The sequence below is a fragment of the Scyliorhinus torazame genome, chromosome 1 (genome assembly GCF_047496885.1).
Source record: "Scyliorhinus torazame isolate Kashiwa2021f chromosome 1, sScyTor2.1, whole genome shotgun sequence".
Lineage (NCBI taxonomy): Eukaryota > Metazoa > Chordata > Chondrichthyes > Carcharhiniformes > Scyliorhinidae > Scyliorhinus > Scyliorhinus torazame.
This window is the reverse complement of record NC_092707.1, coordinates 163,254,339-163,326,427: the sequence shown is the minus strand read 5'-3', so window position 1 is coordinate 163,326,427 and position 72,089 is coordinate 163,254,339.

Genomic DNA, 72,089 nt, shown 5'->3' with positions numbered 1-72,089 from the left:
GTGCACAGCATCAGTGCCATCACGGAGGCTCTATATGCCAGAACGCGAGAGAGCGCGCAAGAGAACTGTGTGCAGAGCAGTACCGTGCATTTAATTGATTGGTTTGTCAGATTGGCTGGAGGCCAGTATTTCAGTGATGTTGACCGTGAGCTCCATACCAAATAGATGTGGATCCAGATTGACAACAATATTTGACAATAATGACACAAAGGGCCATTCAGATAGAAAAGACTTCCATTTAGCATCATGTCTGCACCTGCGTTATTCCAACAGGACAAGGAGGAGCCCAATGCTTTTTAACGATTTCTCGTTCCTGGAAAGAATGAAGAAAAGCATCTTCAAAATTTAGATTTTAGACGAGTACGGGAGGATAAATACGAATTCTTCAATTCCTCTACTTGAATACCTGACACGCATTATAGATGCAAAGGGATTGCATAAATCATTTTTAAGAGTGAAAGCCCATAACTGAAGCAGCCGCAACACAAAAAACTATCATGGAAAGGTTTGTTCCTCATCTAACAACTATTCTCAAGCCTTTACACCAAAGGGTTAAAACGGGAAATGGGTGGATCAGTGCGAGAAGGCCACCATACAAGTCAAAGAGGCACTACTATTCCTGACACTTTTATCCAAAGTTATCCTTGCAACTGGCTTGCAACACATCACCTTATGGTGTGTGAGCAGTAGTTTCTCACATAATGCCCAATAATGAAGGGGAGCCAATAGAGTTTGCATTAAGATTCTTGAATAAGGCAGAAATGAACTACGCACAGATAGAGAAGGAAGTGAGAGGCATAAATTCAGAATCAACGTTTTTAATGATACCTACATGGATGGAATTTACTTTACAGATCAGCAACCACTGATAACGATGCTGAGGCCACACACTCAAGCAGCGAGCGAGATTCAGAGTTGGGTTTTGCTGTTAGCAGCACATAGATTGCCAAATCTTCATGGGAATGCTGATGGCCTCTCTAGCAAGACTGCTGGATAAAACCTGGAGTTGAAGCCATATGCTACCCGAAGACTATCCATACATGCTGGTTGTCGCCTCTGGGGAATGAAGGTCATCATTCCACCATTAAGGGAACATGTCCTAAACCAACTTCATGAAGGATTCATGTGCATTATTTGCTTTGTATGGCCCCTTCATCCGCACTGTAACCAATCACGGTTTGTCGATGTACCATTTGTCAATGTACTCGTCGATTATTCTTTTTTTGGTTACTATGTACGTACCCTTGGCCGCAGAAAAGTACTTTTCACTGTACTTCGGTATGTGACAATAAATCAAATCAAGGTCATTGTGGGATAGCAAGGATGAAGGAAATAGCCAGAAGCTACTTTCTGGTGGCCAGTGCTCGATAACAAAAACAGAGCGGGCAGACATGTGTCGGCTTGTGCAAAGGTTCATAACCTGCTACCGCCATTACATCCATGGGAATGGCCAGAAGGGCCATTGCAAAGAGTCCATATAGATCATGCTGGACAATTTGAAAGAATGTTTATCATTGTGATAGATGAGTCGCCATTATGAAGAATACATCCTCCGAAAGAACAATAGAAAGACGGCGGGATTTTTGTAAGATTCAGTTACCTTGAACAACTTGTTTGCGACAATGGGCCACAATTCATTTCACGAAATTATCTAAAAAGGAGAACTGAATCCAACATATCCCATCCACTCATCATCCTGCCCCAAATGGACTGGCCGAAAGGTAACAAAGTATTCATCGAAGGTAACTTGTGAGCAAGGATCATTTCCAAAACAACTAAGCCAATTCCTCATGACATACAGGAATACAGCATATTCGACAACCCAAAGCTCTCTGGCATTACTCATGGATAAAAAGTCAGTTACGCACAGTTTAATCTGCTGAAGTCGCCTAAGGCAGAGAAATTGTTGAGAGGAAACAGCAAAATCAGGTTTTGCGACATGAGAACAAGGCTAAATGCAGTGTTTTTAGGTCAGGGTGTATTGGCAAGGAACTACAACACCAGAGAGACGTGGATACCTGCCATCATCATAGCACAGAGATGACCGGTCTCCTACTTGGGATGATGTAGTGGAGAAGACAGGTTGATAAATTTTTAGCAAATAGAACTAGTTACCCAGAGAGAGAATCAACCACAGTCCGCAACAGACTCTACATCAACTCTGGTTTAGACAACTACGGAAGACATTCAAGTTAAACCAAAGACAACAGAGGTTGCAGTCAACATGAAAACACAAGAGCCTCAACTTATTGACTGTTGTTTATTAATTGTTGATATTGTTATGGGCCAGAGTTTAGAGAACCCCAAAGTGTATCATGGAGTTCACCCGACCCACAACTCTTAATAGATTGTGGTATGGGGAGCACACAGCCCACTCGACAGGTGTGGTACTTCAGAAAGGGAAAAGTTATTTTTTAAAGCAAAACAATGTTTATTCTATGAACTCAAGTTAACCTTTTTAAAACAAAGTGAATATCTTAGCAACCAGTAAATCAAATACACCACCCAAAGAATACAAACACTAAGTAATCTGTATGCTGTTCTTTTAACACACAGAAGACTTAAAAAACCTTTCAACATAAGCACAGAGTTTACGGTCACTACTGAAAACATTTATAATTCTTCTGAATTCACCAAATGGTCAAGAGATAGTCCTTCATGGCAGAGAGATCAACAGTACAGCTGCTTTGTCTGACTTCAGCTGCAACACACTGAAAAATGAAACCAAAAAGACAGATACACACCCACGCTTTTCTCAAAGTGAAACTAAAAAGCAGAACCAGAGCTCAGCTCCATCCACACTGACATCACTGCAGTAACATGAGCAGCTAACCATTTCTTAAAGTGACATTCTCATGACAATATTGAAAATTTTGATTTTTAGAATTTGTGTTTCATTGCAGGAATCTTTAATGTAAAAAGGGGGAGGAAAGTGTTGTGCATTCATGTAGTTTTCCTGGTTGGAAAAAGGGCCAGAATTCTCCAGTCGTTGCAATTCGCTTTTCCCGCCAGTACCATGCCCCTGCCTGTGGGTTTCCCTGACATCGTTGAGGTGGTTATAATGGAAAATCCCACTGACAAGTGGTGGGAATATCCCGCCGCCAACGAATGGCATGCAGCCAAGGGTCCGGAGAATCCCCAGGTCACTTCAAGTAATGTATTGGTGTAATCGGCCAAATGCGCAGGCAAACTGAGTCTTTCTTTGCAACTTGTTGAGTAAATACCTTGTTTGTATCTTCATGGTCTGCAAACCCAAAATATCACAATCCCCATACCTCTTTTTATGTCATTGGTATAAGAAATCTGTCACTTGCTGCTTTAAACATGCTGAATGACTGAGTTTCCTCAGCCCTCTGGGGTAGAAAATTCACAACCCTCAGAGAAAATAAAAAGATCCTGATCTCTGTCATAAGGGGTTTTCCTCTTATTTTGAAATTGCATCCGCTGGTTTTAGACTCACCAACAAGGGGAAACATCTTACTGCATCTACCCTGTTACCCTGTCTATTCCTTTAAGTATTTTGTAGGTTTCAATTAGATCACCTTTCATTCTTCAATATTCCAGAGAAGGGGAGAGAGTGGTATCGTGGAATTGTCACTGGACCTTTAATCCAGAGACCCAGGGTAATGCTCTGGGAACCAGAGTTCAAATCCTGCCAGGGTAGTTGGTGGAATTTGAATTCAATAAAAATCTGGAATAAGTCTAAGGACGACCATTAAACCATTGTTGATTGTCGTAAAAATCCATCTGGTTCACAAATGCCCTTTATGGAAGGAATCCTTACCTGGTCTATGTGACTCCAGACCCACAATGTGGTTGACTCTTCGTACTCTCAGGGATGGATGGGCAATATATGCTGGCTCAGGCAGTGACGCCCACATCCCATGAATGAATCGAAAAAGAAAAAAGAAAAAAACAGGCCCAGTTTCCCCAATCTCTCTTCATTAGGACAATCCCACCATCTCGAGAACACGTCTGGTGAACCTTTATTGCATTCCCTCGATGGCAATATCCTATCCTATCGAAAGGGAGGGGATAAAACTGCACACTGTACTGCAGTCTAACCAAGATTCTATACAATTGAAGCAAGACTTCACTTCTGGGACATCCGATGACGGCGGGCGGGAGGCGACCGCACAATGGAGTGCTCCCGTTCGGGAATGGCATTTTCGGGGCTTTAAGCCCGGTCCCAGGGTCCACGGAGGCGGCAAAAGCAGGAAGAAACAGCAAAGGCACAGTGAAGAAGAATGTCGAGGGTAAGCAAAAAATCGTCCGTAAAGAAAACAGCTGAAGGTCCGTCGGGGAGTGGAAAGGTCACCGCGGGGTCACCAAGGAAAATGGAGGCTGGAGCACCAGTGGAGGCCGCATTGCTTACGGCTGAAGAAATAACTAAGGTGATGGCTGCGGAATTCGAAAGACAGTTTACAAGATACATGGAGACAATGAGGAAGGAGATGGGAGAGGTTTTGAGTGCGCTGGTGGAGGAGGCGATTTCCCCGGTGATGACGGCAGTGGCGAGCGCAGTGGCGGAGGTGCGAGAGCAAGGGGAGGCGCTGAAGGAAGTGGAGGAGACATTATTGCAGCACGGTGATCAACTTGCCTCGATGGGGCAGGTGATGCGGAAGGTGATTGACATTAACAAGGATCTGCGAGGAAAAATGGAAGACCTGGAAAACAGATCCAGGCGAAAGAATTTGAGGATTGTGGGGCTGCCCGAAGGCGTTGAAGGACCGAGGCCGATTGAGTATTTTGCCGCGATGCTGGTGAAACTATTGGGGGAGGGGGAGGATCCCTCCCGATATGAACTGGATCGGGCTCATCAGTTTTGGAGGCCTGTACCAATGGCGAGTGAGCCGCCAAGGGTAGTGACTCTGTGCTTCCGTAGGTACAGTGTGAAGGAGAAGGTCCTGAGCTGGGCCAAGCAGAAGCGGGTGGTGCAGTGGGCTGGAGCTGGTATACGTGTATACCAGGACTTTACAGTGAAGCTGGCGAGCTGCCTTCAACCGGGTGAAGAGGGCACTGTACATTAGCAAGGTGCAGTACGGCATTGTATATCCAGCGAAGCTGAGGGTGACTTACGAGCTCAAGGACTTTTATTTTGGAACGGCCGAAGCAGCGGAGGAGTTTGCGAAGGCAGAAGGACTGTGGCAGAACTGAAAAATTGAGAAATGGCCATGTGCCGATGTGACCGACTGTATTTTCTTCTTTTTTTGTTTCACTGCATGCGGGTGCATAGGCTAAAGGAGCCAATGTTGTATATATTTGGACAAGGGAAGTGATGGGACTTTCACTTGAAATGAGGGCTCTTTGGGGTGTAGGTGGATAGGTACTGAAGGATAGGATTTCTGAGCATCTGGAAAGACACTGCTTGATTAGGGATAGTCAGCACGGATTTGTGAGGGATAGGTCTTGCCTTACAAGTCTTATTGAATTCTTTGAGGAGGTGACCAAGCATGTCGATGAAGGTAAACCAGTGGATGTAGTGTACATGGATTTTAGTAAGGCATTTGATAAGGTTCCCCATGGTAGGCTTCTGCAGAAAGTAAGGAGGCATGGGATAGTGGAAAATTTGGCCAGCTGGATAACGAACTGGCTAACCGATAGAAGTCAGAGAGTGGTGGTGGATGGCAAATATTCAGCCTGGATCCCAGTTACCAGTGGCGTACCGCAGGGATCAGTTCTGGGTCCTCTGCTGTTTGTGATTTTCATTAATGACTTGGATGAGGGAGTTGAAGGGTGGGCCAGTAAATTTGCAGACGATACGAAGATTGGTGGAGTTATGGATAGTAAGGAGGGCTGTTGTCGGCTGCAAAGAGACATAGATAGGATGCAGAGCTAGGCTGAGAAGTGGCAGATGGAGTTTAACCCTGAAAAGTGTGAGGTTGTCCATTTTGGAAGGACAAATATGAATGCGGAATACAGGGTTAACGGTAGAGTTCTTGGCAATGCGGAGGAGCGGAGAGATCTTGGGGGTCTATGATCATACATCTTTGAAAGTTGCCACTCAAGTGGATAGAGCTGTGAAGAAGGCCTATGGTGTGCTCACGTTCATTAACAGAGGGATTGAATTTAAGAGCCGTGAGGTGATGATGCAGCTGTACAAAACTTTCGTAAGGCCACATTTGGAGTACTGTGTACAGTTCTGGTCGCCTCATTTTAGGAAGGATGTGGAAGCTTTGGAAAAGTGCAAAGGAGATTTACCAGAATGTTTCCTGGAATGGAGAATAGGTCTTACGAGGAAAAGTTGAGGGTGCTAGGCCTTTTCTCATTAGAACGGAGAAGGATGAGGGGCGACTTGATAGAGGTTTATAAGATGATCAGGGGAATAGATAGACAGTCAGAGACTTTTTCCCCGGGTGGAACAAACCATTACAAGGGGACATAAATTTAAGGTGAAAGGTAGAAGATATAGGAGGGATATCAGAGGTAGGTTCTTTACCCAGAGAGTAGTGGGGGCATGGAATGCACTGCCTGTGGAAGTAGTTGAGTCGGAAACATTAGGGACCTTCAAGCAGCTATTGGATAGGTACATGGATTACAGTAAAATGATCTAGTGTAGATTTATTTGTTCTTAAGGGCAGCACGGTAGCATTGTGGATAGTACAATTGCTTCACAGCTCCAGTGTCCCAGGTTCGATTCCGGCTTGGATCACTGTCTGTGCGGAGTCTGCACATCCTCCCCATGTCTGCGTGGGTTTCCTCCAGGTGCTCTGGTTTCCTCCCACAGTCCAAAGATGTGCAGGTTAGGTGGATTGGCCATGATAAATTGCCCTTGGTGTTGGGTGGAGGTGTTGAGTTTGGGTAGGGTGCTCTTTCCAAGAGCCGGTGCAGACTCAAAGGGCCAAATGGCCTCCTTCTGCACTGTAAATTCAATGATAATCTATGATTAATCTAGGACAAATGTTCGGCACAACATCGTGGGCGGAGGGGCCTGTTCTGTGCTGTATTTTCTATGTTCTACGTTCTATATGCGGGGTTTGTGTGCTAAAAGGGGATTTCTGGGCTTTCCTAGGGCCGGGCAAGGGAGAAAGGGACCCGGGCGGGGGCCTCCACGCTGGCCGGTTTAATGGAGAATAAAAACATTTAATTTAAAAAAAGACTTCTCTTCTGTACTTGGGGCAGCACAGTGGTCGCACTGATGTCTCAGCACCAAGGACCGGGTTCAATCCTGGCCCCAGATCACTCTCCGGAAAGAATTTGCACGTTCTCCCAGTGTTTGCGTGGGTCCCACCCCCACAACCCAAAGATGTGCAGGGTAGGTGAATTGGCCATGCTAAATTGCCCCTTAATTCTCAAAAAAAAACATTGGGCACCATAACATTTTGCTTAATTCTCCTGTACTCAATCCTCTTGCAATAAGGCGAATACATCATTTGCCTTCCAAATTGAAAACTAACCTGCTAGTGCAGCAAACAATGACTTATTGAAGAGGACAGCCTCCACCTAATCTTTCCACCGTTAATATATCTGGCCTTCCTACTCCTACCAGAATAGATCTTTTTTCCACATTATATTCCACCTGCCCATCACCCCAAATCCCTTAAAGCCACTTTGCATCTCCCTGACATTCCCACGTAGCGTTGTGTCATCCACAAAGAACTTGGAAATATTACCATTAGCTCCCCACATCCAAATCATTGATACAGAACAGCTGGGACTGATCCTCATGGTACCCCAATGCAAGAATGACCCATTTATTCCTGTATTCCACCAGTTAGTTACCAATCCTTAATCCTTGCCAGTATATTACTTCCTATTCCATGTGCTTTAAAATGTGCTAAAAAACAAATTTTGGGGAAACTTTGAAAATCCATGTATATGACCTGCACCAACTCCCCTTTATCAATGATGTTAATAATATCCTCAAAATTCCCCATTCAGAAATCCAGATTATCAACCAGATGACCATTTATCACATCTTTTAGAATAGATTCCAGAATTTTCTTTATTATTGATGCAAAGCTAACAGGTCTGTACTTCCTAGATTTTTTTCTCTTCCTCCCATCGTAACTAGTGGAGTGACTCTTGCTACCTTCCAATCTGCAGGAGCCATTCCAGAATCTGTATAGAATTTTGAAAGGTGATTAGTAATGCATCCTCCAACTCCACAGCTAATGCTTTAAACACTGCCAGGAACTTATTAACCTTCAGTCCCATTAATTTCTCAAATGCAGGGGTGTGGTGGCATGATTGCAGTGGTTAGCACTGCTGCCTCACGGCACCGAGTTCTATCCTGGCCCACTGTCCGTGTGCAGTTTGCACATTCTCCCAGTGTCTGCGTGGCTCTCACCCCCACAACCCAAAGATGTACAGGGTAGATGAATTGGCCACACTAATTGCCCCTTATTTGGAAAAAAAAGGAATTGGGAACTCTAAATTTAGAAAAATAATAAATTACTAACAGCAATTTCTTTCAATTCCTCATTCTCTGATCCCCTGGATCAGCAGTTCTAGGAAATGTGTTGCATCTTCCACAGCAAAGACAGACACTGCCATTTCTCTCATCCTCTGCCAGTAATGTACCTCTTAGGTTTTTGGCTTGCATTCATACTGTATTCTCCCTTCATCAGGTCCTCCTTTGCTGTATTCAGTAATTCTCCTAAACCTCAGGTTTACTATTATTTCCGGTAATGTTATCACTTTTTCCTTTAATCTTATACAATTCTTTTTAGCTATGGTTGATCGACTTGGGGTTTGAGCGTTGAAGGGATGCTAGTTGCTGGAAACGGTCATAATTCTTTAAAGATTAACCATTGCCTGCATACCTTCATACGTTTTAATGCACTTTCCCAATTCAACTCAGAATTTTACGAAGGGACAAATTGGCTGTCATATTTTGGTCACTCATCCCTAAAGGTTCTTTGACAAGATTATTAATTAGACCTTAGGTCAGCTTTGACAAAGTCATCCAGACGACTAAATGTTAGCTCAGTTCTCTCTCCACAGATGCCATCAGACCTGCTGAGATTGTCCAGCATTTTGGGTTTCACATTCCGGCATCTGCAATAATTTGTTTTTATGTCAATTAACTCTTTCTAGTTACATAATACTTGAACTAAAATAGCCTGTTCTCTAGACGGTTCCTCAACATACTCCAGATGGTTGCTCAACATCTCCAACGTACTCCAGAGGAAAGTTTGTTTGGGTTATCCAGTCTGTATGCAGACTGAAGTCACCTATGATAACAGTAGTATCCATGCTACAGGCTTGTTGAATCTCCTGATTAATACCATGCCCCACATGCTGCTGTTTGGTGGCCTATAAACAATTCCTACAGCTCCAGCCAAACAAACAGAATCCAAATTTTGTTCTTCAGATCTAAAACCTTCCCTTACCAATGGATTGATCTCATCTCTTATCAGCACATCACCTTTTTGCCTCTCCTTCCTAGCCTAGGTCATCCAGAAGCTACATTTCCATAATGGCAATACCCATTTTGCTCCTTTAAAAAGTTATGCACAGCAAAGGGTGCATGCATTCTAGTCGAGTGCCCTTTTTGATATCATTCCACATTCCAAGCCTACCTGATGCTGTCCTTTGTTTTCTATGCCTTCTAATCGTTTGCTACCTTTCTATCCTGTTAACAGCTTCACTTCCTTCTAATTTGAGCTACCCCTCAAGTTCCCACCAGCAGCAACACCCCCCTCACCCCCATTCCAAATGTAATCTATATCCTTCCCAACAGCACTAGCAAATCCCCAGGAGGATATTAGTCCTGGTCTGTTAAGACGTGACCGGTCAATCTTGTACAGGTTCCACCTGCCCCTGAACTGGTCCCAATGTGTCAGTAATGTGATGCCCTCCCTCCTACACCAATTCTCCAGCCATGTGTTCAATCAACCAATCCTCATGCTTGTCCTCACTAGCATATGGCAATGGCCAAGATGCTACTCTGGAGGTCCGCTTTAAATTTCCTTCCCAATTCCCTAAACACTGCTTTTAGGATCTTATCCCTCTTCCTATCCAGGTTATTGGTATCAATCTAGACCATGATCTCTTTTCACCCATCCCCAGAAGGCCATCCTGCAGCTGTTCAGTGAGAGATGCGCTGGCCTTGGAGAAGGTCCAGAGGAGGTTCACAAGAATGATCCCCGGAATGAAGGACTTGTCATACGAGTTGTGGCTGAGGACTCCAGATCCGTACTCGGTGGAATTTAGAGGGATGAGGGGGAATCTCATTGAAATTTCCAGAATATTGAAAGACCTAGATAGAGAGAGAATGAGAATGTGAAGAGAATGCTTCCACTAGTAGGAGAAACTAGAACCCCAAGGGCACAGCCTTTGATTGAACAGACAGCCCTTGAGGAGGAATTTGTTCAGCCAGAGGGTGGTGAATCTGTGGAGGTCAAGTCACTGAATGTCTTTAAGACAGAGATAGATAGATTCTGGGGTATCAGGGAGAAGGCAGAAGAATGGGGATGAGAAATATATCAGTCATGATTTAATGGCAGAGTAGACTCAATGGGCTGAATAGCCTAATTCTGCTCCTATGTCTTACACTTGAATGTGGCACCAAGGAGGCAACACACCCATCCTGGAGTTGCAGCCGAGCCACCCATGGTGCCATGAACTTTGCTCTGGCTGCACTCCCCTGAGGGACTGTCCCCTTCATCAGTAACCAAAATGGAAAACCAATTAGCAAGCAAGATAGATGCAGGGGACATCCTTCAGTACCTGCCTGGGCCTCGACTGCCTGGTGGCCCTGCCGTTCCTACCCGGCCTATATGCTCCCAATCTGCAGCGTGGCTACTGCCCCAAATGTGCCATCCAGTTTTCAACCTTGTGGATGTACAGTGACTCCCATCTGCTGCTCAGGATTCTGAAACCCGAAGCTCAAGTTTCCCTACATACTGCAAGATGTACATTCCTTTGGGCAGAGCCGACATGCCATACTTACCAGTTATTCACTAATCAGTTTTTTTTCCTCCTGTACAGAAATAGGCAACTACTGGAGCCCTCACTGAACTCCGACACTCAAAATCACATCCCTTACGCTCAGTGCAGACTATTGATGACCAAATCTTTTAAATAAAAACAGATTTAAAAACTGGAGTAGAATTTCCTGGGGCACATGTCCACCAATGTGAAAAGCATCCCTTAGGTTTACTAGCCCTCCACTTTGTGTTTTTTTGTTTTTTTAAATTGTTACTCCAATCACCACAATTATAACTTATGAAATACAAAAATAACCCCACCCATCCCCTTTTAATTCTTTAATGAGATGGGCTCGTCACTGGCAGGGCCAGCATTTATTTCACATTCCAATCTGCACTTCATTAACTGCGACTTGCTACGGCAATTTCAGAGGACAGTCAAGAGTTGGCCATATAATCTGGAGTCACTGACTGAGCACGAACAGTGGTTTTCCTTCCCTAAAGGACAGTGGTGAACCAGATTTTTATTTAAAGCAAACTAATGGATGATAATGATGACTAAGAAACGAGCTTTATATTCCAGATGTATTAATACAATTTCAAACTGCTTAGTGGGATTTGAGCCCCTGTCTCCATAGCACAAGCCAGGGCCTCTGGATTACTCGTCCAGTGACAGTACTCCACCACCAATTCAACCCAGTCAAGAACAACCTGCCTTTAGTTTACTTTATTGTGGATAAAGATGAATTTGGCCTCCACTTTCCTTGATAATGTCCTATAGTAATGGGGTTAACAACATGTAACTCAAATCCCTTTTGGTACAATTCCCATTTCCAAAATCTTCGACAAAAGTCACAATCCCTCTTAGTCTAGGATTGGAATCATCTCGCCTGAAATTGATTTTATTTCTTTAAATTAGGGGCTGGTTTAGCACAGTAGGCTAAACAGCTGGCTTGTAATGCAGAACAAGACCAGCAGCACTGGTTCAATTCCCGTATCGGCCTCCCCGAGCAGTTGCCAGAATGTGGCGACTGGGGGCTTTTCACAGTAACTTCATTGAAGCCTACTTGTGACAATAAGTGATTATTATTATTAAAAGGGAATTTCGCCTTTGTGCCCAGCCATTCTGTATTAAAAAGGAGCAGCACACTGCTCAATGAGACCAGAAAGTACTTTGCTCCTCAGTACAGGAGGGGTGGCCATAAGGGGTGCAGATGGGGGAGGCAGTGTTGTAGTGGTATGGTCACTGGACTAGTAGAGACCCAGGTTCAAATCCCACCATGGCAAATTTGAATTCAATAAAAATTCTGGAATTAAAAGTGTAATGATGAGCATGAAACCATCGTTGATTGTTATAAATCCCCATCTGGTTCATTAAATGTCCTTTGGAGAAGGAAATCTCTGTTGTCCTTACCTGGTCTGACCTAGAGGTGACTCCAGATCCACAGCAATGTGGTTGACTCTAAATGCCCTCAGGGGGTGAGCAATAAATGCTGACCCAGTCTATTATAAATAAATATATTATAAAAAAATACCCACATCTTATGAACAAAAATACATGTTTTCCATTTATTCAAAGAATTTTAAACACACCACAAATAATCTGGATTGATGTTCGCCCACATCCACAAATATTCAGGTGCAAATGCACAGGATGCCATGGGAGTTGGGATTTGAACAATAGGGTGGAAGTCTGGCCAAGGGAGCATTGGAACAGTTTAGTCTGGAAGTAATGCACGGAGGAGGACTTTACTACATCAGCTGGAGGCGATATTACACAGGTGGAATTGGACTGTCCTGGTGATCAGGAGATGTATCATCATAATAAGAGCAAAATAAAGATGGAAATAAAACAGAAAAGAAAACTGGCAGCATCTATGGAGAGAGAAACAGTTGGAATGTTGAGCCCACATGTGTTCTACTTATAGATGGGTTAGAAAGTAGTGAAAAAATGCTATTTTCACTCATTGGTTGGCTTTCTACTGTGAACCCAAATCATCACTAGCTATCATGTCGATTACCAAATGTTAAATAAAATATAGGATATACAGCACAACAGACCATTAGGCCCAGTCAATTCTGGGGTTTATGCTCCACTTCAGCTTCCTATCTTCTCTCATCTAAAAAGGTTATTTGTAACCATCTATTATCCCCAAAAAGTTTGCTTGGCTTTTATTCTGCTGCGATTTTCCATCTCTTCACTTCAATGGTGGAAAGGTTGCTCGCAAGATAACAAGCACAGCCTTAACCATTACCTTTAACCAGTGAGTTTAATATACCGAAACAATATAGTCCCTAGTGTTCAGAATGTAGTGGAAGATTTTGTTCAACGTTTGATAGCCGTCGTCATTGCAATGCACTTAGTGGGTGCACAAAAGTAATCACATTCCTGCGAGGCTGTATTAAACAATCAGCACAACTGTCAAGTACAAGTGTAGACACTTGCTGACCTTTCAAGCAGTTATTTAAAGGCATTCATTATTCTATTAGAATGTCAGCATTTGGATCCAGAGCTCAATACAGGTCACACTGAATGAAAGAAAGTGGTTTTCTAAATATCATTATCTGCATGGACTTCCATCTGAAGATTACAGTAATATTAGAGCGAAACATTTTTCCTTTTTTCAAAAACATTAGTCCAAAAATACTACATCCATCCCCTCTTTCTCCCTCCACCCCACCATGTCAGTTGATACTTAATCTGTGGGAAATAAATCATAACGTTAAGGGATGTAAATATTTACCTCTGAACTATATTTAACTTCTGTTCATCACAAATATCGTTTTAAATATGCAACATTTATTAGAAGCATTTTTCACAAGTTAAGAATAAAATCAAATGTGCAATTCACTTGGATAGCCTCAAATCTTGCTCAAAAAGAGAAAACACTTACATTGTGGTTAATGTATAAATTAGTGCTAACAAATGAGACAACCAAGTTAAACTAGACAAGCACAAAAAGGATTCACATTTGTCAAGGTTTTCTAACATATAAACATTTAAATCACCCTCAAAATGGAATTAGCTTGAATTTCAAGTTTTAGATTCTTCAGCAGCATAAATTTGAGAACTCAAGCCATACATAATATACTATCATTCTGTACTACACTCCCAATTTTGCACTAGACAAAACCAGGTGACTACAGAGGTTATTTTGCACAAGACAAAAATAGATGACTACAGAGGTTATCAATAACATCTTATTGGAGTTCAGATTAATCCATTGCTCTGGGAAGGCATCAAATAGAAACAGGGCACCTACTTTAATCCATAGCAGGTTTTTAATTTTACATCTTTCTCTTTTTTCTGTAAATCAATCAGCACCCATCAAGTTACTGATAACAAAGCTCCACAATCCCACCCATGTCTAGACTTCAGTCCCCTGAGTTTACTGTATCACTACCATGTCTTCACTAATTGGATTTCCTGTTAACTACACACAATGTCAATAAATGTGCTTGCAAACCATTTCTAAAATAATTTTCAATTTTATGCAATCGTCTTCCAATAAATCAGAAAAGCTTATTACCTGATTACAAGATTAACAGTCCACTTGAACAATTTAAAGTTATTTTCTCATATGAAATAAATTCTCATTCCACATGAAAAATGAGCAATCCTAATGGTTCAAAGTGACTGCCAATGCAGATTTATTTAAATTCTTGTAAATTGCACTACAATTGATAATCATCCCTACCCAATCTAAAAATCTGGCCATCTGCCAAGTTAATAAAATGATTGCCACCTAAAAGTGTAATTCTCCTTAACACCACACGGCACTCTTTAAGACCTCTTAGTTTCCATTTATTGTCCACCAGAGTGTTTCTCAGGTCTTCTCGTTCAGGTTTCACTGTACTTTCCAACTCACTTGTAGAGTTGAAGCCTTTTGCAAAGACAGGTACATCTGCAGCTAAACATTGATTGTGGTTTTCCTCGCAGGAGTAACAGTCTGGGTTGATTTGGTGGAGTCCAGCTTTTTCAGAGTTGTTATTGTCTTCCTTGTTCTCCAAGTCTTGACAAGGTCTTGGGGAAGGCAAGTTCGAAGCTTGGTAGACTGCTAAACCATTTAGGTGACTGGAGTCCATAGGCTTGATCTTTCTCAGAATGACCCTACACTCTTTCAAGTGGATCAGTTGCCACTTGACACCTGCCAGGAGGTTATCTGGTTGGACCTCAAGAGGAAAACCTTCTTGCGCTTCACTTTTCACTGGACTTTGCAGGTGGGCGGAGTTGGCTGGTCCCAATTCTGGGGAAGCAGGTAAATGCGCGTATGGGTGACTCTCAGTTGTGGGGTTGGCTTTGCCCTGGGCTCGGTTCACCGACAGTACCTGTTGGCTCTCGGTGCGCCAGCTGTCCCTTTGATGCTCCTCGGTGTCGCCCTCTATACCGCTCGGGGGGTCAGGGGTTCGCTGCTTGTAGTGAGCCGGCGCCCAGCGCCTCTCTTTCCGATGGTGGAGCCGGACAGAGGTGGACTTGCCGCTGGCCCAGGGGGCGCCCTGGCTGGGAGCCAGCGCCCGGGGGTCCCCGATGTTCCTCAGCAGCACCCAGCACTCTCTCAGGCAGCCGAGCTGGCGCTTGGCCTCGGTCAGGAAGCTCTCCTGCTGCTGTCGCCCGGGGCAGGTGCTCTCCTCCTCCCGCTGCTGCCTCCCAGTCCCCAGTTGCTGCCCACCTGCTGCACCCAAGTGCCACATGGTAGGCAGAGAGTTCCCCACCGGCACCAGCTTGTAGTCGGTCCCGGTGACATGCAGCACGGCCGGGCTCGGGAAGTCACTCCAATCCGCCAGGTAGTCGGCTTGTCCACAGTTTTTATCTCCTTTCCTCCTCTCCTGGTGACCCTGAGGAGCGGCAGTGGGCGTCTCCCTTTGACGCTTCCTAGACTTCCCACTCCACCAATTGTTCAGGATGGGATGGTGCAGGTTCCACCCCTCGCCTCGACCCCGAGCTGCTCGGCTCCTCGTGCCCTGAGCCCTGAAGTTGTCCGGAGAGCAATCTCCCACCGGGTCAGCAACTCCCCCTCTTGCTGCGGCCCTCCTCCTCCTCCTCGTCCTCGGAGCTCCGGGCTGCCTCCTGATCAATCGAAACCCTTCAGATTCCCCTAGCTTCTTCACAGCCTCCGACCTCCCGGTGATCGCCAGGGAGCGAGTCTCTGTGGTTTGCATGAACCAGTCGCAAACCTTGTCCATGTCCATCCTGTCCTCGAACAGGAGTTTCACAGGAGAGATGTGAAACATCCAGGGAGGGGGTTTGGCTTGGAGAAGTGGCGGCTGACACTGGTTGTGGATAGTTAATCTGGCAGCAGGTTCTGCATTAACTCCATTACCGACAGCCTCAAAGTTCGTGCCGAGCGCTGCCTGCAGAGCTGCTTTAGGAGTGGCCATGCCTCACCACCTGGGAGGCTGCTTCCACACACACACACACACGGAAAGTGACTCTCTAGGCACCAACAATAATTCAGTTGAACAGCTTCAGATGAGAAGTTAGTCCCCAGCTTTTAGCACCACGTAACCACACTCTGCTGCTGTTTCCGTGTTTTGAGGAAATACTCAAGTGTGCCTTTCGAGTTGAAACGAAACCCAAAGGGGTGTAATTCTTTAATCGCCTGATAGTTCCAGTTTTTCGCCTTTCACAGTCAAAAACAGTCAATCACAGCTGTTCGGAGACGTTTACCTGGAAGAATAGACGTATCCTAGTTCGTCCAGTTATATACCTTCAGAGTTAAAATTAACACCATTAGACGTGAGATACTTTGCTGGAACACATTAAACACGTGTTCCCTTTTCAACTGTCTTGACTCCTAAACAATTTCAACTGGGCGATGTTAACATCAGGCGGGGTAAAACCATTACCGCTAACTGCTCAGAACTGCATTCACACATATTTCATTGTAGATTGAAATATACAACTCTTGCCCGTCAACTTTAAGAGAAACTCAATTGCTTCCCTTTTTTGGGGGGCTGTGTTTATTCTTATTCACGTTCCAGCTTGTTTCGCTCTGTTCACTGCTCCCCTGGCCAGCCTCCCATCGCCCGCCCTTCCTAAACAAAATGTCACCCAAAACCTTTCTGCCTGTATCCCAACGCGCAACACGTTCTACTCGCCCATCGCCCACGTGCGTTCCTGACCTGCATAGATGTCAGAGGGAATCCCAGGATTTTTACCCAAAGTCCCAGGACTCGATTCTCCTCTCCCCAACGCCGAAATTGCGTTCGGTGATGGGGCGGAGAATCCGTTTTGGCGCCAAAATTGGGAGTGGTGCCGGTTTTACAATTCTCCGCCCCCTGAAAATCGGCCTATTCATGGTGTATGCTGCGCCGAGTATCCACCGCCTCAGGCCATTGCCTGAGGCCCAACCCGCGATGCTCCGTTGCTGACCGGCCAAATTCCCGATGGCGTGGCTTATGTGTGCTCACGCTGTCCGGCACCCTCACATGGCGGCTGTCTCAGTCCGGCGCCACCACAATCGGGGAGGGCCGATCGGCGGGCAAGAGGGGGCTTCATTCAGGGCTGTGGGCAATATGGGGGGGGGGGCAGTCCAGGGCGCGCGAGCGGCTGATGTGAGGCGCTACTTTGGCAGTCAAGGTCCACGGGCTGAGTCCGCCATGGAGCATGGCGCGGCCGCTGCTGTGTGCATGCGCGGCCTCTGAACCGGAAGTGCTGGGGCCCGTATCGGCTGGTAGAGCTGCGAGTTCTACGACGGCTCCCTGCTAGCCCCCAGCAAAACAGGGAATAGGAGGCATTTTGATGCCAGTTTTCCTGGCGTTAAAGACCACAGTTATCACGACGGCGCCAGCACTTAGTCTCAACGTGCTGGAAAAGAATTTGCAGACATTATTCCCATGACAGTACTTATGGCTGCTCTTGTACTTCTCAGTGGTCACTGGAGAATGGGAGAGGCGTGCATTTTGTGGATGCGACAAACTGCAATCACAGTGCACTAGTAGGTGGAGGGACATCACCAGTTGCCGATCAAGCTTTTCTTTCTCCTAAATTGTGTTGAGCGTCTTGAGTGTTGAAGCTGCACCTATGCAAGTGAGTGCTGAGTATTCCAACACACTCAACTCATAGTTGATAGTGTAGAAACATTGAGGAATAGGAGGTAAGTTACTCATTGCAATGTACTCGACCCCCATCCTGCTCTTGTAGCCACTGGGTTGTATGACTGATCCAGTTCAGCTCCTATTCTATGGGTTCAACAATGTTGGTGCCATTTAAGGTCAGGGATGGGTGATCAGCAGCCTGTCTATGCCAATGGCTAATGCCTGCCATTTATCGGGTGGCATTGTGGCACAGTGTTAGCACTGCTGCCTCACACACCAGGGCCCCGGGTGCAATTCTGGCCTTGGGTGACAGAGTGGAGTTTGCACGTTCTCCCTGTGTCTACACTGGTTTATTCCAGGTGCTCCAGTTTCTTTCCATAGTCCAAAAATGTGCAGGTTAGGTGGGGTTATTGGATTACAGGGATAAGGTGGGGGAGTGAGCCTAGGTAGGGGGTTCTTTCGGACGGTCGGTGCAGACATAATGGGACAATTGGCTTCCTTCTGCACTGTATGGATTCTATATCGCGCAAGTTGTATTGGCCATTTGTCCGCCCAAAACTGGATGGTGTCCAGGTTCTGCTTTATCCTGGCTTGGACTGCTGCATTATCAGAATAGTTGTGAATGAAGCTAAACATTGTAATATTGTTAGCAAGCACGGTTCACTGCTGACCTTAAGACATAATTGAGGTCATTGGTGAAACAGCTTCAGATAGGTTGTGCATCTCCTCCAAAAATTGAGACTGACACTTGTGGCAAATGGAAATAGGAAATAGGTCAGTATGTTAATTACATATTGTTACAGTTATGAAGTTTATTAAATTATGTTTTGCGACTATGGCTTAAATTTAGGGTAAAATAATGGTCATCATTGTGACCTGCTCTGCAATCTGCCTGACAGCAGGCCTAGGTGATTTGATTTGTTGACGATTAAAGGGACCCAGTTTGTTTTACTGGAAAAAAGGTGCAAGGTGTTAACACACAGGCTACAGGATCTTCAAATGTAAATTGTGAGTCTCCTAAATTCCAGAAAAGTGTTCAGAATATTTGGTTGTAAATAGCGGTGCTTTAAACTCTCCAAATCCCAAATAAAGGTAGTTGGGGCCTCAAGGATGGCTAATCAGCATTCCTACCTGGATACAAGGTTCATGTGATTCATGTTGCCATAGAGATCTGCTTTGAGAGGTGAAAGATATTCTTGAAACTCAGAGACAAGGTTAGTCTGCCAGGCTCCAGGAGAGGGGGAGAAGCCAAAGGTAGCAAGATGCTATGGTTCACCACTCAGGAATGTGTGGAGGAGCTCACGCTCTGATTGGAAATATTGAATTCATGAAGCAATAATGCAAGGCTAGAAAATACACCTTGTTTGCGCTGGAGAGGAAAATCCCTCCAGGGAAAAATCTTCACTGTGAACAGTTGTGAGATTCAAGGTTCCAAAGGCTAAGAAAGGAAAAGAACAGAACTAAATACTTGGGAGCAAAGAATCACCTCAGATTGGTTCGAGCATAATATAGTGCCTACTTAAAAGGACAGTGTAACATGTATCTGTGAAGTGTGTTTTTAGCTGCACTAAAAGAAAAATTGGGAATGATTTGTTTTGTGATTTAAAGTAAAATTTGTCTACAAAGATAGAGCTTGGTCAAAAGTGTTGGTCAAAAAGGTTTTTCGTTTTTTTGTCATAGTAAAAGTTTTGAAACGTGAAATCTTGCAATGTAATTCTTTCAGCTATTAACTGGATGTTGGAATTTATTTTTGAAAACTCTCAGGCCGGGATGCTCCGGAAATGGGGCTATGTCCCCACGCCCGCCGGAAATCGGGGGCGAATAACTCCAGCCTTTTTTCAAAAAGTTCGGAGTGATTCTCCAACTTCAAGAAGGATAGCAGGGCCCCGGGGCCCTGCACTTCCAGCCATGGATCCGCACATGCGCACTCCGCCCGTTTTCGCGCCGGCCCCCGTGCAACATGGCGCAGGCCTGCGCGGAAAAGATAGGCACCCCCCAGATTGTGCACGCCAGCCAATCGCTAGCCCCCGATCGCGGGCCTGGCCATCGTGGAGGCCCCCCCCCCCGGAGTCTGATCCTCCTGCCACCCCACCAGGACGGCCACCACGGCCGTGAGTCCGAGCTCCCACCGGGTGAAACCATACGGGAACCACGCCGGCGGAACTCGGCCAGTCGACCACGGAGAATCGCCGACCGTCGGCGTGTCTCCCACACGCGACTGTCGGCGATTCTCCGGTCGCCAGAGAATCGCGTCCCGGCGTCGGAGCCGATTGCGGGTCTGAGACCCCATTCTCCGACCCCTCGCCGAGCGTGATTTCAGCACGGAGGCTCAGAGAATCCCGGCCTCAGTCTCTACTGATTATATAAGATCCTTTTTATATATAGTATGAACCCTACAGTCATCAATGCAATGGACAACAGTTTCATGATAGTTTCTGCAGATCTTTTTATGGACCCCTAACACTTTATAACCTTATACATTTGGGATGCTTCAACTTAAAGAATAACTTGCATTTATATTTCAACTTTCGTAACCTCAAGTCATTCCAGAGTACTTGATGCATTCATTTAAGGACGATCCCAACATATTTCTACTTTAATTGTAAAATTGGAACAATTGGGTGGAATATTTTACATCTGGAGTGTTTAAGCAAGGAGCAGGGCCACTTCCAGGTCCCAACCCCAATGCTTTGTGAGGTCTGCCTGCCTGCACGATGTTACTGCAGGCCACCAATTACCATGAACTGGCTATACCACTTTGAGCTGCTTCAGCTCACTTTGCCAATTACCCAGAACTATATTCTTCCTCAGCATTTGCTCCAGCCACAAGTACTATCTTAAATCGAAATTTGCCCGTTCCAATCCCTGGTTATTTTGTTCACATTTTTGGTCATGTTTCCGGTCCAGGAGAAGTCCTTTTACTCTTATTTTCAGCAGCTGGTAATCCAGAAAAGAAGAGTCTCATTGCTATTTGAGAACGTTGGGATAGGCTCGTCTGTTAATTAAGCACAGTTGCTCTCTTGACACAGGATGAATGCACTTGATACCTTGACAAAAGAGATGACACCTAAAATATTTTGTAAAATTTTACCGTAATATCCTAGTGTTGTTTCTTCATGAGTGTGGGTAATGTTGCAAATTAATAAATCATACAAATAAATAAGTGGGTGCTAAGCACATTTTCAGGCACTTAGTTTAGTTTGGGGAAGATTTCCTGATGGGGTTAAGGCATACTTAAGTATTGTGTAGTCTGTTTAAATGCTATATGGTTAATTTGAACCATTACTTTTCATCATCGGAAGGTTACCATGAATTAATTTGACAATTAGAAAAATGTATTCTAAGCATTGAAAAAGAATAAAATCTGGAGAGGAATCTGATTTTGTGTACACACAGTTTTGATTATAACAAAATCAAGATATTGCGGATGCTAAACATCTACAATGCTGAAAATATTCAGCAGTCCAGTTAAACAGAATTAATCTTTCAGGTTGGGATGGCCTTCCAAGAGCTCAGCTCGCCCTGAAAAGTTAACTCTGTTTATCTCCACATTGCTTTCTGACCTGGAGTTTACAGCAATTTGATATTTAGACTTTTATTTTAAGGAAATCAATAAATTTGTGATCTCTTAGGGTTTTCCTTCTTGCAAGATAATGATCAAATGACATACAATGTGCACAATATATGCATTGATTTCCGGTGCTGGTTCCTTATGAGTAAGGAAAGCACTATCCATATCGCACCAGCACACTTCAGGTTTTAGAACATAGAACATAGAACAGAGAAAATACAGCACAGAACAGGCCCTTCGGCCCACGATGTTGTGCCGAACCTTTGTCCTAGATTAATCATAGATTATCATTGAATTTACAGTGCAGAAGGAGGCCATTCGGCCCTTTGAGTCTGCACCATTTTAGAGATGGCACTATGAGTTTTTTCGTGTTATTTTAAAAGCATCCTGCCTTTTATATTATCTATTTTTTCCTGAATAAATTCCAGAATTAAAATGTCTTCCTATTAGGTTAAAATATCAACCTATTGATAAAATCACAAGAATATATAATTTTGCAGTGTTTGAGAACATAATTTCATTTACAAGTGTATAGTTTTGAAGGGAAACAGCCATTTTTCAGTCTCCATTACAAAAGGAATTTCATCCATATTTAATAAAATTGTACTTTGTTATGCTAATGACTGTTGCCCCAATGACCCCAAATTGCCTAAAAAGCACTATCGTCTGAACATTGACAATACTTTATTTGATTTTATTTGATTAATATTTATTTATTTGGTTTGATTGCTGTCAGCTTCTCTTGAGTCAGAATGTCGCACTTCAGGGTATGAATGTGAGGGTTGAGGTAATAGGTTCAGTTCACCCCTGCATTGGAGTAAAATCGCATGCTCGTCAAATGCTCTCGCTCATGGTCCTAACATCAGTAGAACTCAGCAGCAAGGTTGTTTACTTTTTGGAAGAACAGACAATCTGAAGCTAGAAGATTAGAAACAAGCTTTTGAGTAAAGGTTTAATAATAAACCTACATGGGCAAGATGCGGATTTTAAAACAATGTTCTGCGTACTGAATAGCTGTGTAAGTGTGACTTGGGAGAGAGTGTGGTATTAGAATGCTCTCCCTGTTCGAGCTGTAACAGCTGTATCAGAGGAGGGTGCTCCTCTAGAGGGTTCTCTGTGGTAGTTCCCTCCATGCATGAATCATGAATAAACTATTGCAACCTGTTCCTGCATCTCCTGTGGTTAGATGGAAGAACTCAACCACACCTAAAATCTGAAGCTGATACTCCATTGCAGTACTGAGGGAGTGCTGCAAGGTCAGAGGTACCATATTTCAGGTGCGATGTTAATGCAAAGCCCAGTCTACCCTGTCAAGTTAACTTAAAAGGTCCAATTGCACTACTTTGAAGAAGAGAACCAGAGTTATACCCAGTGACCATGGTCAATATTTTTCCTGAATCAACATCACAAAAACAGTTTGACTAGTTATTATCACATTTTTTGGGGAGGACCTTGCTCTGGTTGAATTGGCTGCTGTGTTTCCTACATATCACAGTGACCAAACCTCAAGGGTACTTCATTGGCTGTAATGTACTTTGAGACATGTTGAGAATGTGAAAAATATTAGATGAATGCAAGTGGAGCAATATGTTCTGGAACCAACTGGACAGCAGGTTATATTAGCCTTGGCATTGTGTAATGTCACAGGATTAAAGCCTCAGAGTACAGGCACCCGTAGGTAGCAGTGATCACTATGTGATTGAGTTTTGCACCCTGTTTGAAAGGGAGAAATGTGGGTCTAAGACTATTATTTTAAACAAAAGCTGAGCTAGCTGGGTTACTAGGCAAGAGGATAGATCAATAGAGGAGCAGGGGCAGACATTTAAGGGGATATTTCCTAATATCCAGAGGACATTTATTCTTGCTATGAAGAAAGTTTCTAAGGGGAGGACCCACCATCCGTGATTAACCAAAAAGTTAAGGAAAGCATCAAACATAAGAAAAAATACATAAACTGCATAAAGGTAAATAGCAGGTGTAGTTTTTACCTCACCACTATTCTTAGAATTCCCTCTATACCAAAAAGGGTCAATTTATTCTAAATGGTGAGCAGCGATTCTCAGTCCCCGACTCCTACGCAGACTTTGGCGGATGCTATTCAGGTGAAACTAGTGTTTCAAGTTATCCCCCGGTATAACCCGTATCTTCGTAGAAGAATTTTATTTACTGACCACTTAGTAACTTACACACGGGTCCAGCTTGCTAAGTGAAGTAAAGTAAACTTTTTAAAGAAAATAATAATAACCACTAAGGTTATCAATTTGAACTGAACTTTATTTTCAAGTTGTGATAAACCAGTGTTCCTATATTAAGGGTTGTACGGTAGAACCTGCACTACAGGTTCACCTGGGCCCCTGCATGCTAGCTCCGCACAGGAGCCGGGTTATAAATATGCGTGGCCTTCAGCTCGCAGCTATTTCGTCAGCTGCTGCAGGAGGCCACACTTCAGATACTAATAAAGCCTCAGTTTGAATTCAACTTTTGTCTCCAGCCAAATTGATCGTGCCTCAATTTATTAGCATCTGATTCAGAAGATGGACCTCCGGATTAAACCAGATCGACTGCAGCTGAATCCACACGCAAGCAACGCCAGAAAGGACTTTCAGCACTGGCTAGCTTGTTTTGAAGCGTATATCAACGCGGCGCCGACCCCTGTTCCAGAGGCTCAGAAGATTCAAATCTGGTACTCCAGACTCAACTCTAAAATCTTCCCGCTGATCCAGGATGCGCCCAATTACGCTGACGCTATGACTTGACTCAAAGAGAGTTATGAGCAGAAGACGAACACGCTCTTTGCCTGACACGCGCTCGCAACGCGTACTCAACTACCTGGTGAGCCAATCGAGGACTTCTGGAGGGCCCTGACCCCACTAGTCTGGGGCTGTGACTGCCAGAACGTTACAGCTAAGGAGCACTCAGATCTCTTTATGAGGGACGCTTTTGTAACTGGGATTGGGTCCGATGTTATCAGGCAGCGGCTCCTAGAAGGGGCCACGCGCGACCTCGCAGAGACTAAAACACTAGCGTTTTCCATGACTGTCGCCCTGCGCAATGTACAGTCCTACTCCCCCATCCGTGCGGCCCACTCCTCCTACGCTTCATGGGCCCCATAGGCAGCTGCCCCAGCGGGGACGCTACCGACCCAGTATGCCTGCGCTACGCGCCAGCCGGTGATCTCCGGGGGGGGGGGGCCCGATGCTATTTTTGCGGCCAACAAAGACACCCCCGCCAATGCTGCCCGGCCCACGCTGCCCTTTGTAAGGCCTGCAGGAAGAAGGGCCACTACGCAGCGGTGTGCCAGGCCCGCTCAGCGGCAGCGGTCACCCCGCCCCCGGTCACGGAAAATGGGCGCCGCTATCCTCCCCTCCTCCCCAGGCCATGTGCGAGCAATGGGCGCCGCCATCTTCTCCCCCGCACCAGGCCCGCTCAGCGGCAGCGGTCGCCCCCAGCCCCCCCCCCCCCGACGCGGCCATGATCAGCAGGACCGCGACGCCAACCTCGCTGAATTTCTCTGCACCGCCACTCTCCTCAACCTCACGTACAACAAGGAGAATGTGTTCCGTATAAACCGCTTAGCCATCCTCGGCTACGTGGTCCAGAACTGAGTTCTGGTGCCCAATCCCGACCGCATGCGCCGCCTCATGGAGCTTCCCCTCCTCCACTGCCAGAAGGCCCTCAAACGCTGCCTGGGGTTCTTCTCGTATTACGCTCAGTGGGTCCCAAACTATGCGGACAAGGCCCGCCCACTCATACAGTCCACTAATTTCCCCCTGACGGCAGAGGCCCAACAGGCCTTCACCCGGATCAGAGCTGACATTGCCAAAGCTGGAATGCACGCTGTAGACAAAACACTTCCTTTCCAAGTAGAAAGCAACGCATCAGACGTTGCCATTGCCGCCACACTCAACCAGGCAGGCAGGCCTGTGGCATTCTTTTCCCGCACCCTCTATGCCTCCGAAATTCGGCACTCATCCGTCGAAAAGGAGGCCCAGGCTATCATTGAGGCTGTGCGACATTAGAGGCATTACCTGGCCGACAGGAGATTCACTCTCCTCACTGACCAACGGTCGGTAGCCTTCTTGTTCAACAACACGCAGCGGGGCAAGATCAAAAATGACAAAATCTTGCAGTGGAGAATCGAGCTCTCCACCTATAACTACGAGATTAAGTATCGCCCTGGCAAACTCAACGAGCCCCCAGACGCCCTATCCCGAGGTACATGTGCCAGCGCACAGGTAGACCGACTCCGGACCCTGCACGACAGCCTTTGTCACCCAGGGGTCACTCGGTTGTACCACTTCATTAAGGCACAAAATTTGCCCTACTACATCGAGGAAGTAAGGACGATCACCAAGGACTGCCAGGTCTGTGCGGAGTGCAAACCGCACTTCTACCGGCCGGACCACGTGCACCTGGTGAAGGCCTCCCGCCCCTTTGAACGCCTCAGCGTGGATTTCAAAGGCCCCCTCCCCTCCTCCGACCGACACACATATTTCCTCAGTGTGATCGATGAATACTCCCGGTTTCCCTTCGCCATCCCATGCCCCGACATGATGTCTGCCACCGTCATTAAAGCCCTTAATTCTATCTTCACTCTGTTTGGCTTCCCCGCCTACATCCACAGTGACAGGGGATCCTCATTCATGAGTGATGAGCTACGCCAGTTCCTGCTCAGCAGGGTTATCGCCTCCAGCAGAACGATGACCTACAACCCCCGGGGAAACGGACAGGTAGAAAGGGAGAATGTGGTGGTATGGAGGGTCGTCCAGCTGGCCCTACAGTCCAGAAATCTCCCGGCCTCCCGCTGGCAAGAGGTCCTCCCTGATGCACTACATTCCATTCGCTCATTACTTTGCACTGCTACTAACAGCACACCGCATGAACGTCTTTTTGCCTTCCCCAGGAAGTCCACATCCAGGGTATCACTCCCAACTTGGCTCACAGCTCCGGGAACCATGCTTCTCCGTAAACATTTGCGGCTCCACAAGGCGGACCCATTGGTGGAAAGGGTGCACCTGCTCCATGCAAACCCACAGTACGCCTACGTAGCGTTCCCCAACAGCCGCCAGGATACCGTCTACCTCAGGGACCTGGCACCAGCAGGTTCCGCCCCACACCACCCCCGGCGCCACCCTCCCCCGCCGCCCCCATCACCCCCCCCTAGGACCGTCCGTCCTCCCCCTTCCCACCCCCGTTGATGAAGAGGATTTTGGCACGCTCCCGGAGTCAACTTCGACCACGACAGCACCAATATCGCCGGCTCCACTTCGTCAATCCCAGAGGACGATTAAGGCGCTGGACCGGCTGAACCTCTGACCGGCCCACCGGTTGACCAGAGACATTTTTGTTTTCACTGTTCTGTAAATATTAAAGATTGCGATTTGTATATAGTTATCCACCACCCCCACCGGACTCAATTTTAACAGGAGGTGAATGTGGTAAACCACTGTGTTCCTATATTAAGGGTTGTACGGTAGAACCTGCACTACAGGTTCACCTGGGCCCCTGCATGCTAGCTCCGCACAGGAGCCGGGTTATAAATATGCGTGGCCTTCAGCTCGCAGCCATTTCATCAGCTGCTGTAGGAGGCCACACTTCAGATACTAATAAAGCCTCAGTTTGAATTCAACTTCGTCTCCAGCCAAATTGATCGTGCCTCACAAGTTAAAAGAGAATAACTACTTTTACAGAAAGGTAAAAAGATCTTTTCTTGTTCGGACCAGTTGCAGACTTTCAAGTCTCTCTTGACAATCAGTTTTCTTTAACTTTTGGTCTTCTGCTGATTTCTCTGGGCTGCTCGGTCTGTCGATGTTGCTTGTCCCATCACCGAGGAAGATTCTCTTTATCTGCTCATTTTCCCCAGTTTTTATAGCCATTTGGGGCCCCTTAACCTCTGCACCTGGCACCCTTCAGACTGCTTACTTGACAGTTCGAAGGCTATGTTTTAGCAGTTTAGAAGCGTGGCGGTACTTTAGCAGCGACAGTGCAGCTTCATCCTCACCCGCTCGCCATCCTTGACTGAACTTTTCTCGCTTTGCTTGACATGTAATAACTTTGTCTGTGTCTTAGTTCGCACTCTTTTGGATTTATGTCTTTTTTTATGAGTTTTCTCAGATTCGACCCGGGTCATCTTCAGGTTAAGCTAATGTCATGTTAGGGTTATCCCCCCTGACTCTAACTTTATCTGCTTTGGCCATCTTCTAAAAGGTTTTAACTTCAAATGTGATGTACATTATAATGTAACCTTGTCATCTTCTAGTTTTCTTAATTTGTAAATCAGTTGTTCCACTTTATTACCAGTGTCAGCAACCTTTCACACTTAACAGTTGTTCCTTATCTTATACTTTAGATTCTGGCTGCTTTTCCTAATTGTTCAATAAAATAATTCATTACTTAAAGATTTGTGAAATACTGTTCCCTTTCATATAACTTTTTTAAGTCAATCAAATGTATTTTCTAACTTTTAAATTAAAATGAAGCTCCTCTATGTTTTCTTCCCTGTCTGTGAAGTTGTCTGCTTTCAAAACAGGCTGCTGCTGTTAACCCCTTGTGGGACTTCTCCCTTTCATTAAAAAGCCTCAGGCATTCTCAGTATTACTTTCACGTTTCAAATGTCATATTCTTCTGAGTTTACACAACAAGTCAGATGACTGGTCAGAATATAAAGAACAGCAGAGAATGACTGAGAGTATGAGAGGAGGCTAGCTCGAAATGCAAAAAATTGGATAGCAAGAGTCTCCTCATGTATTTAAACAGGAAAAGAATATAAAGTGGGCACTTGTTCTCGCGAGATCAACAATGGGGTGTTAATAGTGGGTAATAAAGAAATGGTAGATAATATGAAAAAGTATTTTGCTTCCGTCTTTACTAGATAGGATCCAAAAACTTCCAATACTAACCGTAAATCAAGTGGTGGAAGGGAAAGAGGAACTTGGTGAAATTATAATCACTATAGGGAAGCTGTACTGAGCAAGCTGACAAAGCTGCGAGCTGAGAAATCTCCAGGTCATGGTGGACTTTACCTGAGGGACTTAAAAGAGGTGGCTGACGAGGTAGTCGATGCATAGGTGCTAACTTTACAAAATTCGCCAGATTCTGGAAAGTACTCATCTGACTGGAAAGTAGCAAATATAACCCATCTATTCAAAAAGGGAGGGAGACAGAAAATGGGAAACTATAGGCCACTTAACCTGACGTCTGTCGTGAGGAAGGTGTTAGAGTCGATCATTAAGCAGGTTATAGCTGGGCATTAGAATGGGAAGAGCCAGCATCGTTTTGTGATAGGGAAATCATGTTTAATCAATTTATTGTAGTTCTTTGAAGGTGTAGCTTGCAATGTGGATAAAGGGGAGCCTGCAGATGTATTGTATTTAAATTTCCAGAAGACATTGGATAAGGTGCTACATCAAAGGCTATTACGGAAAATAAAAGCTTGTTGTGTAAGTTGTAGCATATTAGCATGGACAGAAGATTGGCTGTCTGGGAGAAAACAGAGTTTCCTTCAATGGGTTGTTTTCTGATTGGTAGGATGTAACAAATAGGGTCCATCAGGGTCTTTACTGGGACCACAACTTTTTACATTGTATATTAATGACTTTTTTGAGGGGAGCGAATTGGTAGCTAAATCTGCAGAAGAGAAAAAGATAGATACGAAAATATGTTGTGAAGAGGATATAGGAGTACACACACAGATAATGGTACGTTGAGTATGTGGGCAAAAATGTGGAGTATAATGTGTCAAGCTGTTCATTTTGGCAAAAAGAATAAAAAGGAACAGCATTACTTAAATGGAGAACAACTGCAGATTCCCGAGATGCAGAGAGATCTAGGTGTTCTGTGCATGAGTCATGAGAAAGGTTGGTGTACAGATACAAGTAATTAAGAAGATTAATGGAATTCTATCTTCTATTATGAGAGAATTGAACATAAAAGTAAGGATATGGGCCGGGATTCTCCCCCAACCGGCAGGCGGGCCGTACCGGCGCCAAAGAGCGGCGTCAACCACTCCAGCGCCCGGAAGTTGTGGAATCCTCCGCGCTTCCGGGGGCTAGGCCGGCGCTGGAGTGGTTGGCGCTGCACCAACCGGTGGTGACGGGCCTCCGCCGACCGGTGCGAGTTGGCACATGCGGGGGAGCGCCAGCGTGTTCTGGTGCTTGCACCGAACTGCTGCCGTGATCCCTGCGCTTGCGCAGGGGGTTGCTTCGCCACGCCGGCCATGGCGGAGCTTTACAGAGGCTGGCGCTGAGGGAAAGAGTGCCCCCACGGCACAGGCCCGCCCGCAGATCGGTGGGCCCCAATCGCGGGCCAGGCCACCATGGGGGCCCCACCGGGGGCTGGATCCCCCCTGAGGACTCTACAAGCCGCACTCAATGCCAGGTTCTGCCGGTATGGACCTTGTCTAATCCACGTCGGCGGCACCAGCCGAAAACGGGGTGTCCGCTCGGCCCATCTGGGCCCGGAGAATCACCGGGGGGGCCACTGCCAACGTCCCCCGACCGGCGCGACGCGATCCCCGCCCCCGCCAAAAAACCGCCGCCGGAGAATTCGGCAGCCGGCGATTCTCCGACCCGGCGGGGTGTCAGAGAATCCCGCCCCTTATGTTTCAGTTTTACATTCAAGATTATTTCTCAAATAACAATTATCTATATTAGTATCACATGCAGGCTTAAATTAACACTGCAATGACGTTACTGTGAAAATCCCTTACTGGCCACATTCCGGCACCTGTTTGGGTACACCGAGGGAGAATTCAGAATGTTCAATTCACCTAACAAGCACGTCTTTCGGGACTCGTGGGAGGAAACCGGAGCATGCAGAGGAAACCCAAGCGGACATGGGGAGAACGTGGAAACTCCGCACAGACAGTGACCCAAGCCGGGAATTGAAGTCGGGTCCCTGGAGCTGTGAAGCAACAGTGCTAACTACTGTGCTACCACTGTGTGCAGTTTGATTTCCTTATTTCAGGAAGGATGTAAATGTATTAGAACCGGCTCAGAGGGGGTTTACTCAGTTGATACCTGGAATGAGCGGGTTGTCTTATGTGGATAGGTTGGACAGGCTGGGCTTGTTTCACTGGAGTTTAGAAGAGTGACTTGATTGAAGTTTATAAGATCCTGAACGGCCTTGACAGGGTGGATGCAGAAATGATTTTTCTGCATGTGGGTAACTCCAGAACAAGGGGGCATTGATATAAAATTAGGGGTCACCCTTTTAGGACAGAGATGAGGATAATATTTTCTCCCTGATGGTTGTGTGAATTTGGAACTCTGCCTCAGAAGGCAATGGAGGTGGGGGTCACTAAATAGTTTTATGGCAGAGGTAGATAGATTATTGTTTAGCATGGGAATCAAAGGTTATTGGGGGGGGGAGTAGATGGCAATGTGGAATTAGCATATACCACGTTAGATGGTAAATGCCTTGGTCTGGGGTGACATGTGGCGCAGTGGTTAGCACTGGGACTGAGTCGAATTCTGGCCCGAGGTCACTGTCTGTGTGGAGTTTGCACATTCTCTCATATCTGCGTGGGCTTCACCCCGAGAACCCAAAGATGTGCAGGTTAGGTGGATTGACCACGTTAAATTGCCCCATAACTGGAAAAAAATAATAATTGGGTACTCTAAATTTTAAAAAAAAATGTCTTGGTCTTATTGAATAGCGGAGCAGGCTCGAGGGGCCGAATGGCCTATTGCTGCTCCTATTTCGTATGTAAGTCTTTTTTTCCTGTGACTGCTGCTGTTTGAGACTTTATAGTTATATGATTTAAGTTGTATAGATGATGGTTAGATAAAGTCTGAGTTACCGTGATCTGCTGGAAAATAAGCTATTTCTGGGACGGAGATGTGGCATGCAAAACTAGCAGCTATTGGTCCCTGGAGAAAGCAGGATGATGTTTTGAAAGTGCAACCAAAGCTAATTGCTGTTTGAAGAGATGTTGCATAATTTTTCTTTTGTATTATCTTCAAATGCATTTTCTCCAGTTCAACACCCCTGACTTTTCAAAAAGCTGCGGTGTGTATGTGTTAGATCAGTCATGATGATTGATCATCAGGATACATTAAACCAATGTATTATTTCAGTTTTGAGGCACAATTTAGAAATATTGCAACAAGGAGCCAAAGAAAAATATTTTAAAGAATGTTAACGGCATGGGTTGGAACAGGTAGTTTATCTTTCCTAAGATAGTCACATTGCAGATTTATAATATCATAAGCATCTTTAACATGGGGTGCACAGTGCACACACTATTGGCATGCCTAAACTTGCCACATTGTACAGATACATCTGCTCCTAACCTTGGGCTTTGAAGAGATGAATATAAGGTAAAAAAATATTAAGCATAGTGTATAGCTGTACCAAATCCTTTATCAGTGAATCTCCTGGTTGGATGAAATGGTCTTGTACCTTTAAGGCCTGGGCATGCAGCCTTCTAGTTACGGATCAGATCTCCATCCCAATTGCATGCCGTAGTAATATGTTTCAAAAGGCAGTAGATGCGTCAAAGGGAAATAATGAACTTGCATTTATATAGTGCCTGCACATTTTCAGAATATCATTAAGCATTTTCAAATCAATGACTTAACTGGTGATTTGTAGGTAAAGATGGGCCAGATGGTCCCTCTTTGTGGTCCTAGAGTGAGAGAAGCAATGGGAGAAAAGCAAATTACTGCGGATGCTGGAATCTGAAACCAAAAAGAAAATGCTGGAAAATCTCAGCAGGTCTGGCAGCATCTGTAGGGAGATAAAAGAGATAAAAGAGCTTTGACAAAGGGTCATCTGGACTCGAAACGTTAGCTCTTTTATCTCCTTACAGATGCTGCCAGACCTGCTGAGATTTTCCAGAATTTTCTTTTTGGAAGCAATGGGAGGCCTGGTATGTTTTGAGGGACAGGCCTCATTAACGTCCCAGTGATGAGATGCAGGCAATAAAAGAGCACCTCATGGTAACCTGCTGGCTCTAGGCTGCCACAGTATTAGGGTGATGCGGAGATCCGCAGTATTAGGGTAACAGAGGGTATCAGAGCCAGCTTGTGTCGGCCCCTTGAATTGGGGGGGGGGGGGGGGGGGCACACTATCATTTCCATGAACAGAAACAATAAAAATCCAGCAGGAATCTATTAAGTGCAACTATGCATAGATTTTGCTCACTTGTGAATATATTTACAATGATTGTACACCTCTGCAACAAGTGTAAACTTCAAACTTTCCCTACCCTACTACAACATTTAAATGGTACGGTGAGGAATGTTCGAAGTTCACTCTTGTTTCCATGACGTCTGCAGCAGAGGTGGAGGCAACATGCTGACCACTATGTCCTCCTGTCTCCTATGACTTTGCCAGGCATCCTCCGGACGCCTGAGGCCTGATGACCCTGGCTTTCCTTGGGTCTCCTGCTCTGGGGAAGGTGCACTCTCAGTGGTCCCAGAGGTTGGAACTGACGCGGTGACGGACAGAGTGCACTTTGAATGCCTGGAAACCGTCGGAGATTCCAAATGGACGCCCTAGTGGTGTCTGCCTGACTCATGGAGGGTAATGGACACCTGGAAGACGGCCATGATGCCCTATCCCCCTCTCACGTAAACATTGCAAAAGCTCATCTTGGCTACAGCGATGGAGTACAGGTATGTATGCACCTCTGGCACAAACTGGGTGTTCTACTGGACCAGGTTCTCCATGGCCTATGTTATCATCCCATGAAGACCTTGATGCGTACACATGTTGATGTCACCAGACGAGCGAATAGGCAGATGGACTCTTCCACCTCATGCCACATTCTGTTGAGGGCCTCCGATACTTTTGCCTTGTGTTCCCTTGCCCCTCAGTGCATCACTAGTCTCTTATCCGTGACCGCTCCCAGAGACTGGTCATCTTAGCAGAGGTTTCTTACCCAGCAGTCTTCTCTGAGTGTTGTTGATCCTGGCTATCCCTGCCTCCTCCTGCTGCAGACACGTGTCTGTGCTGTGACTACAAGAGTGTGAGACCCAGTCTAAACTGGATCTCCAACCCAGCAAGGTGAGGGTCTTTGTGTAGGTGGAGGGTGCTGGTGACTGCTCTGATGGCTCTACAGGTGAGAATTCATAGCCATCATATAACCATCCTCAGTCCTCTGCAGGCGGCGGTTCAGGATTGGTATCTGGCCTTAACCTCTTCCTGCTGGCACCAGTAATGGGAAGAGGAGAGAATGAGTGACTGCATGGGCTTTCTCCTACACTCTGCAGATCCTTACCTTCAGGTTCTATATGCAGATATTAAGCACATTTTCTCACTGGATGGCTGGGAGAGAGAAGTCTCACAATTATCACAGGAACAGTCATGGTCCTCACCAGCCGACCCGGCAGCTCACCATTCGTGCTGTGCGAGGGGGCACAGATTGGACATGATCCCACAGTCTAATCTCTCTTGTGCTTTTTATGCACAACCTCTCCTGTATGAAGATAAAAGATGGTTTGTGAGCACTTGTTATGCAGGTGATGTTCACATGCTGCAGATCTCCACCACCAAACCATTGGCAACTGTGTGCACCATATGAATGATGCACTGTTGCTAGTCACCATGGGTACTTCAGCAGCACCCTCCAGACCTGTGAGCTCCAGCAAAAAGGACAAGAACAATGGAGGCATATCAGTAGAAGCAGCATTTACAATTTCCCTCTACATCAATAAATCCACCCTCCAAAATCTGTGACTTCCATGTGGCTGGGTCAGTGACTCACGATTGCCTCCTTACCTGCAGACCATATGGTATTCACCACCCTGACAACCTCTTCCCATGCAGGTGCAGTGAGACAGGTATGCCTCCTCCTCCCATCCCCATGAAAAAGGGCATCCCACCTGTCCTCCTGTGGTTAGAAATGTGTCATCGAGGAGACGTCACTGAATTGTGCTGGTTGACACCTGCCTACCATGCCCTACTCCGAATTCCAACACTTGATGAATGCATAGCTGTTCCGACGCTCTTTAAATATGGCACCAGGGCATGACAGCGAGGAGCGCAACTTCCTGCCTGCCCCACGGTGTGATTCCCCATGAATCCCTCGGCTGCATAATTAAATCAGCTAAGCATCATGCGATTCATCAGGTTTTCCCACTAGACTCTGCAGTGACTTCCCACCCCTGCTACAGGGCTTCGGCCCAGAGTGGAAAATCCCGGTCATTGACTGTTTCCAGGATAGCCTTGAAATACTTTATGGATCTCGAGCTGGTAAATCTCAGGTATTGCATTCACACCAAATAACAGCCACTTGCATTGGTAAAGTCTAAAGTGTGACAAAAGTTGTCACCTTCATAGAGTCTGGGTGCAACTCTAGCTCCACATGAAGTCCAACTTGGAAAGCAGCTTGCTTGTTGACAGCAATTGGAGAACCTCATCCACGGTTGGTATATACAGTTGGTGTTCTCTAAACTGCTTCATTCACCTGTTTCATTTTGATGCACAATTTTACATCTTCATTTGGTTTGAGCAGTACCATCTTTGGATTCACTCAAAGTGTTGGTCCAATGACATCTTGATCAGTAAGCTCCTGGATCTGACTACTCAACCCAATGGGTATCCTTCCTCCAGGATGAGTTACTAGCTTGATGTTGTCAGCTTCACCTGACGATCATAAAGTTTTCCGATTCAATGGAAAACAGTTTCGGACTCTTCCTTTAGTGCAGCATATGACTTTAGCCTCAATCTGTTATACCCCTGAGCCTTGAGCCGTCCCCCTGCTTACAAGTGGTTATCTTTTCTCTCAGATGGCAACAAACTCTGCACCTATCTTTCTGTCACCCACATGCCCTATAGCCTTGAAAAATCCTTCAGTTTGAAGCAATATCTACGTGCATGGGAACAAGTTCTCAACACATTTCCATGATGTACCCCTAGGGTCAGAGTCAGAATTTTTACAGCACGGAAAGAGTCCCTTCGACCTATCGTGTCCATGCCAGCCATCAAATACGTATCTACTCTGTTTTTAAAAAATATTTTTATTCGCCTCCTTTTTCACATTCTCTCCCAAATTTACACCCAACAATAAACAACAATCAGTAATGAATGTAATGTCAATCCCCATATCAATAACAACGATCCCATCCTCCCACCAAACCCCCAAACATTAGCCCGCATGTTAACATAATAACAAAAAGGAATCAGGAATCACCTATTAATACATACAGTCCCCCTCCCCCAACCACAGCCCTCCCCCACCAATGTTCGATGTAATCCAATTCTCGAAAGTGCACAATGAATAACGCCCCGAAGAATTGTGAATGATTATGAATAACCCCTCTATCCATCCCCTCAGTTCAAATTTGACCTTTTCAAATGTCAAGAATTCCAGCAGGTCCACCCGCCGCGCCAGGGCACAGGGTGGAGAGGTTGATCTCCACCCCAACAGGATCCGCATTCGGGCGATCAATGAGGCGAAGGCTACAACATCAACCTCCACACCCGTTTCCAACCTCGGCTGGTCCAACACCCCGAATGTGGCCTCCCAGGGGCCAGGGTCCAGTTTCACGTGCACCATTTAAGAGATTACCCTAAAAACCTCCTTCCAGTAATCCTCCAGCTTTGGACAGGACCAAAACATACGAACGTGGTTTGCACACCCCCCCCCCCCCCCCCCCCCCCCCCCCCGCCCCGCAACGTTCACACACATCTTCTACCCCCTCAAAGCGCCGGCTCATCCTCGCCCTTGTAAGGTGTGCTCCATATACCACCTTCAGCTGTATCAGCCACAACCTCGTACATGAGGTGGAGGCGTTCACCCTCCGGAGCACCTCACACCAGAACCCCTCCTCCATACCCTCCCCCAACTCTTCCTCTCACTTTGCCTTGATCCCTTCTAGTGGTGCCTACTCCTCTTCCAAAATATCCCCGTAAACCACCAATACTATCCCCTTCTCCAGTCCCTCTGTCGTCAGCACCTCCTCCAGCAATGTGGAAGCCGGATCTACTGGGAAGCTCTGTATCTCCTTTCTGGCAAAGTCTTGAACTTGCATGTATCGAAATATTTCCCTCTATTCCAACCCATGCTTCGCTCCCAATTCCTTCAATCCTGCAAATCGACCTCCAAGAAACAAATCTATTGGTGTCCTAATTCCTTTCTCCTCCCATCTCCGAAAATTTCCATCACACTTCCCTGGTTCAAATCTACGGTTCCCCCGAATCGGCATTTCCCTTGACCCTGCCCCAACCCAAAGTACTGGCGAAACTGCCTCCAAATTCTCAACAAAGTTATTACTACCGGACTCCCTGAGTATCTCCCTGGGGCCGTCGGGAGCGGCGCTATTGCTGGCGCCTTCAATCCCGACCCCCTACACAAACTCGCCTCCATTCTGACCCATTGGGAGTGAACCCCTCTGACCCGATGTAGCCATCTGAGATGGCCACCTGCAAAGAATGATGGGAATTATGGCCAGGTTTGGGACACAGACAAGCTGCAGCTTGTATCTTTGCAAACGGCAGCCCAGAAGTATGCAGGAATTCACACCTGCAAATGGGCCATTCAAGGTGATTAAAATAACAATGAGACCATCAGGTCCATCGCATCATCTCCTCCACAGGCGGTACCGAGGTCCTGCTTGGAGTCCTCCCAGGATTGGCCACTGATGCCCACTTCAAAAGCGTTGTGGCCAATCAAGGGGTGGAGCCCTGAGGTATTGATTGACAGTGACCCAGAAACTGTCCACAAAAGGGGAGAGGAAAACCCAAGCCAGTTAAAAGACAATGCAGCCATGATTTCTGTCTTTCTTGGATCCGGCCTATGCCAACCCAAGTGCAGCATAACGACCAGACAGACAAGTTCAAGACCAACGATCGCTACCAGACGGATGAGCCCAACAGAAACGAAGCCACTTCTTCTACCCAGCCACGCAAGATCCGAACAAAGGCCTTGTTCATCTGCACAGATCCAGTTGCCCTGAAGTTAAGTATAGGTTATTGTAGTTATTAGGTGTAGTTTAACTTGTAGTGTTTTATGTTGCATGTCGAAGTAATCCTTGTGTGTAAATAAACTATCTTTGAACTTGAACTGACTAACTGGTTGTTTGGTCTTTGATCGATATCCGGCAAAGCCATCTGGTGGTATCATTTGATACCTGGCGACTCTGAAAAGCATCATTATCATTAATAACTGCCATATCTAGTTAATTCGGCAACATTATTGGTGCCGATTGGTGGGATAATATTCCACTCATTAAAAAGAGTAACATTATTGGCAACTCCGGTGCAGATTGGCAACATTACTGCCGACATCTGACGGGACTCGACCTAGAAGTGATTTTGTCACTCCGAGAGAACCCACAAAACTTTGCATTAGAAATCCAATTGAGGAAAAGTGAAAGAAACCACAAGTGTAAGGCCCGTATCGATCAAAACTCCAAGATTCGGAAGTGTGTATTAACCTGCATACGTACTAACAGGGATATAAGGTTAGATTTTGCGTAAAACTATCGGGAGTATTGTGAACTGGAAAATAGCCTGGGCCATACCCGCTGTTTGAATCACCTCATTATTCCCCCTGTCCCAAATTGATGGTAGGATACGAGAAGTTAGAAGCAGAGCAAAGAGAACTCAGAGGTAGGAAAACAGAGATTAACGGTAGGAAGACAGAGATAATAGTAGCAATGGCCACAAAAGCGATGGAACGCCTAATGAACCCACAGGAACCCGAGGTCGCAGCGACCAACAGCAGAGCAGTGCCCCATATGGGAAGAGGAATTGAGGAAGTATTTGAAGTGAAAAGGATGGCCCCTTTGGTCCGAATGATGAGTCAGGTCCAGGAAGCATAGGACAAAACTGATGGGACAACCTAACCGAGGTGCATAAGAAAAATGCAGCGAAAGTTCGTAAGCCGATGGCAATAGTGTCCTGTTTGGCACAGTTGCGAGGCACAGAGGAGGTCGTGAGGACGCTCCGCAGACAGCTAGTTGAGAAAGAGGAGAAGAATGAGGGAAACTATAGTGAATGTGAAAAGATTAATGAGCAACTCCGGGATCAGTTGGCAGCTAAAGATAAAGAGATGGCTGATGTGAAACGTGCACACCAATCTTGTTTAGTTCATCTTAGCAGCTTTCAGACACAGTACGATAAAGCCTACCAAGATACACACCGCGCAATTTTGGTTCGAGAAGAGACAGAACAGCAGGTAGCACCGTTAACAAGACAATGCGCAGATTTAAAGGCAGCTTTACGAGCGCTCCATAGCTCCACTACAGAGCACAGTAGATCACACGAAATGTAGACGACAAATAGAGAAGTTGCAGTCACTGCTGTCAGTGCAAAACGGATTCAGAGATACCTTTGGACAAGATTTAGATGAGGAGAATGGCCCCAATTGGCAAGAACTAAATGAAACCGCCCATAGATATGTGGAGAATACCAAAAATCACAATAGAGCCCCCCAGGCCCCGAAAAGGAAAGCACCCGCACCACCGACTGCACAGGCAGCACACCCCCATGAATCCGGTCACCATACAGCGCAAGTCATCGGATTGGGAGGAGCCCGATTGCGTTTACACCACCCCATTATCCATCACCCAATTGAGAGATGCCTGGGCCAAAATTGAACCATTCAAACCCACCGCAGATCCACATAATTTCTTTGAGAGAGTACGACAGCAAACGGTTATGTACGGTCAAGACGAACCGGAGGAAGTTAAGCTTATAGTCATTAGCCTTGACCCATCCGTTAGCTCAGCTTTACCAGAACCCCAGAATGTAGGAGGAGGAAGCCTACAAGAAATTAAAACGGCTATTTTAGATGCGATTGGGTACAACAAGGGAGACTCCTTGGTTTGAACCGTTGTAGGCAAAAGAAGGGAGAGCATCCGACTGCATTTGTAGGTCGCCTTTGGATCCATTTTAAAGCAGTATTTGGGGATTTGAACCGTGCACACTTAAATGACTACGACACAACTAAATGGGCTTGCACTTTTTTTTTTAGAAATATTTTAATTCAAATTTTTACACATTTTCAACAAAAATTACAGAATTCCTTACAGAAAAAAGAAAAACAAAGAACACATAAATAAACATCTTACAGCTACATCACGAATTCCCCCAATATACAAACCCCCCATTAAGCAATAATAAACACAGTCGAAAACACAAAGTACACCCTCCCCCCTCCCCCCCCCCCTTCTGGGTTGCTGCTGCTGCTGACCACCTCCTAACGCCCCGCTAAAAAGTCTAGGAACGGTTGCCACCGCCTGAAGAACCCTTGCACAGACCCTCTCAAGGCAAATTTTACCCTCTACAGTTTAATGAACCCTGCCATGTCGCTGATCCAGGCTTCCACACTCGGGGGCCTCGCATCCTTCCACTGTAGCAGAATCCTCCGCCGGGCTACCAGGGATGCAAAGGCCAGAATACCGGCCTCTTTTGCCTCCTGCAATCCCGGCTCGTCCGATACCCCAAATAGTGCTAACCCCCAGCTCGGCTTAACCTGGGTGTTCATCACCTTAGACATCACCCTCGCAATACCCCTCCAGAACCCATCCAGCGCCGGGCACGCCCAGAACATATGGGTATGATTTGCTGGCTCCCCGAGCACCTCCCACACCTGTCTTCCACCCCAAAGAACCTGCTCAGCCTTGCCTCTGTCATATGCGCTCTGTGAAGAACCTTAAATTGTATCAGGCTAAGCCTGGCGCAAGAGGAGGAAGAATTAACCCTACCCAGGGCGTCCGCCCACGTACCCTCGTCTATCTCCTCCCCAAGCTCCTCCTCCCATTTACCCTTTAGCTTCTCCACCGAGGTCTCCTCCTCCTCCTGCATCTCCTGGTAGATCGCCGAGACCCTGCCCTCTCCAACCCACCCCCCCGAGAGCACCCTATCCTGGATCCTGAGTGCTGGAGGCAGCGGCAACGCCCTCACCTGCCGTCTTACAAACGCCCTTACTTGCATGTACCTGAAGGCATTTCCGGGGGGGAAGCCCGAATTTTTCCTCCAGCGCCCCAAGGCTCGCAAACGTCCCATCTAAAAACAGATCCCCCATCCTTCTAATTCCTGCCCTGTGCCAGCTCAGGAACCCACCATTCATTCTCCCCGAGATGAACCGGTGGTTCTCCTGGGTCAGGGACCAAACCGAAGCCTCTATCTCACCCCTGTGGCGCCTCCGCTGCCCCCAAATTTTCAAAGTCGCCGCCACCACCGGACTCGTGGTGTACCTAGTCGGCGGGAGCGGCAGCGGTGCTGTCACCAGCGCTCCCAGACTCGTGCCCACACAGGACGCCATCTCCAGGCTCTTCCACGCCGCCCCCTCCCCCTCCATTACCAACTTGCATATCATCGCCACATTGGCAGCCCAGTAATACCCACACAGATTAGGCAACGCTAACCCTCCTCTGTCCCTACTACGCTCCAGAAACATCCTTCTCACCCTCGGGGTCTTTTTCGCCCACACGAATCCCATGATGCTCCTACTGATCCGCTTAAAAAAGGCCTTAGGGATCAGGATGGGGAGGCACTGGAATATAAAAAGTAACCTCGGGAGCACTGTCATCTTCACCGACTGTACCCTACCCGTCAAGGAGAGTGGCAGCATATCCCACCTTTTAAACTCCTCCTCCATCTGCTCCACCATTCGCGTCAAGTTGAGCTTGTGTAGGGCCCCCCAGCTCCTGGCCACCTGGATCCCCAGATACCGAAAACTCCTTTCCGCCCTCTTCAGTGGAAGCTCGTCTATCCCCCTTCCCTGGTCCCTTGGGTGTACCACGAAGAGATCACTCTTCCCCACGTTGAACTTATACCCGGAAAAGTCCCAAACTCCCTGAGGATCCGCATCACCTCTGGCATCCCCCCCACTGGGTCCGCCACATACAGTAACAGGTCATCGGCATACAACGAAACCCGGTGTTCCTTCCCCCCCCAGACCAGCCCCCTCCAGTTCCTGGACTCCCTGAGAGCCACAGCCAAAGGCTCAATTGCCTATGCAAATGGCAAGGGAGATAGGGGGCACCCCTGCCTCATTCCCCGGTACAGCCGAAACTCGTTCCCCGGTACAGCCGAAAGTATTCCGACCTCCTCCGATTCGTGGCCACACTCGCCACCGGGGCTTAGTAAAGTAGCCTAACCCAACTAATGAACCCCTCCCCGAACCCAAACCTCCTCAACACTTCCCAAAGGTATCCCCACTCCACCCTCTCGAAGGCCTTCTCTACGTCCATCGCCGCCACTATCTCCGCCTCCCCCTCCACTGTAAGCATCATGATTACAGTAAGGAGCCTCCGCACATTGGTATTCAGCTGCCTTCCCTTAACAAAACCCGTCTGGTCCTCGTGAATCACCCCCGGGACACAGTCCTCAATTCTGGTAGCCAACACCTTCGTTAACAGCTTCGCGTCCACGTTGAGGAGAGTGATTGGCCGATACGACCCACACTGTAATGGGTCCTTGTCCCGCTTCAAGATCAGTGAGATCAGCGCCCTGGACATCGTCGGGGGTAGGACACCACACACCCCCTCCCTCGCCTCATTGAAAGTCCTCACTAATAGAGGGCCCAGCAGGTCCATGTACGTCCGGTAAAATTCCACCGGGAATTCATCTGGCCCCGGTGCCTTCCCCGCCTGCATACTCCCCAGCCCCTTAGTCAGCTCCTCCAGCCCTACCAGTGCCCCAAGCCCAGCCACCTGCTCTTCCTCCACCCTCGGTAACCTCAGTCGATCCAGAAATCGACGCATCCCCCTTCCTCCGTCGGGGGCTCAAACCTATACAGCCCCTCATAAAAGTCTCTAAATACCCCATTTATTCCCACCGCACTCCGCACCGTGTTCCCCCATTTATCCCTAACTCCCCCAATCTCCCTCGCTGCCTCCCGCTTCCGAAGCTGGTGTGCCAACATCCGGCTAGCCTTCTCCCCGTACTCATACACCGCCCCTTGCGCTTTCCTCCACTGCACCTCTGCCTTCTTGGTGGTCAACAGGTCGAACTCAGCCTGGAGGCTTCGTTGCTCCTTGAGTAGTCCCTCCTCGGGGACCTCTGCACACCTCCTATCCACCCTTAAAATCTCCCCCACCAATCTCTCCCTCTCTCTCCTCTCCTTCTTCTCCCTGTGGGCCCTAGTGGAGATTAGCTCTCCCCTAATCACCGCCTTCAGCGCCTCCCAGACCACCCCCACCTGTACCTCCCCATTATCGTTAGCCTCTAGATAGCTTTCAATGCACCCCCGGATCTGCCCGCTCACCTCCTCATCCGCCAGCAAGCCCACATCCAGGTGCCACAGCGGGCGTGGTCCCTCTCCTCCCCTAGCTCCAGCTCCACCCAATGCGGGGCATGGTCTGAGATGGCTATGGCCGAATACTCCGTGCCCTCCACCTTCGGAATTAGTGCCCTGCTCATAATGAAGAAGTCTATCCGGGAGTAGACTTTATGGACGTGGGAAAAAAAAGAAAATTCCCTGGCACCCGGCCTGACACACCTCCATGGGTCCACTCCTCCCATCTGGTCCATAAACCCACTCAGCACCTTGGCCGCCGCCGGCCTCTTACCCGTCCTGGACCTGGAGCGGTCCAATGCTGGATCCAGTACCGTGTTGAAGGCCCCCCCCATTATCAAGCTCCCTGCCTCCAGGTCCGGCATCCGGCCCAACATGCGCCCATAAATCCGGCATCGTCCCAATTCGGGGCATATACATTCACTAATACCACCCGCACCCCCTGCAGCTTACCACTCACCATCACATACCTACCTCCATTGTCTGCCACGATGTTCAGCGCCTCAAACGACACCCGCTTCCCCACCAAAATCGCCACCCCTCGATTCCTTGCGTCCAACCCCGAGTGGAAAACCTGCCCTACCCATCCCTTTCTCAGCCTAACCTGATCTGCCACCCTCAAATGCATCTCTTGGAGCATAACCACATATGCCTTCAGTCCCTCCAGGTGCGCGAACACACGGGCCCTCTTGACTGGCCCGTTCAGGCCTCTCACATTCCAAGTTATCAGCCGGATCAGGGGCCTCCCCCACCCCCCCCCCCCCCCCCTCCGGCCGATTAGCCATCCCCTTTTCTAGGCCAGCCACGTGCCCGCGCCTCCCGCACTCTCCATTCCCCCCAGCGGCAGAACCCCGCCCCAAATCTCTCTCCGAGCTCCAGCTCACCTTTGGCCAATGCAGCAGCAACCCAGTTCCCCCCCTCCAGCTAGGTCCCCCCCTAGCTGCATTGCTCCCCCATAGGACTCCCATAAGTCAGCTGACTCCTGCTGACCCCGGCCACTCCCGCCACTCCATCGACCCCCCAGTGTGGTAGTCTCCCCCCCCCGCCCCTCCTGTCCATCAGCGGGCGCTCCTCTCTAACACCGCCCTTCCCCCCCGGCACTGCCCCCTTCCCTAGCACGGGAAAAGCCTGCGCTTTCCATCAGACCTGCACCGCCCTCTCTGGCGCATCTCCTTTTTGCAGCCTAATCCCAGCTCCCCCATCTCGGGCCTCCCATCTCCCTTCCCCCAAACGGGGCCCCGTCCTTCCAACCACCAACGCCCACACTCTCACAAACCCCCCCCCTTCGAACCAATTCACCCTACCCCACCCAGCACCGAAGGAAACAATACAGAACAGAACAGAACATCCCCCAAAGCACAGTAACCACAGTAGCCCCCCGCGACCTCCCTTCACAACTGACCCTCAGTCTGTGTCCAACTTTTCGGCCTGAATAAAGGTCCTCTTCCGGCGTCTCAAAGAAATGGTGCTGGTCCTTAAACATGACCCACAGTCAAGCCGGCTGCAGCATCCCGAATTTCACCCCCTTCCGATGCAGAACCGCCTTAGCCCGATTGTACCCAGCCCTCTCCTTGGCCACCTCCGCACTCCAGTCCTGGTATATACGGACCTCTGCATTCTCCCACCTGCTGCTCTGCTCCTTTTTCGCTCATCTTAGGACACAATCCCTGTCCACCAAGCGGTGGAACCGCACCAAAACCGCCCGCGGCGGCTCGTTGGGCTTGGGCCTCCTCGCCAGGACTCGGTGGGCCCCATCCAGCTCCAGGGGCCTCGGGAAGGCACCCGTGCCCATCAACGTGTTCAGCATCGTGACCACGTATGCTCCAACATCCCACCCCTCAACTCCCTCCGGGAGACCCAGAATCCGCAGATTCTTCCTCCTCGACCGATTCTCCATGTCCTCGAACTTCTCCTGCCATTTCTTATGCTGCGCCTCCACCTTCACCGCCAGGCCCAATATCTCGTCCTTATTCTCCGAGGCCTTCTGCCGCACCTCCCGGATCGCCGCCCCTTGGGCCTTCTGGCTCTCGACCAGCTTGTCGATCGAAGCCTTCATCGGCTCCAGCAGCTCTGCTTTCAATTCCGTGAAGCAGCGCTTGAGAAACTCCTGCTGCTCTTGCGCCCACTGCGCCCACGCTGCCTGGTCTCCACCTGCCGCCATCTTGGCTTTCCTCCCCCGCACTTTTCGCTGCACCAGAATTACTTTTTTCACCGCTCCACTCCTGGTCCAATTCATACAGTGCCGGGGAAATCGTACTGTCACCTTCCCACACTGGGAACCGTCGAACAAATGCCGCTGGGGCCCCTCAAAAGAGCCCAAAAGTCTGTTTCTGGCGGGAGCTGCCGAACGTGCGACTTAGCTCAGCATAGCCGCAACCGGAAGTCTAAATGGGCCTGCACTTTAATCTCCCACGCCACAGAAGCAGTAAATTGTGTAAATTACGACCCCGCAGACGCCAGACATAATGAAGTTTGGGATTTAAAGTGACTCTCCAGAGCTTGGGAACAATCCCGACATAGGAAGGCAGATCAGGAAAAGGCAGAGGCGAATATGCACCCAGTCAGGACTAATCAGGACCTAGGATGAGTAAATGAGGGACATGAAGGACAGCACCCCAGAGCACAGGCACCACGAGGTTGCTATAATTGTGGACACATGGGACATTACGCCCACGAATGCAGACAAAACCCCCCGAACCAGCAACAGCACCAGCAATCGAAAGCCCCACCTAGGAACAATGTTAGGCCCTTACATAGCATTAGCAGATAATGCAGTAATCAACACCACAGATTGACGGTGTTCGGACTCCCCAACTTGGGTCTGCGACACACTCTGGGACAAATCAGGCAGACCAGTAGTCATCGGCACAGACCGGGGTCATCCAGTAGAGTTCCTTTGGGACACAGGAGGGTCCCGCACCAATTTAAACTCCTCCACAATGTTTCAGCGTGACAAATGGCCCACCACAGATACCATCACCCTTAGTGGATTTACAGGATAGGCCTCGTAGATATTCAGATAGGAACCAGGCACCCCGTTGTTTTAGTCGACTTGCCCCAAACAGCCGAGCACATTCTAGGAATCGACTTTATGAGCTCCCACAACCTTTCGTTTGACCCCGTGAATAGGTGTGTATGGAAAATGGCCAAAACAGCGAGAGCCCCCGCTACGCTCACAGTAGGCGATTACGAACATAGGATTTGCTCAGTAAGAGACTATTGGTTTGATCCGCAAACAATTAGTACAGACCAGACAATTAGAGAGGTCCTCAGAAAACATAAAGCTCCCTTCGCCCAACACAAACACGATTGTGGGAAGATCCCAGGCATAGTCACAATTTCAGGTCCCGATCCCAAGCCCCAGAAGCAATACGGTTTCCCACAGCAAGCCGAGGGTGAGATCTCAAAAGTCATCAATAGCTTGCTAGATAAAGGAGTAATTTGGCCCATAGCCTCAACAAGCAATGCCCCAATTTGGCCCGTAAAGAAACCCAACAGTTCATGGAGATTAACCATTGACTACCGAGAGTTCAACAAGGTCACCCCATTAGCAGCCCCCACCATTGCCACGAGTCCCGAAACCATGCTCAAGCAGGGAGTACAAGCAAAGTACTTTACAGTGCTGGACATTAGCAATGGCTTCTGGTCCATTCCCTTGGATAAGGCCTGTCAATACAGGTTCGCGTTCACATTTCAAGGGCAGCAGTATACGTGGATATGCCTCCCGCAAGGTTCCCGCAACTCCCCCTCCATTTTTCACCAACAATTGGCCAACGGACTTTCCAAATTTTCCCGCCCCGAATGCCTTATTCAGTATGTGGACGACTTACTCCTACAGATGGACACAAAAGAAGTGCATGGTAAGCTTCTTTCAGAATTACTAGGTCTCTTACAATCAATTGGATGCAAGGTTAACCCAAAGAAAGCCCAAATCCTAAAAGAAAAGGTCCTTTATTTAGACACCATTATCACACGGGAAGAGAGAGATTGAACACAAACGAATTGAGTCAATAGTTAAATTTCCCCTGCCCCACAATGTCACTGCACTCCGGTCATTCTTAGGATTAGTGGATATTGTAGGAACAATATAGATGGTTTTGCCACAAAAGCAGCCCCACTCTCAGAGCTCCTTAAATAGAACGCCCCATGGGAATGGCTTCCTCAGCACACAGACGCCATCGATGAATTAAAACGCGCTCTAGACACAGCCCTCGCTTTGCAAGTTCCAGACCCACACTCTCCCTACGCCATGGAAGTAGCGACCACCGACCGAACCCTATCAGCAGTACTCCTACAGGAGAGACATGACCGATTAGGACCCATAGCCTATGCCTCATGAATTTTGGATCCCGTAGAGCAAGGATTTTCAGCCTGCAAATGGCACTTGCTTGCAGTCTTTTGGGCAGTGCAGTATTTTGCATAAATCACAGGCCTTAACCCAGTCACGATTTTAACCGAGCACACCCCAACGCAGGTATTGTTCGATGGTAGGTTAAAGGACGGTTCAGTCAGCCACATTAGAGCAGCTCGCTGGACACTGTTGTTACAAGGAAGGGACATTACAGTTAAACATACAAAGACCCACACATTTTTAGCAGACAACCTCCAGTATGCAGGAACCTCACATGAGTGCCAGATCATTGCAGCCAAACACCACACAGGACCCTTTATTCCGAAGTCACTACACACACGAGCAGGCGTCAGAACACCGAATCCCCAGACCACGGACAATGCTTTAAAAATTCATGTAGACAGTTCCTTCACCATTGAAAATGGAAAGAGAATAACTGGTTGTGGAATTTATGTGGAAGACGCACAGGGACGCGCATTGGAGGAAATATCTTTAAAATTGCCCGACCACCTAGGATCACAAGCAGCCAAATTAGCAGCTATAGCATATGTAGTGCAGCACCCAGATTCCTTCCGACCCCAGCGGACATACATTCGGACAGTTTATATGTCTGCAATAGTTTGACAGAATTGCTGCCCCTGTGGGAATCTCGAGGATTCGTATCCACTGATGGTAAACCCCTACCCTCAGCCCCATTGTTGAAGCATAGCCTTAAGACAGCAAAATACCCCACATATGGCATAATCAAAGTGAAAAGTCATCATCGTTCCTCCCCACTCGGTAACGTAAAGGCAGATGCCTTAGCTAAGTCAGGATCACGACACGGTCACTTTTGGCAACCCCCCGAAAGTGAACCGATACACGCAGTCCAGGCTTCACAGACCAATATCGAAGATTTAGCCCAGGGCCAAAAGGCAGACGACACTCTTAAGCAAGTTTTAGACGGTAATTTCCCAGCCCCTTACGACAAATTCAAGGACTCACTGACAGTACAGGATGGTATAGTTTTGAGAAATGGAATTTATGTGGTTTCCACCCAGGACAGAAACCAGATAATTTGCCAGTTTCATGACGGACACGGTCATCAGGGGATAGACAATACCATTGCCCATTTAAGACCTTTGTGCTGGTGGCCCAATTTAAAAGCAGACGTCACGCATTAGTGTTGAGAATTGTTTAATCTGTGCACAGAACAATCCTGAAAGGTACTCCAAGAAAGGACAATTGAGACACACTCGACCTGTTAATGGCCCTTGGACAAATTTACAGCTCGACTACATTGGTCCCATCCCCCCCTGCAGAAACAGTTTTAAATATGTATTAGTAGTAATCAACACCTTTACAAAATGGATAGAAGCATTTCCCTCCTGGACGAACACAGCGAAAACCACAGCTAAGATTTTGACCCAACAGATATTTACATGCTGGGGTCTTCCCCGCAGCATTGAGTCAGACAAAGGTTCCCATTTCACCGGTAAAGTCATGCAAAATGTCCTAACGATTTTTGGAATCAAGCAAAAATTTCACATAGCGTATCACCCCCAATCCAGCGGCATTGTTGAACGAATGAATCGCACCTTGAAAGCGACCATTAGAAAAATGGTGCAACAGCATAACACCACATGGGACACAGTCCTCCCATTCGCCTTTATGTTTATTAGGAACACAGTATCCAGTTCCACAGGTTTCACCCCCCCACACTCTCATGACCGGACGGCCCATGAAAGGAACTGAATATTTATTAGGTCTCAATTTGGCAAGCCCCACAGTTACTGCCCTCACCCATGAAAAAGCAGTCCAACAAGTCACGGAAAATATTAAAGCAGCACAGCTCGCTGCAGCTGTCTGACTAGGCGCTAGGAAAAAGCAGAGTAAGGCCTGCTTTGATAAAACAGTCCACCCCGTAGAGTATACAGTCAGTCAGCAAGTACAATTCCAGTTCATTCCTCTCCACTAAATTTGCAGCACCCTACTCAATTTCGGACAAAATGAGCCCCCCTGTGTACAAGATAACGTACCCCAATGGTAAAACTGGTTGGTTCCACATCAACCAACTCAAAGTCTATGGAACCCAATGTAGCCACTCCCACCACATCTCCCTGGCAATAGCAGACGATTCCACCCCGCCCATTGACAACCTAGTCCAACCCTCTCCCAGCCCTGACAGCATGTCCATGCCCACAGACCCGACCTCGTCTCTGCCCACAAGTACAACTTTCCACCTTGAGCTTGATTCAGACGATAGCGCCAGCTTCCCCGAATTGACCACGATCACTGACCACTGGTACAACCTCCCCGGCTCCAGTCACTCCAGCCCCTGGTACCATGACCAGGATATGTTTGGCCCCCTATATCCACTTCCACAGCCAGAGCCACCGCCACTGCCCGACAACAGTAATTTGCCCTTTGCTGCCACCGCCCCTCACGACAAGCGAACCCCTCTTTGGCACCGCAACAACTTTTGTAGATTGGTAAGACATGACGATTCGGATTAAACTTTATAAAACCGGCCGCCCTAAAATTCGGCTGGTTAAGATGAGCCTCAACCTCCCATGGTTGTGATTTAAGAAAGACTGGTCGAATAAATTGTCCGCCTACTCCAAGCATCGACCACAAGCTGCGAGAGTCTCTGTACTTTAAAAATTTGCATTTCTCGTCTCTCCAAAATGGTATTTCAAAAAAAAAAATGAGGTAGTCACATAAGGTGACGATTCTAATGGGTAATTGAAGTTAAGGAGAGAAAGACAAACAAAACACGATGTTAACCAACGATAATAACAGATATTATGCTTGCACCCCCAGGAATATACGAAGAAGGAAGAACAGAAGACAAGAAGAAGAGAGGACTGATGACCTACATTCTGATAATCGCTGGACTCCTACAACTGCGCGCGTTACAAGCCTCTGTACCTTACACCACACCAGCCCCGAACATGACCACACAACATGATACCCCTAGCCCGGACACCACGCCACACATAGAGATAAACACAGATACCCCCACTTGGTGCGAAAACATTGTTAAATGGTATTCCCATTCATATATAGTAGAGGCCCTTCTGATGATAGCGATAATCTGCAGTGTCATCCAGACACTTAGACTCCGCAAATGGCAAAAAAGAGCCTCCCGCTCCCCGATATATACACTCCCAGCCCCCTTCTTCGGAATTCACCCAACCCAACAAAGAATGTAACCACCAATAAAAATAAAGATTGTACACCTCTGTAACGTTGATCAGTTAAGTAAAAATGTGATGCTGCCGTTGGTTTAAAAATTTTGTATTGCACATAAGTTCCTTTTTATATTTGCTAGCAGCATGAGAGTAGCTTAGATAGCGATAGTTAGATATTCCTTTGTGCGAATAAGTTAAATGTGTAATAGTTGAATGTTTTATAGTGACCCCTTAGCGATTATGAATGTATGATGTATTAATAAAACATAGAACCTGTCCTTGACCAAAGGTGACCGGCACACCAAGGATGATAAGGGATCAACAGTGTGATCCACCACGCTTCGCTTTCAGGATCAAGAGGACAGGATGTAGCCATTTGAGATGGCCACCTGCAAAGAATGATGGGAATTATGGCCAAGTTTGGGATATAGACAAGCTGTAGCTTGTATCTTTGCAAACGGCAGCCCAGATGTATGCAGGAATTCACACCTGCAAATGGGCCATTCAAAGCGATTAAAATAACAATGGGACCATCAGGTCCATCGCATCATCTTCCAGACTAGGCGGCACCGAGGTCCTGCTCGGAGCCCACCCAGGATTGGCCACTGATGCCCACCCCAAAAGTGATGTGGCAGCCCCTGATTGGATGTGACCAATCAGAGGGTGGAGCCCTGAGGAATTGATTGATAGTGACCCAGAAACTGCCCACAAAAGGGGCGGGAAAACTTAAGCCAGTTAAAAGACAATGCAGCCATGATTTCTGTCTTTCTTGGATCCGGCCTATGCCAACCCAAGTGCAGCATAACGACCAGACAGACAAGTTTAAGACCAATGATTGCTACCAGACGGATGAGCCCAACAGAAACTAAGCCACTTCTTCTACCCAGCCACGCAAGATCCGAACAAAGGCCTTGTTCATCTGCATAGATCCAGTTGTCCTGAAGTTAAGTATAGATTATTGTAGTTGTTAGGTGTAGTTTAACTTGTAGTGTTTTATGTTGCATGTCGAAGTAATCCTTGTGTGTAAATAAACTATCTTTGAACTTGAACTGGCTAACTGGTTGTTTGGTCTTTGATCGATATCCGGTAAAGCCTTGTGGTGGTATCATGGTGTCTCTGAAAAGCATCATTATCATTAATAACTGCCATATCTAGTTAATTCGGCAACATTATTGGTGCCGATTGGTGGGATAGTATTCCACTCATTAAAAAGAGCAACATTATTGGCATATCCGGTGCCAATTGGCAACACCAGCCCCGTACCTTCTCCACATTCGAACCCAGTAATAATACAACAGGTTCGGAAGACCCAAACCTCCTGCCTGCCTTTCTGTCTGTAGTAGCACCTTTCTAATTCTGGCCACCTTCCCTCCCCATATTAACGAGGTAATCAACACCCCCCCCCCCCTTCTTATCCACCATCATCATACCACCGGGCCCTGCCCCATGAGCCTGACCCATCCCTATCCATTATTAACATCGAAAGCCCTCCTCCCCTCCCAGAATCTCCCCCTCCACTTCCCCTCGAAAAAACCTCACCCAGTATCGATCCTCTCCCCCCCCACATGCTCGCCTTGTTGGCCCATCAAAACCTGCTAACCAGGTTCCAATGTCCGCAAGCATGTATCTCTACTCTGTTGGAGGGCATTTTGTGATACTGGACTATGATATAAATTAACGTGGCCCTGTAACTACATTTGTGCTCCTGTATTACTTTTGAATAGTTCTGATGAAACAAAAGGTACTCATTGGCTTTGATGCCTGTTTAGAAGAGGCAATTTGTAGAAATAGATAGTGTATACACAATGCTGTTAATATCAGAAAAGACACAAAATGGCTGTTAGCTATTTTGTGATATAAAATGGCTGAACAAGCCACATTCCCTGTAAACTGTCTCATGAGACCCAAGCGTGGGTATGTATAGAGAGTGTCCCAACAGCCGCTGATAACAGCTTCACAGAACAAGACATGCAATGTATCCTTGACAGCTCAAGGTCTACAGCTGTAGACAGGGCACATCATTGTTAGTTTTGAATGACTTCTGTATGAAGTTAGGGGCGGGTAAGACAACACCCACTTTAACCATATATGTGATAAGTTGGATGCTAGGAAAATTGATCGACTGCATGTAATAAGTGTGACGCGAATATAGTTGATTGATTGTATGTAAATGAGAATACAAACTAATTCCGCCCCTTGAATCTGTATATTAACCTGTATGAGCTTTAGCTCAAGTGAGAGAAGGTGCTGTCAAAGGCTGCAGAGTCTGAGACCTCCTCTCCCAGAATTCTGACATAATAAACTGCTTTTTTTTACTTATACTCAGGCCTTCGTGTGAATATTTTCACCTCTAACAACTCTAACCCCATTTTCCAGCACTTAGCCCGTAACCTTGTATGCTGTGCACTGAGTACTCATCTGAATATTTGTTAAATATTGTGAAGGTTCCTGCCTCTACCACCCTTTCAGGCAGTGAGTTCCAGATTCCAACCACCCTCTGCTTGAAAACGTTTTCCCTCACATTCCTCTAAATCACCTGCCCCTTCCCTTAAATCGATGCCCCCTGGTTATTGACCCCTCTGCTAAAGGGCAAAAGTTCCTTCCTATCAATCCTATCTATGCCCCTCAATCCGGGCCCCCCTCACTCCAAGGAAAACTGTCCCAGCCTATCTAGTCTCTCTTTATAGCTGAAACGCTCCAGCCCAGGCATCATCCTGGTGAATCTCCTCTCCAGTGCAATCACTTCCTTCCTATAGTGTGGCTACCAGAACTGCACACAATACACCAGCTGTGGCCTAACAAGCATTTTATAAAGCGCCATCATAACTTCCCTGCTCTTATTCTATGCCTTGGCGTATGCCTTGGCTAATAAAAGCAAGTATTCCATATGCCTTCTGAACCGCCTTATCTACCACTCCTGCGGTCTTCAGGGATCTATTGACATGCACAGCAAGATCCCTCTGATCCTCTGCACTTGTTAGGGTCCCACTGATCTGATTCTCTTCTTTGATTCCCTCCCCCACCAACATTTTCTGCAGGTTTTTGCCTTTAGTAGGGCAGCAGGAATCCTTCTCAAAATACCACATTTGAGGCACTAGGCGCGATTCAATTAATTGGGAACCAGTTCGAATAGCGAGTGTGTTTAGCCACATGTTTCCCGGTGCTCGCAGCTCCAAGAAACACATAGCTCTACAATACGACTTGCAGTGTAAAAGGGTCCTCAGCAGGGAATGCACGGCCGAGGCTGCACATTGCCCCGTTTTGTACACTGGGGAGCTCCACTCACCGGAACTCCCCAGTGTACAGGTGACAAGGCTAAGGTGTCAGGCTGGCACTGCTAGGGTGCCCAGTTGATACCATCAGCGCCAGGGCACCACCCTTTCCAAAGGGCATTCAGCTAGGAGCCTCTGATCCCCTGGGAGACCCCGCATTGCCATTCTGTCTGGTCCCTGTTTGTGGGGACAAGTGCTGAACAGCGCTCGCCCGAGGTCTTCAAGGCGAAGGGGATGAATCCCAAAGCCTCAGGCACCTCGGCAAACTGCACATTGGAGTGAGACTAAGTCAAGGTGCCCAGGTGCCAGATTGCCCATGCCATGGATCGGGCATGGGGATGTCCTGTCCTTAAGAGGTGGGGTGAGCTGAGGGAGCTCGAGGATCCCCTAAGAGGTAAGTTGGGGAAGTGGGAGGGTCCGGAGGCTGTGGTGGGGAAGCTAGTGGGGTTGTTCTCATTTCTTCAGGCGGCGAGGAACACTCCGCTTTTAGCGTCCAAAATGGAACTCTGTTTTTTGCGTGTTAAATCATGCCCAACGTAAAGAAACCGGAGCCTTTTTTTGTTGAACAAAGCAATCTTTGTACTGCTCATGCAATACAACCTAAAAAATTACTTTATTTTCCTATGGCCTCTTCACACTGCATGTTTATCTTTATAAAAAACAGCAGCGATGAGTCCAAATTTCATTCTTGACTTGTTCATCTTAATAAATCTATCACACATGGGTCCATTCACCTAACTTGTTTAAAAGTGTTGTACATTATTAACCACTGCATATAACTTTATATCATTATTGAACTTCAGGATGCTTTCACTCAAGTCTTCCTGCATATCCACAAATATTGTGAATGACAATAGGACTCTACTTATCATTAAGTCCCAGTCAAACTAATCCCATGAACAAACACCCTTCACTTATTTCAACTGATTACATGTTCAAAACAGCAGCTATCTTATAATGCCTTTCAATATACCTTTTCTAATGCCCATTAACTTTGTCAAATGTAGTCTGGCAGCAAAGGGAAAGAACAGGAATATGCCTATCTCCATGCACTATTCTGGTCATTCCCTCCTAGAGCTCAAGTCAGTTAGTCAAGTCTCTGTAAACAGGAATCACATTGTAGAATTCTCAGAGAAAACAAGCTGAGAGATAAAATGTACTGATTACCAATCAATTATTAATTTCTATAGAAAGTGAAATAAAGATTATAAAATACATGCGACTAATGTAAAAGCTGAAATATCATAAATGTTAGAATAAAATGTTACATGAAAAATCTATGGACGCCTATTGAACTCTGCCATTCCACATGTACAAACGTAGTTTTCTTAGGCCAGTGAGGTTGTTCATCAGTAGGTCTGACTTAAAAACCCAGATATACTTCATGGATAAGATTGGATCCCTTCTGACATTTTTTCAGTAATATTACAGTGTAAAAGAGGAAGTTTATGCCAGTTCAACTGATTTCTAAAGATTGTCGTTTTTGAGTCATCAACAGTGCACCCTGAGGGGGAGCAGGAAATCACTGAGAGAAACTTCTAGTTTTCTGCGTTTAACTGCAGATGTTAGGAGATGGCATCAATTTCACATTTGCAATGATGACAAAAACAAATAATTTCACCATCATTTCCTCTCTAGTGAGTCAACTCTTAACCTTGTCTGTTCCATAATAATCCTTAAATTCATGATTTCTCCTCATTCATGAAGTCCCTCATCCCTGGTAACATCCTGTTAAACCTCCTCTGAAACATTTCTGAGGCCTTTACATCTTTCTTGAAGTGAGCCAAACTCTTAAACTGAAAGGATTTATAAAGGTCTAGCATGATGTATGTATTTATATTCTTTGCTCCATTTATAATCCCATGAAACCCACATGTTTTTATACATTATCTACTTTCTGAACATCTTTAAGAACTTTTGTGCAGTGATGCAAAATTTGGATCGATAATGCCCCATTTTCTGGGCGATATAAGTGCCATTCTTGATTCAAACCTTTAAGGTCTGGAGGGGTCTTGACAGGGTGGATGCGGGGAGCATGTTTCCTCTTGTGGGAGAATCTAGAACTGGAGGGCATTGCTTCAAATGAGGGGTCGATCATTTAAAACTGTGATGAGGAGAAACTTTTTCTCTCCGAAAGGGTTGTGAGTCTTTGAAACTCTTTTTTTCAAAAGGCAGTGGAGACAGAGCCTTTGAATATTGTTAAGACAGAGCTAAATAGATTCTTGGTAATCTGGGTTACCGGGGTAGGTGGGAATGTGGAGTAGAAGTTACAATCAAATCAGCCATGACCTTTTTGAATGGCAGAGCAGGCTCAAGGGGCCAAGTGGCCTACTACTGCTCTTAATTAATATGTTTGTATTCAACGTCCAAACTAACATCTGTGAGGAATGTGCACACTTTTGGGATGAATTGCACCAGATGCCATATTGGTGAAGGTGTTTGCGCATGCAATTAAATGGTCACCAGACATGGCAGAGAAGGTAGATCATGACATCAGTTGGTGTGCAATGCTGATTTGGTGACTGCGCTGTACTTTTGGAGCACTGTTCTAATGTCCTGTTATTAACCTTGCACAGCTGAACACACATTCAGCAGCAGGAATAACTCCCCCAGGATCATCAGCTATTTACAGGCTAGCTGCTGGTTGATTTCTTCTGGCTGCTGCTTCAATCCGACAACTGTTTGATGCTTGTTACAGCTGTTCAAAGTTGCCAAAGTCTACGGGGAGATGGTGTGGCAGGTGTTCATAAATCTTTTTCCCCTGCCAGTGATTGCAACCCCAAATCCCCATTCACCAACAGTCCAACTCGCCTCTATGACTATCATAGTGCCTGTTAGACGACAATGCAAAAATAAATGCCAACATAAAATAAACGTTCCAAAACAAATTTATAAATTAAATCATTGCATATTGCATACAAGAGTGAAATAATCACTTGTGTGTTCCCTCAGTACTTGTTTTCAATGTGTCTTTGCCTGTCCTCCTGCTCCGATGCAATATTGCCCCAGTGACTTCAGCATAGGTGTCAGCTGCTAACTTTCAGTGGAATAGGTTGCACATGGCCTTAGAGGATGACTTCAAGTAGATCTGGGTCTCATAGGTCCAGCAGCAGACTTCACCTTCTGAACATGAGTGACAGCGGTTTGGGTTGGCTGGCTGACAAGCAACTGCAAGGGTACTGGCGGAGTGGAAGGGATGGGAGGGAGGGTGAATGCTATCTTCCTGAGCAAGGACAGATGGTTGGTGCTCCATAGAGCCACTGGCACTCATTTGGGGCAGTGCCTCAGAAAACCTAGTAATTTATTTGAGTTCACTCTCCTGGACTGCTGTTACACCCTGCAAGCCCCTTTTGCACACTGATAAGTTTAAACTTGCATGTAGCAAGCTTCCATGGCACCTCTCTTGACTTCTGGTGAAAGGTGCTTTGAGTACAGAAAGATTGAGCTGAGCGGAGCACACACTCCTGTGTGTGGGGTGGCACGGTACAGTGGTTAACACTGCTACCTCACAACGTCAGGGGCCTGTGTTCAATTAGGAATAATACATAAGATCAGTTGTATGAATGTTAATCATTGTTGTTGCACTGATGAAGTTAAGGGGGAGGGATTTTATGTACCTGGGAATACATTCTTGTTGGTTCTGCTTCACATGATGTGTAGTGACGTCAGCAGATTGTTTGCACTGACTTAGGGCAGATCACCACCTTGCAACACCCTTAATAAACCTCTTGTCGTGTTTTACAAGAATCCAGAGCGTGAGCACCACCATACCTTTTCTCTTTGTGGCAGCAAATAAATAATGCACATACGAACAGAGGAATTAGGAGCAGGAATAGGCCATTCAGCCCATCAAGCCTGCTGTGCCATTCAGTCAGGTGATCTGATTATGGCCTCCACTCCTTCACATTCTGCCTACCCCCAATAACCACTGAATACCTTTGTTAGTCAGGAATCGATCTGCCTCTGCTATAAAATTATCCACTGACCCTCAGCAGAAGAGAGTTCCAAAGATTCATGACCCTCAAACAAGAAATTTCTCCTCATCATGGTACTTTTAAACTGTGTTTCCTAGTCTCGTCTCTCCCACAAGGAAAAACACCACCGTTTCAGCACAAAGCAACAGCGTCCACTCTCTCAATTCCCTCAGGACCTTCTATGTTTCAATAAGATCACCTCTCAATCTTCTAAGCTCTAGTGGATACAGACCCAGCATGTCCAACCTTTCCTCATAAGATCACCGCACCCCATCTGCACCCAACCCCCACACAATCACACGTATCAGTCAAATAAATGTCAATTGTAAATTGCTCGATTTTCTGAGTTAAGCTTTTCCATTAATGTTTATGAAGATTTGATGTCAGTGGAATAAAGAATCCCTTTTTTATAATTTACGGGGAGTCTGTGTTAAATCTCATGGAACATTAACTTCCAAAATGAGGAATTAAAGCAGTTTTTAAAAATTATTTCATGGGGTTTGGGTGCCACAGGCTAGGCTAGCATTTCTTGCGCATCCCTAATTGCCCTTGAGAAGATGTTGGTGAATCGGCTCCTGGAACTGCTGCATCCAGTATTGGTACACCCACAATGGTGCTAGGATAGGATTTGGACTCTGTGCAAGCGAAGGAATGGTGGTGATATATTTCCAAGTCAGGTTAGTGTGTGGCCTGGAGGACAACTTACAGGTGGTAGCGTTCCATTCAGAAAATACTGGACACTCTCAGCAGGTCAGAAAGCATCTGTGGAGAGAAAAGGGAGTTAATGTTTCAAGTCTGGATGTCTCTTCGTCAAAGCAGACAACTGTCCTTTTCCTTCTAGATGGTACATGGGGTTTGGAAGGTGCTGTCGAAGGAAGCTAGGTGAGTTGTCGAAGTGCATCATGTAGATGCTGCCCACTGTGTGTCGATGGTGGAGGGAGTGAACGTTGAAGGTGGTGAGTAGGGTGACAATCAAATGGGTTGCTTTGCCATAAGAAGATGGTGTCGTTGAGTGTTCTTGAGTGTTGTTGGAGCTGCGCTCATCCAGACAAGTGGTGAGTAGTCCCTCACAGTCCTTACTTGTGCTTTGCAGGTGTTGAAAAGGCCTGCAAAGTGAGTCAGGGAATTCTCACCCTCAGCCTACTCTTGTAGCCACTGTACTTGTGTGGATATCCCAATTTAGTTCCTGTTTAATGGTTCCAAAACAAGAGGTCATAGTCCCAGGATAGGTGGTAACAAATTTAAAACAGAGGTGAGGAGAAACTACTTCTCCCAAAGGTTTGTGATTCTGTGGAATTCGCTACCCCAGAGTGGGGTGGATGCTGGGACAATGAGTAAATTTAAGGAGGAGTTAGACAAATTTTTCATTAGTTATGGGTTGAATGGTTACGGAGAATGGCAGGCCATGATCATATTGAATGGTGGAGCAGGCTTTAGAGGCTAAATTGCCTACTCCTGCTCCTAGCTCTTATGTTCCAAGAAATAATTATTATGTTTAATTCCACCTTCCAGCTCTTGGTCTATAGCCCTGAAGGCAACAGCACCTCAAGCACAACTCTGATGTTCTTGATTCATAAGGGGATTTCTTGATTAATAAGGGGCTCATGGATAATGGGGAGAAGGCAGGAGAATGGGGATGAGGAAGATATCAGCCATGATCGAATAGTGGAGCAGACTCGATGGGCTGAGTGACCTAATTCTGCTCCGATGTCTTATGGTAATCCCAGGGATATTGGTCCTGGAGGATTCAGTGATGGTAATTCCATTGAATGTCAAGGGGAATGGTTAGATTCTCCATTGCTGCAAATGATGATTGTCCAGCATTTGTGTGACATTAACGCTGCTTGCCACTTATCAGCCCAAACCTGGATGTTGTTCAAGTCTTGTTGCAGAAAACACTGACTGCTTTAGCATCCAATGAGTCACAAATGCTGCTGGACATTGTGCAATCATCAATGACGACCCCCATTTCTGACCTGTATGAAAAGTAAAAGTCATTGATGGAGCAGTTAAAGATGGTTTGGCATGGAGACCACCCTGAGGAACTCCTGCTGCTATGTCCCGGAACTGAGATGATTGACTCCCAATAACCACAACATATATTATTATGAAATGAAATGAAATGAAAATCGCTTATTGTCACAAGTAGGCTTCAAATGAAGTTACTGTGAAAAGCCCCTAGTCGCCACATTCTGGCGCCTGTTCGGGGAGGCTGTTACGGGAATTGAACCATGCTGCTGGCCTGCCTTGGTCTGCTTTCAAAGCCAGAGATTTAGCCCTGTGCTAAACAGCCCCAGATCAGTATGATCAGTAAAGGAATCAAGGGTTATGGGGATAAAGCATCAAAATGGAGTTGAGATTATCGTTTAAGATCAGTCATGCTCTCGTTGAATGGCAGAGCAAACTGGATGGGCCGAATGGCCTACTTCTGCTCCTACAACTCATTGTCTTATAATCACAACCATCTTACTTTGTGAATCCAACCAGTGTAGAGCTTTTCCTTCAATTCACATTAACTCAATTTCATCAGGGCTCCTTAATGCCACACTCGATCAATCCTGCATTGATATTAAGGGCAGTCACTATATCCTCACCACTGAGCTCAGATATTTTGTCCATGTTTGAAGCAAGGTTGTAGTGCACCAGCAGAGCCCAAACTGTGTATCAGTGAATGGGTTATTGCTGAGCATCTACTGCTTGCTGGCACTGTCGACAACACCTTCCACAAACTTTGATGATCGAGAGTAGACAGATGGGATGGTAATTGGCTGGGTTGGATTTATCCTCCTGTTTGTGGACAGGAAATAACTGGGCAATTTTCCACATTGCTGTATAGATTCCAGTGTTGTAGATGTACTGGAACAGCTTGGCTAAAGACACAGCTAATTCTGGAGCACAAGTCCTATTTCCGGAATGTTGTTCGGGTCCAGATCCATTGCAATATCCAGTGCCTTCAATTGTTTCTTGATATCATGTGGACTGAATCAAATTGGCTGAAGACTGGCATCCATGATGCTGAGGACCTCAGGAGGAGGCCGAGATTTATCATTCACTCGGCACTTTTGGCTGAAGATGGTTGTAAATGCTTCAGCCTTTTTTTTGTGCTGATGGGCTTGTCTCCCTGATCATTGAGATTTGGGATATTTGTGGAGTCCTCTCTACCAGTTTGTTGTTCAATTGTCCAACATCTTTCGCAACTGGATGTGGCAGGATTGCAGAGCTTAGATCTGATCCATGGCTGTGGCATCATTTGGCTCAGCCTATCGCTTGCTGCTTACCCTATTTGGCATGGACGTAGTCCTGTGTTGACACCTCATTGTTAGGTATGCTTGGTGTCGCTCCTGGCATTCCCTCCTTATTGAACCAGGGCTGATTCCCCAGCTTGAAGGTAATGGTAGAGTGGGGGATATGCTGGGCCATGAGGCTACAGATTGTGATTGAATGAAATTCTGCTGCTGCTAAATGCCCACAGTGCCTTATGGCTGCCGAGCTTTGGTTTGTTAGATCTGTTCAAAAGCTATCGCGTTTAGTACAGTGGTAGTGTCACACAACACATTGGAGGGTGTCCTCAATAGGGAGATGGCATTTTATCTCTGTAAGGTCACTCCCACCAATACTGTCATGGATGGCTGCGTCGGCAACAGGTAAACTGTTGAGGACAATACCAAATAGGTTTTTTTCTCTTGAAGGTTCCCTCACTACATGCCACAGACCCAGCCTGTAATGTTCTTGTTGGATGGCCTGATTTAGTACAAGAACACTTGTAGCTAAAGCTATAAATGATTTATTAACATTAACTGTGGGTAAACCATATACAAAACAACAGATGAGTAACAGTATAATCATGCACAAACAACCTCTGTCTTCAACTTCCTCCAGCCAGTCTGAGGTCAGCTGACTTTAGCATTCACTTATATACTAGTGAGACTCCCAGTGGTGAGTCAGTGAATTACAACACAACCATGATATCACTACACAGTCCAGCAGATATGTCCTTTAGCGTAAGCTAACCAGATCTCACAGACACTTGTTTAGATCTGAAGAGTGGATTTATCTCTTACCTAAGAAAAGGAATCAGCAAAGAATATTACCTCCTTTCAGACAGCCGTCTTTAATAAGCATTAGCTAGGTTATGAATATCTCAGAAATTATAACTGTCTCAGGATCTCTCTACAATAATGTATTTTCCCCACTTAGGAGTATAGATAATAGGTTCTTGGAGTTGTATACAGAATATTAAGTGAGACGATATATATTTACTAACATATTTAAAAGTTTAGTAAAGAACCAAACCAAACATGAAGTGGCTAAGTATAACCCAATATTAATTGAAAGATTCATTAATTGTTTGGTGTCTTTAAGAAACTAATCGAGTATATGGCTAAGGAATAGATTTTTAAAAGAAAATACCTGGTCTGCAAATAGTCGCTGTTCTAGATAATGAATAAACTGTTGAACTTGAAGGTCATGTCTGCAAGATACAGACATGTCTCAATAAGTGTTCTGTGTAAACTCTACCTAATGAAACATAATATGAATAAGCCATTGTAATGAAAAGACATTTGACAAAAACTGCAACAAACAAGTAACTATAGCGAGGTAGTTGGCTAGCCGTGATGGAAAAGACTTATGAGAAGGTGCATGAAGATATTAGATTATGCCAGAGGAACATTAGTTAATCTTGAGTAAATTACCAATGTTTAATTAATTAATCATCTTTTAAGTACTTGATACCTATCTGAACAAATCAGGAAGCCTCAGCTGACAATTAGAACCAATGAAAAATAAACAAGGGACTAAACTATAGATAAGGATTTCCTTAAGATTAAGACCGTATGATCATAGTTTGATCTAAAGTCTTGCTTTTCGGAATTCTTGAGTCATCTATTACATTAATTCTGTTTTAGACTTCCGGGTGCGGCGATGACCAGCTGAGTCGCACGTTTCGGCAGCTCCTGGTGAAACGGACTTTTGGGCTCTTGATAGGAGCCCCAACGGCAATTTTGATGGCTAAAAACACTGTGCGGTAAACCAGAAGGGAATCCCCCCTGGATACGGATGAAAAAAGGAGGAGAAAGTGGCCAGATTGCAGTGGATCCTTTAGAACAGCGGCAAGGAAGGCAAGCAAAAACCAAGATGGCGTCGGAAGGTGGCAGTTTAACATGGGGCCCTGAACAACAAGAGTTCTTGAAATGCTGTGTGGAAGAGCTCAAAAAGGAAATGAAGAAAGAGCTGTTGGCCCCGATACTACAGGCGATCGAAGGGCTAAAGGAGGAACAAAAGACCCAGGAGCGGGAGCTTCGGGTCGTGAAGGCAAAGGCAGCCGAGAATGAGGACGACATACAGGGCCTGGTGGTGAAGACGGAGACGCATGAGGCACATCAGAAACGATGTGTGGAAAGGTTGGAGGCACTGGAGAACAACGCAAGGAGGAACAACCTGAGGATTCTTGGTCTTCCTGAAGGTGTGGAGGGAGCGGACGTCGGGGCATATGTGAGCACGATGCTGCACTCGTTAATGGGAGCGGAGGCCCCGGCGGGTCCGTTGGAGGTGGAGGGAGCATACCGAGTGATGGCGCGAGGGCCGAGAGCAGGAGAAATTCCCAGAGCCATAGTGGTGAGATTCCTCCGTTTTAAGGATAGAGAAATGGTCCTTAGATGGGCAAAGAAAACTCGGAGCAGTAAATGGGAGAACGCGGTGATCCGCGTTTATCAAGACTGGAGTGCGGAGGTGGCGAGAAGGAGGGCGAGCTTTAATCGGGCCAAGGCAGTGCTTCATAAAAAGAAGATAAAATTTGGAATGCTGCAACCGGCAAGACTGTGGGTCACATATCGAGGGAGGCACCACTACTTTGAGACGGCGGATGAAGCGTGGACTTTTATTGTGGAAGAAAAACTGGAATGAGCGGGTTATTAAAAAGAATGTTCGAACAAAGTGGTGGGGCGAATGTGGGGGGCAAAGAGGGGGGTTAAAAAGGGGGGAAAGAGGAGTTCTATGTATTAATCCTGCGATGTGGTAACTTTTCTCTCTTCCACAGGTGGTGATGGGGGGAGGAGGGGAGGTGGAGGAGATGGGGCGTTGGCCATTGGGGGCGGGGCCAAGGGAGAAGCGCGGGCTTGGTTCCCAAGCTATGATAATCATGGCGGGAATAGAGAAGCAGGAAGGAGGGGGCGTCGCACGGTGCGAGCCGAGGTCACGGGGGGAAGCCGAGGTCGGCCAGAGTTTGCTGACTTCTGGGAGCAACATGGGGGGAGTAATCATGCTAGCGGGGGATATAGCAGGGGGGGTGGGAGGGGGGAATTACTGGGTTGCTGCTGCTGGGGAGAGGGGGGAGCTGGTATGGGAGGGGATGGGCGGGGGGGCACCGCCTGGGGGAGATACAGCTGCGTGGGAACCGGGTGAGGAGCTGGAAAAAGATGATGGCTAATCGACAAGGGGGGGGGTAGGAAGCCCCCCAACCCGGCTGATTACGTGGAACGTGAGAGGGCTGAACGGGCCGATAAAGAGGGCACGGGTACTCGCACACCTTAAGAAACTTAAGGCAGATGTGGTTATGTTACAGGAAACGCACCTGAAACTGATAGACCAGGTTAGGCTACGCAAAGGATGGGTGGGGCAGGTGTTCCATTCGGGGCTAGATGCGAAAAACAGGGGGGTGGCTATATTAGTGGGGAAGCGGGTAATGTTCGAGGCAAAGACGATAGTGGCGGATAACGGGGGCAGATACGTGATGGTGAGTGGCAAACTACAGGGGGAGACGGTGGTTTTGGTAAACGTATATGCCCCGAACTGGGATGATGCCAATTTTATGAGGCGGATGCTAGGACGCATTCCGGACCTAGAGATGGGAAAGCTGATAATGGGGGGAGATTTTAATACGGTGTTGGAACTAGGGCTGGATAGGTCGAAGTCCAGGACTGGAAGGAGGCCGGCAGCAGCCAAGGTACTTAAAGATTTTATGGAGCAGATGGGAGGTGTAGACCCGTGGAGATTTAGCAGACCTAGGAGTAAGGAGTTCTCGTTTTTCTCCTATGTCCATAAAGTCTACTCGCGAATAGACTTTTTTGTGCTGGGAAGGGCGTTGATCCCGAAGGTGAGGGGAACGGAGTATACGGCTATAGCCATTTCGGATCACGCTCCACACTGGGTAGACTTGGAGATAGGGGAGGAAACAGGAGGGCGCCCACCCTGGAGAATGGACATGGGACTAATGGCAGATGAGGGTGTGTGTCTAAGGGTGAGGGGGTGCATTGAAAAGTACTTGGAACTCAATGATAATGGGGAGGTCCAGGTGGGAGTGGTCTGGGAGGCGTTGAAGGCGGTGGTTAGAGGGGAGCTGATATCAATAAGGGCACATAAAGGGAAGCAGGAGAGTAAGGAACGGGAGCGGTTGCTGCAAGAACTTTTGAGGGTGGACAGACAATATGCGGAAGCACCGGAGGAGGGACTGTACAGGGAAAGGCAAAGGCTACATGTAGAATTTGACTTGCTGACTACGGGCACTGCAGAGGCACAATGGAGGAAGGCACAGGGTGTACAGTACGAATATGGGGAGAAGGCGAGCAGGTTGCTGGCACACCAATTGAGGAAAAGGGGAGCAGCGAGGGAAATAGGGGGAGTGAGGGATGAGGAAGGAGAGATGGAGCGGGGAGCGGAGAGAGTGAATGGAGTGTTCAAGACATTTTATAAAAAATTATATGAAGCTCAACCCCCGGATGGGAGGGAGAGAATGATGGGCTTCTTGGATCGGCTGGAATTTCCCAAGGTGGAAGAGCAGGAAAGGGTGGGACTGGGAGCACAGATCGAGGTAGAAGAAGTGGTGAAAGGAATTAGGAGCATGCAGGCGGGAAAGGCCCCGGGACCGGATGGATTCCCAGTCGAATTCTATAGAAAATATGTGGACTTGCTCGCCCCGGTATTGACGAGGACCTTTAATGAGGCAAAGGAAAGGGGACAACTGCCCCCGACTATGTCTGAAGCAACGATATCGCTTCTCTTAAAGAAGGAAAAGGACCCGCTACAATGCGGGTCCTATAGACCTATTTCCCTCCTAAATGTAGATGCCAAGATCCTGGCCAAGGTAATGGCAATGAGAATAGAGGAATGTGTCCCGGGGGTGGTCCACGAGGACCAAACTGGGTTTGTGAAGGGGAGACAGCTGAACACGAATATACGGAGGCTGTTAGGGGTAATGATGATGGCCCCACCAGAGGGGGAAACGGAGATAGTAGTGGCGATGGATGCCGAGAAAGCATTTCATAGAGTGGAGTGGGATTATTTGTGGGAGGTGTTGAGGAGATTTGGTTTTGGAGAGGGGTATGTTAGATGGGTGCAGCTGTTGTATAGGGCCCCGATGGCGAGCGTGGTCACGAATGGACGGGGATCTGCATATTTTCGGCTCCATAGAGGGACAAGGCAGGGATGCCCTCTGTCCCCATTATTGTTTGCACTGGCGATTGAGCCCCTGGCGATAGCGTTGAGGGGTTCCAAGAAGTGGAGGGGGGTACTTAGAGGAGGAGAAGAACACCGGGTATCTTTGTATGCGGACGATTTGCTACTATATGTGGCAGACCCGGCGGAGGGGATGCCAGAAATAATGCGGATACTTGGGGAGTTTGGGGATTTTTCAGGGTATAAATTGAACATGGGGAAAAGTGAGTTGTTTGTGGTGCATCCAGGGGAGCAGAGTAGAGAAATAGAGGACCTACCGTTGAGGAAGGTAACAGGGGACTTTCGTTACCTGGGGATCCAGATAGCCAAGAATTGGGGCACATTGCATAGGTTAAATTTAACGCGGTTGGTGGAACAAATGGAAGAGGATTTTAAGAGATGGGATATGGTATCCCTGTCACTGGCAGGGAGGGTGCAGGCGGTTAAGATGGTGGTCCTCCCGAGATTCCTCTTTGTGTTTCAGTGCCTCCCGGTGGTGATCACGAAGGCTTTTTTAAAAAGGATTGAAAAGAGCATCATGGGTTTTGTGTGGGCCGGGAAGACCCCGAGAGTGAGGAAGGGATTCTTACAGCGTAGCAGGGATAGGGGGGGGCTGGCACTACCGAGCCTAAGTGAGTATTATTGGGCCGCTAATATTTCAATGGTGAGTAAGTGGATGGGAGAGGAGGAGGGAGCGGCGTGGAAGAGATTAGAGAGGGCGTCCTGTAGGGGGACTAGCCTACAGTCTATGGTGACAGCCCATTGCCGTTCTCACCGAGGAACTACACCACAAGCCCGGTGGTGGTGGCTACACTGAAGATTTGGGGACAGTGGAGACGGCATAGGGGAAAGACTGGAGCCTTGGGGGGGTCCCCGATAAGAAACAACCATAGGTTTGCCCCGGGGGGAATGGATGGGGGATATGGAATGTGGCAAAGAGCAGGAATAACGCAACTAAAAGATCTGTTTGTGGATGGGAAGTTCGCGAGTCTGGGAGCGCTGACCGAGAAATAAGGGTTGCCCCAAGGGAATGCATTCAGGTATATGCAACTGAGGGCTTTTGCGAGGCAACAGGTGAGGGAATTCCCCCAGCTCCCGACACAAGAGGTGCAGGACAGAGTGATCTCAAAGACATGGGTGGGGGATGGTAAGGTGTCAGATATATATAGGGAAATGAGGGACGAAGGGGAGACTATGGTAGATGAACTAAAAGGGAAATGGGAAGAAGAGCTGGGGGAGGAGATCGAGGAGGGGCTGTGGGCAGATGCCCTAAGCAGGGTAAACTCGTCGTCCTCGTGTGCCAGGCTAAGCCTGATTCAGTTTAAGGTATTACACAGGGCGCATATGACTGGAGCACGGCTCAGTAAATTTTTTGGGGTGGAGGGTAGGTGTGCGAGGTGCTCGAGAAGCCCAGCGAATCATACCCATATGTTTTGGTCATGCCCGGCACTACAGGGGTTTTGGATGGGGGTGACAAAGGTGCTTTCAAAAGTAGTGGGGGTCCGGGTCGAACCAAGCTGGGGGTTGGCTATATTTGGGGTTGCACAAGAGCCGGGAGTGCAGGAGGCGAGAGAGGCTGATGTTTTGGCCTTTGCGTCCCTAGTAGCCCGGCGCAGGATATTGTTAATGTGGAAAGAAGCCAAGCCCCCGGGGGTGGAGACCTGGATAAATGACATGGCAGGGTTTATAAAGCTAGAGCGGATTAAGTTCGTTCTAAGGGGGTCGGCTCAAGGGTTCACCAGGCGGTGGCAACCGTTCGTCGAATACCTCGCAGAAAGATAGATGGAATGGAAAAAAGAAGGCAGCAGCAGCAGCCCAGGATCGGGGGGGAGGGGGGGGGGGGAGGAGGAACCAGAAGGACTCTCAGGGTTGTTAATATATACTGTATAATATGTATAGGTCGTTGCGACAGATAATTATATATTGGACTGTTAAATTATATTTTTGGAGAGTGTTACTTGTGATAAGGCAGTTGCCAATTAGGGTTAGTTTTCATTTTTGTTATTTATTATTTATTCATTTTTTGTTTATAAAATAGGTCATTGTTATTTGTGTTGTTATAATATTGTGTAAAGGATGCACAATGTACTGTGTTGGTTGACCAAAAATTTTCAATAAAATATTTATTAAAAAAAAAATTCTGTTTTAAATTAATTTCTTTATATTTTTCTTATATTTATGTTTTAACACTTTTTCACTATTTTCTGACCAGTTTATGTATTATTTTGATCTAAGCTTTGATTCAGTTCTTATGCAAGTGTACTAAAGTGAATAATTAGCAATAAAGTTGTATTTTGGAAACCTCCAATCAACTGGACTGTTGATTCTTATTTGGAAGATAAATAAGAGATCCTACATTAATGATGGAAAAGATAATCTAGAATATAAAAGTTCCACCTCTACGATATTACAGCAAATTATCTTAGAATAGCTATCAAAATCTAAAGTAAAGTGTGTTAAGACGAACTCCAGCTGAAGTTCCCCAAAGGTTGTGGATCCGGACAAGACACCTCGATTTGGCACCGCATGGCTGTGATACCCCAAAATTGAGGACTAGCATTATCGATGTGTATTCTGGCATGGCTGTGTCGGCCATTCCCATGGATGTAACGGTGGAGTGTTTCTTAATTTGGCACAGGATTGACATTGTCCTACTTTCTCATCAATTTGAGCATCTAATCCTGGCCACCAAAAATAACTGTGTGCCAATTCCTTCATCCTCACTTCACCAGGATGTTCCTCATGCAGTTAGTCAAAGACTCTACAATGCAATCACGGAGGAATAATCACACGGGTTCCCCAAGATAGAATTCCATTCTGCACTGTCAACTCATGTCTTCGTGTGATATTGGGCTTGAGGTCTGGATTTTCCTGAAGAATGTCGGACAACATTCCTTTTTGGGCCAGGTCCATCACTTTCCTATCACTAGATCTTGTGTACTTCTGAATTTGTGATGAAGTCACAGGTATATTATCCTCCAGCGGGAAATGCAGGATTTTGCTGAAATGTTCTCCAGGTTCATGTAACAGAAATCATGAAAATGAAATAAAATGAAATGAAAATGAAAATCACTTATTGTCACAAGTCGGCTTCAATGAAGTTACTGTGAAAAGCATCCGCATTTGCATGCTAATCTGACTTGCACTTTGGATATCGTACATGTGTGCTGACAATACCAAAGACCACCTTTGTAATCTAAAATCTCTAAATAAGGTATACCTTTGTACCGCCCAAAGATTGTCGGCAAGGGTTGATGATCCATCAAAAGAGTGAAATGACATCCATAAAAGTAATGGTGGAACCTTCTTACCCCAAAAATGATGCTCAAAGCTTCTTTTTCTAGATCAGCCAGAGCAGGACTTACACAAGAAAGATGTTGGTTGCTGTCCAGATCCAGGTTGCAGGTCGCTCTCAGCCCTGCCTGGTTTCCCCCTGGCTCTGGCCAAGTCGCCCTCCTCGCCCCCTGGCCGCTGCTCCCCGATTTCCCGAGACACAATGCTGGTGCTTGCCTGGCCTTCTTCACACATCCTGTTGCTGCTCTGCTCACCTCTCGGCTCTAGATTGGGTGGCCGGGCCTCGAGCCTTGAATCTCGATGACCGTGTGTGCTTCACGCTGGCTGCCTGGCTGCTGTTGTTGGCTATCTGGCCTTGCCTCTGCTCTCTCTCACCCTCGCTGCCCAGTCCAGTTGATGCCCAGCCCAGCTTTTGAACTCTCACCCCTGCCGCCTGGCTTGCTTCTGGCTCTGATCAGGTCACCCTAGTCCCACTGGCTGCTGCTCACTGATTTCCCGAGACATGACACCGATGCTTGTCTGGCCTTCTTCGCACTTCCTAACTGCTGCTCTGCTCACCTCTTGGCTCTAGCTCGGGTGGCTGGGTCTCAAGCCTCGACCTTTGATGACCGCATGTGCTCTTGGCTGACTGCCTGACTGCTGCTGCTTTCCATCTGGCCTGATGGCCTCTGTTTTTTTTGGTTCATTGCCCATCCACCCTCCTCGGCCATTGGCTGGAGATCGAAAGTTGTTCCACTGTTCCCCTCAACGGCCTTTGGCCAGCGCCTTCTCCTCACTTTGCTGAAGGCTTTGGAGGCTTGCACACTAATGTTAGATCTGCGACCTCACTTTTGCCTCTGATTGCTCACCAGGTCGAATGCCAGAACCTGGCTGCTGCTTTGCACATTTACTCAATGAAAGTTCAGAAACTTCACACCAATTCAGGAGATCTGTGTTTGAACTGCTCTAAGTCTTTGCTACTTCTCAACGTGTGCCAAACAGTTTCCCACTCTAAAGGGGAGTCCACCAATCAGAGCCCGATGTTGTTCTTGAGCCTATCATTAAATTTAGAGTTACCAAGGCTCTGATTTGTGGTCCCAAAGTGTCCCTAACACAACACCTACCTCTCCGTTTGGGACCCCCCCACCGTATGAGCCCCCTACCACCACCACCACCATTGGCAGAGGCCCCGTGCTGCAGCACCATGTGTTTCATTGTAAGTCCGCCTCCGAGTTGGATGGAATTCGTTTCTGCACCAGTAAGAGTTCATGAAGCAAATGCTACTGGTCGTTCCTCACCTGGCATTACGTGCAAGAGAAATGCACCAACAAATGAGGCATCACAAGCAAATTGCAATTTCAGCTTGGGATTATAATAAACCAACAGCCCTGACTTCTGTAATGCTTCTTTTACCTCATTGTACTTTCACAGTCTCTGACCAGTACCACGACTGGTTGTCTCATAGCAAAGTGGGTAAAGGCTTCAATTATGTTGCTAAATTTGGCACAAATTTACCATAATTATTGGTCAATTCTAAAATGACCTTAATTGTGTCATATTGTGAGGACCTGGTGCTTCTCAGATTGTTGACATTTTCTTCCACTCCTTGTGTAAGCCATCTTTATCAATGATATGACCTAGGTAATTTATGGATGGCTTAAGAATGTCGCACTTTTCCTTTTTAACTCTTAGATTGTTGCTCTGTAAACACTTCAGGGTAGTTTCCAAATCTTCCTGTTCACTTGAACCCGTGATAAGTTTGTCATTTGGATAATGATCTGTGCTCAATATTGGGTTAATAATTGTTTTGGGATCTCCACAAATTCTCACTGAGCCATCACGTTTCAATACAGGAATTATTGGTGTCACCCAATTGCTTGTAGCAACAGGTTTAATGACTCCTGTCCTTCCTAATCTTTCTAGTTTTTCTTCAACTTTAGGACTGATGGCATATGGGTACGGTTCGAGGGTTGAGACATTTGGGTGTGCTGTCTGGCTTGATTTTTAGGTATACCTCAACTCTAGTCATATAGCCTAGTGAGTCTTTGAACACCTTCTCGTAGTTCTTCAGAAGTTGTTGCAAGTTGCTCCTTGAATCCACTAATTGATTGACTGTTTCCCAGTTGAGCCGAATCTTAGCCAGCCATGCTCTGCCAAATAGAAGAAGCAACTTCACCATCTGCCCATTTTCTTCTACTTTCAGCATAATGCATCCTTTTAATAGTACGACCTCTTCAGTGTATGCCCTTTGTATCACATTTGATGGTTTTAAATACAGATGCTTCAGCTTTTGATGATAAATTGTGTCCAATATTAGCAAACCTGCTACGCCCGTATCCACTTCCATTTAAATTTCATGATCTTTTGGATATGCCCCAAAATGTTGTCAATCGCCCTGTGTTGACAAAGCACTTAGCTTAAGGTCTTGCAGGAGCTCAATTTTGTTGTCTTTTGCGAGATCATGAGCTTCATCCACTAATTTGTAGACAAGACTAGACTGTTTACTTGTGTTTTTCTCGTTGTACCTTCTTGGCGTAGGAGACATTTTCTGAGCCCAACCTGCCTTGCCAATGTCAACCTTCTTGCCACAGCTCTTGCATGTATTCAATTTACTCCAGCATTTCCTCGCTGAGTGCCCAACCTGTGTACAATGGTGACTTGGTTGCACCTTTGCAGCCCTGTTCCTTGAGGTATCCATTTTGTGGATCTACACTCCAGCTCCTATCTGTGAAGTGTTTCTCATTGCAAGCCCCATAGATATTGGAACTTCCACATCAGCTTTTGGAGTTAAGTCACTTACGGTAAGCAGCTTCCTCTGAATAACTTCACTGCAGAGTCCACAACATGAGCCTGTCTCAAAGAGTATCATCAAGTGTTTTACCAAATTCACAATATCTAGCTAATCTTCTGAAAGACGTTACAAACTGTTAAATATTTTCA